The sequence below is a fragment of the Petromyzon marinus genome, unplaced genomic scaffold (genome assembly GCF_048934315.1).
Source record: "Petromyzon marinus isolate PM22_M1 ecotype Great Lakes invasive population unplaced genomic scaffold, UKy_Petmar_22M1.pri1.0 PM_G_Scaffold_13, whole genome shotgun sequence".
Lineage (NCBI taxonomy): Eukaryota > Metazoa > Chordata > Hyperoartia > Petromyzontiformes > Petromyzontidae > Petromyzon > Petromyzon marinus.
Window position 1 is genome coordinate 3,509,325 of NW_027422684.1, and position 72,089 is coordinate 3,581,413.

Consider the following 72,089-nt stretch of genomic DNA (forward strand, 5'->3'; position numbering starts at 1 on the left):
AGCACTTATTGCAATGGTGATGTCATCAAAAATTTAATTGTCGCGTTCCACGGTGGCCGCTCTTTGTCGGTGGTGGGGAGCGGTGGGGGGTTGGTGGAGCGGTCAGCGCTACCAACGCCGGTGATCAGCCGAGTTCCATTCCCGCTCACGGCCAACGCCACAGTGATTGCGATCATCTGAACAACCGGTCCTGGGCCTCCCCTAGGTCGACTTGGCCTCGAATGAGTGCCCGCTGCGATATGTAAAGACATCGCCACTGGGGAGACAAAGGCGGCTGTGCGTGGTGTTGACCACCCCACCCCCCCCCCCACCCTCGTGTGCCACAGTGCCGGTAGCCTTCATAGCTGCTGCTAATCGCTAACAGCACTTGCCCCAACAGTCTGTTAAGGCTACACGGGGAGGGATCTTCATAGCTGCTGCTAATTGCTAACAGCACTTGCCCCAACAGTCTGTTAAGGCTACACGGGGGGGATCATCATAGCTGCTGCTACTCGCTAACAGCACTTGCCCCAACAGTCTGTTAAGGCTACACGGCGGTGGCTGGGGGATCTTTGGGGCTGTGTGTGGACGGCTTTGTGTGTTCCTCGCCGCTTTTGTTTCTAAGAAGTGCCAGGTTATTTTTCCATCGGTCGCGTGAGAGATAATTTTCGGGGACTCGTTAACCCGCTGCTGGATTAGGGCCCCTCGGCGCGCCTCGTCCCACGGGGGTTTGTGTTGGACTCGGCACTTGGCGAAGAGAACGCCGGAGCAGTTCCCCCCGCGGGAGATTGGTCGCGGGCAAATTTAGAATCGCTGCTCGGAAATGTTGAAAAGGTCGAATCCGTCCTCGGCTGCGACGCTCGCTCGTTCATTCAGCTCCAGCAGCAGCGTCCGCCTGCACCGAGTTTCTGGCTTTGCCGCTCTTAACCCAGAGTTTTAAAGCGGCTGCTGCGTTGAACATCGTCGCGCGTAGTGTAAACTAAATATATATATACACACAGCTTCCTGAGAATGTGTTAAGTTGGGGAAACGTGATTATTTTGCGCGTTTAAAACACGGACGTTGTAAAACATCCTTCAAGGTTTTGATTTAAAGCTTTCGTGACTGCAGGGATTCATATTCTTGGTTCTTTCGGTAAAGTCACCACCACGTAGAAGGGAAACAATAAAATAAATAAAATATAAAACAATAAAATTCTCACAACGTTTCGACTGCAACACGAGCAATCATCATCAGGTGTGAAAACCACATAGCACCACGGAGAGCGATTTGGCAGTTGTTCAGACCGCATTCCATTCTCTTCCTCTCCCCCCTCCTCTTTTCCGAACATAGATGGACTCGTCCATTTGAACAACTGCCAAATCGCTCTCCGTGGTGCTAACGTTAAAAAAACTCCACTTTTTAAAAAATTTCTTGCTGTGGTTTTCACACCTGATGATGATTGCTTCTTGTGTCGTAGTCGAAACGTCGTGAGAATTTTTATTGTTTTATATTTTTATTATTTTATTGTTTCCCTTCTACGTAGTGACTTTACCGAAAGAACCAAGAACATTCTTCAAGGTTCTTTCGGTCGAGCGACGTGGGGACAAAATAAAATAAATCACGACATTTCTGTCGCAACACAAGTGACCCCCCCATCAGTTGAACTGTACCTGTTCCGCCTGATGACGGGCGCTTGTGTCGCGATGGAAACGTGGTGATGTATTTTATACACCTACCACGTGATGACTTTGAGAGCGTAGATCCCTGCAGTTTTCACGAAAGCTTCAAGTGAAGATTCTCAAGGCTGCTTTCAATGTTGCGTTCAGTCAGTGAAACGTCCGCACATTCGAGTCGAGTGCCCATTAATGGGCCACGCAAGGCCCAACGCGTAGGGCCGAGGCTTCGCTCTGTGGCTCGTTTGATCGTCTCGTTATTAAATAATTTTTGATGTCACCAGAAGACTTGGGAGTCTTGTTGTGTTTAGACTGCTGGAGCGGTGGGAGGGGTTTTAAGAGCTATTAAAGCTCTTGGTTGTCTCTCTCTGTCTCTGTGTGAGTCTCTCTCTCTGTGTGTCTGTCTGTGTTGTGTGTCACTCTGTGTGTGTCTCTGTGTTGTCTCTCTCTGCTTGTGTGTATGTCTGTGTGTCTATGTTGTGTGTCTCTCTGTTTGTCTCTGTGTGAGTCTCTCTCTCTCTGCTTGTGTGTCTCTGTTGTCTCTCTCTGCTTGTGTGTCTGTGTGTGTGTCTATGTTGTGTGTCTCTCTCTGTGTGTCTCTGTGTTGTCTCTCTCTGTGTGTCTATGTTGTGTGTCTCTCTCTGCGTGTCTCTGTGTTGTCTCTCTCTGCTTGTGTGTCTGTCTGTGTGTCTATGTTGTGTGTGTCTCTCTCTGTGTGTCTCTGTGTAAGTCTCTCTCTCTCTGCTTGTGTGTCTATGTTGTGTGTCTCTCTCTGTGTGTCTCTGTGTGAGTCTCTCTGCTTGTGTGCCTGTCCGTGTGTCTATGTTGTGTGTCTCTCTGTGTGTCTCTGTATTGTCTCTCTCTGTGTGTCTATGTTGTGTGTCTCTATCTGTGTGTCTCTGTGTTGTCTCTCTGCTTGTGTGCCTGTCCGTGTGTCTATGTTGTGTCTCTCTCTGTGTGTTTCTGTGTTGTCTCTCTCTGTGTGTCTATGTTGTGTGTCTCTCTGTGTGTTTCTGTGTTGTCTCTCTCTCTCTGCTTGTGTGTCCCCGTGTCTATGTTTTGTCTCTCTCATATTTATCAATCTTTGGAAGAACGTAATCAACCAGGTGGGGTGGTTGATTGTTTTGTTTGCCGACTCTGTGTTATATTGCATTATATTTCCAAGTTTACTATGTTTGTTCTCATTCATTTGTACCTGATGATGGTCGCTTGTGTTGCAATCGAAACGTCGTATTTTATTATTAATTTTCTTCACCATTACGAATTGTCTGGGAATCAAAGCCAAGCAAGTTTCTTACCACAGTAACCGCACGAGACGTGAAACAAACACTGCGCGTGTAGTGGGTGCAGGGAGATTGGAGACGGCGTGTAGAGGCAACACGTTGATTTAACGACAACGGTAACAGCAATAGTAACGGTCCCTAACACAAAGGGGTAACGGCCCCTTAACCCGCTACCTGGGGGTGGTACGGCCCCTGGACAAGCGTGGCCTATCACTGGGACCACGGGCTCTCTCGCCTCCGGCTAACGGTGACCTAGGGGAGGCTACCCTGACCCGACCCAGCCAAGGTACGGGTCTCGACCACTGTCCCGCTCGGTCCCGGCCATTACAAGGACGTCGGGACCCGGGGGCTCCCAGGGTCTCACCACTGGCCCGCTCGGTCCCGGCCCTTAGAAGGGCAGCGGGTCTGGGGGAATTGATAGGACGAGTGGAAATCAAGTAACCTCTGAGCTATTTTGATTAGTCTTATTAAATAATACAACAAAATTAATGACATTCAAAAAGTAATTTAGATTAAACACGTATTAGAACATTGTAACTTTAACAATCTCTTCAAGCAACGTGTATTACTAATTACTCATTCGTTAGCCCCCATTAGTCAATCGCGACTTCACGCTCATAATAATTCCATCAAACCCCCAGCTTTAAAGAACACAATACACCTGAATATAATTAAGGAAGGTCTATTTTCACCAACCACTAAACATATTAATCTTACATGATTCTAATCCGCCAAATCACAAACCAATGAACACACAACTCTAATGATCACGCTGGTTCACCTGCATGGCTGTCCTTACGATATCATCAGGCCCCAGAGCTAAAAGATATTTCGTTTGAGTGTAACCTGGTCGATTAGGATAATGATTAAACGGCGCATACGTAGAGAAGCTCTTGACGACTCGGAGACAAATATGGTAAGGGCTTCCGTCAGTTTATTCAGGGGCTTTACGCCGTACATTAGCTGACATAACTGTCCCCCCAGGGGAAGGGTACTGGGAGATTCCTAACACACCCACAGACTGCTCAGTTCTTCCCACTGCACCGACCGAGGGATCAGCCAACTCGGCTGGCTGGGTGAAGCAGCCTCTCCAGCCTGATCCCTACCCCGGCTCCCAACTCCCAGCCATCTTGTTCCCGGCTTCCACAACGACCCTGTCTCCATCCCGGGCTCCCCCTTAAATCCCCGACACGAGACATGATATTACCGTACCTGAAAATGCGCACATCCCTTGACGTCACATCCCATGACATCACATCCTGTGACATCATGTGACGTCATCGCACCGGAAGGCTCCCGTGACGTCACATCCCGTGACGTCATCACAACCGGGAGGTAAGTGTGACGGGAGTGTCCCCGACTACTCCTCGACACATATAAAGGCGTCTCCTTACTGACGAGGCTAAGAGAATCGCAGCTAAGGAAGAGAGATCACGGCAATGGCTGCGCGGTTGACTCGGCACGCCATCGACCTTGGCAGACGGCTCTCTGGGGGGGAGAGCGGGGGGGGGGGTGTCTCTTCCGTTCCCTGGCGTGCACGTGGCTTGCTTGTCCAGAACCAGGCAGCCATTGAAAGGGAACGGCGGAGGCAGCGAATTGGGATGGGAGACAACTCGACTTGAAGCTTTCGTGACTGCAGGAATTCGTCTTCTTTGGGTTCTTTCGGTAAAAGTGACGTCGATGGGTCGAAAAAGTAGACAAAAAACGATGACGTTTCGATCGCAACGCAAGCGATCGTCATCGGGCGTCGCGATCAAAACGTCGTAGTTTCTTCAACCTATCTACGTGGCTTTACCAAAGAGAACATGGGAGAGCTCTTCACGGCCGAATCACGTGGCCGAGAAGCGTCGCGTTTGAAGGCTTCGACGCTGTCGGCGCCCTTCTGCTGTGCACATTTCAGGTTGCAAGTTCTTACACCGGCTGCTTGGAAGTCCCCGCTGTGGAGCATCAGAAACTCATCGGGAGCGCTGGCTGTGGAAGGCCGGGTTTCTGAACGCTGCTCAAGTCAAGTTAAGGTGTGTTACGTTGGAATAAAATTGTGAGATTTGAAATAAGGGGCCGTCCATAAATTACGTCACGCACCTGGAGGGGGAGGGGTCAGACATTTGTGACGATGTGTGACGAGGGGGGGGGGGGTGGGTGAGAAATGTGACGTCACATCAAAATGCGCACCTTTAAATAAATATAGACAACACGTTCCACTTAATTAAATAGACTTTTAATAAATGTTTTCTCCCACAACCTCAGAGTGTAGCGCCACATTAAATACGCACTACAATGGCAATAGTTGAAAGCGATTTGAAGCATGTTTTATTTTGGGGGGGGGGGGGGGCAGAGCTTTGTGACGTCATATTTGAGGGAGGGGTCTGACTTTTTGTGACGCCGTGTGACGAGGGGGGGGGGTCAAAAATCGTCCAAAATCGCGTGACGTCATTTATGGACTCCCCTAAAGTAAGGCGATTGCTGGACACATTATTACTTAGCTTTTGAACGTTATAGTTTGCTGGAAAAAAATGTATTGGGCATATTTTCCCATGCAACCACAGCTGTCGACTTTAAGAAAACTGAAGTTTGTGTTCGCCTTTTGGCATCCTCTGGTCTAACACCGTTTGAGACGAGGCTCAAACACATTCCTGCAGAGGGAGCTGGTTGGAACGTGTTGGGTTGCTCGGTCAATGGCCAGGGTCAACAGCGGCACCACGTGGTGTATTCAGCAAATATTCCCGACTGTGAGGGTGGGCCCAAGCCGACGTGAGTAGGTGAAACGTTGAGTTTTATAAGGGCACCACAGGGTGACCAGCCCCTCCCCACCCAGCCCCACCCCTCTCACCCACCACCCAGCCCCACCCCACCCTCCCCAGGTCAATACACCAGAGATGTAGGTCTTGTTGGAATTCCCTACATCTCTGCTGTAGCAAACGGACAGAAAATATGGCATCTGTGCAGGGCCGCCCTTTCCTGAAACCGCATTTTGGCTCCGCAAGCCACTCCTTAGCGTGCCTAGCAAGGCGATGTTGGATAATCCTTGCCAGGACCTTTCCCGGCATACTGAGGAGTGAGATGCCCCTGTAGTTGTTACAGTCTGTGCGGTCCCCCTTCTTAAAGAGGGGGACCACCAGAGCATCCTTCCAATCCTGCGGAACCCGTCCAGTGGTCCAGACTGTTGTTATGATGTCATATAGGGCAGTCTGTGCAAAAACGCCACCCTCCCTCAGCATTTCGCTTGGGAGATCATCATTGCCCGGTGCCTTTCCTGGTCTCAGACTCCAGATTGCCTTCAGTACTTTCTCAACAGATGACATCTCAGCCAGCCACTGACAGGGGGTGACTTCTTATTCCAATATTTGAGGCACCGCAGCCTCGGCAGGGTCATCCCCACTTTGTGCCACGTTGTTTTCCAGGCTGAGAGATTCCCCTCCTCCAGGACCTCAGAAATGCTCAGCAAATCTGCGAACCTGTTCCTGGGGGTTGGAGATTGGATCACCGTTCTTTTCCCCAGTGATGGTAATAGATGTCGTGCTGCAGGTTACTTTTTTTTATGGAATTTAAGAGCGATTTTTGATTGCGGGCCATTAAGGCAGACTCCATCTCCTCAGTGTGTATACCTGTGTGTGTATCTGTGTGTGTATCTGTGTGTGTATTTGTGTGTGTACCTGTGTGTGTGTGTATCTGTGTGTGTATCTGTGTGTGTACCTGTGTGTGCCCAGCCACCGCATGCCGAAACAGCTTTTGTTTGGCTGGATCGAGGGGGCTAAACGGGCGCTGCACGGGCTAGAGAAGAGATGGAGTGATGTGGTACAGGAGGACGTGGAGCTGAGTGGACTTGCCGATGGCTGGTACCAGCGGTGTCAAGATTGGCCTCTGTGGAGGCGGCTTGTGAAGGATGCTACTGGGCAGTTGGAGGTAGTCGCCCTCCAACAACAACGGAGCGCCGGGTGGCTAAAGCACAGCAGGTTGGCACAGAAGGGGGCACAGGTGGTGCATCAGCCAGTCATCTCAGTCAGTCGACCCGTGGCACCTGGGTCTGCCCCGTGACCTCCTGCCAGCGGGCGTTCGACACTTCACGTGGCCTCAGGGTGCACATAGCCTGGCACAAGCGTCGTGGTGACGTCACCGCCACTTAGTGGCGAATGGCGGTTGTTGTTGTTGTTGTGTGTATGTGTGTGTATGTGTGTGTATGTGTGTATATGTGTGTATGTGTGTGTATGTGTGTATATGTGTGTATGTGTGTGTGTGTACGTTGAACTCTTTCTGTCACACCACCACCGCACGTTGCCCAACCGTGCTGAAAGACGACAACAACAACAAGTGGCAATTCTAAAGAGTTCTCGGTGTAGTGTGTAGTCGTGTAGTGTAGTATATAGTGGTGTAGTGTATAGTGTAGTGTATAATGTAGTGTATAGTGTAGTGTATAGTAGTGTAGTGTATAGTGTATAGTACAGTAGTGTATAGGTATAGTCTAGTAGTGTATAGTGTAGTAGTGTATAGTGTAGTAGTATATAGTGTAGTGTATAGTATAGTAGTGTATAGGTATAGTCTAGTAGTGTATAGTGTATAGTAGTGTATAGTGTAGTAGTGTATAGTAGTGTAGTAGTGTATAGTGTATAATAGTATAGTAGTGTATAATAGTGTATAGTAGTGTAAAGTAGTGTAGTAGTGTATAGTGTATAATAGTGTAGTAGTGTATAGCGTATAATACTAGTACAGCTCACACTGGTGTGTTGGAGTGCCAAGCCACAACATTTAGAATCTGAGTACGACGTTTCACCAGTAATTACAACAACCAGCTTCATCAGGCGACGGCCAGATTAAATGTACTCTATAACTATATATAACTATGGGGATAATCGGTGTTTTTGGCGTAGAGATCCACGGAAAAAATTTTAATTTTATCTTTTTGGATGCTGCGCGATTTTGAGCCATCTGCAGCTGCCCTGCCCCCCGTCGTTAGCGGCGACAATCGAGAGCCGGCTCTTGTCGTTCCGTTTGGTTTGCCGACACGCCGATTGCAAATCGAGCGCAGAGTAACGGTGCAAAAAGTCGCGATGGTTTTTAACGCGAGCGGTCGTCGCTTGCGTAACTTATCCATTTTTGTCGGTTCTTCTGCGTGACACCGGCGATGATTCTTACACGCGACGATGTTCATCTTTATTTGTCGGTTTAAAGGCTCCGCTACCGGGACAGACGCCGCAGAGTACAACCGCGGAGATTGAGCACGGTAAGACGGCGGATCCCTGCGCACTGTATCAGACCCTCACCTGATACAGGTGAGGGTCTGATACAGGTGAGGGTCTGATACAGGTGAGAGTCTGATACAGGTGAGGGTCTGATACAGGTGAGGGTCTGATACAGGTGAGAGTCTGATACAGGTGAGGGTCTGATACAGGTGAGAGACTGATACAGGTGAGAGTCTGATACAGGTGAGAGTCTGATACAGGTGAGGGTCTGATACAGGTGAGGGTCTGATACAGGTGAGAGTCTGATACAGGTGAGAGTCTGATACAGATGAGAGTCTGATACAGGTGAAAGTCTGAGCCAGGTGAGAGTCTGATACAGGTGAGAGTCACGACCTCATGTATACCAGACGAGGTGGTCAACATCTCGCCAACTTTGCGCCCCATATGTAAGCAGTCTGGTGATGATCGACCATCACTTTTTGAAACCGCTGAAAGTGTGTGCGGGTGTGTCTCTGTGTGTGCGTCTGTGTGTGTGTGCGCTTGCGTCTGTGCGTGCGCGCGTGTGTCTCTGTGTGTCTCTGTGCGTCTCTGTGTGTCTCTGTGCGTCTCTGTGTGTCTCTGTGTGTCTCTGTGCGTCTCTGTGTGTCTCTGTGTGTCTGTGTGTCTCTGTGTGTCTCCGCGTGTGTCTCCGCGTGCGTCTGCGCGCGCTTCGTCCACAGCAGCGCCATCGACTGAGGAGCTTCTGGACAAGCTGGAAGAGCGGCTGTCCTGCAAGGTGTGCATGGAGCGCGAGGTGTCCACGATGTTCGTGCCGTGCGGACACGTGGCCACGTGCGGCCACTGCGCCCTCTCCCTGAGCCGGTGTCCTGTGTGCCGCGTCGCCGTGCAGACGTCGCTCCGGGCCTTCATGGTTTAGGCGGACGGCCGGGCGAAGGAGGAGGAGAGAGAAACGACCGCCGGGGATCCCGACCGCCCGTGGCTTCGACCGTTGGGGCGAGTTCGTTGATTCACCCATCCCCTCTCCCGTACCGAGGCATAAGCCGGTCGCTGGCGAGCGTTCGGCGTTCGTTTTTTCCGCACAGGGAGGCACGGGGAGGGCAATTTCACTTGGCCACCGGCCTCCACCCATAGAGCAGCCTTTTTTTTGGGGGGTTTCCGGAATGTAAAAGGGTTCATTGATAATTATCAGTGTGGTGGTTTTGAAGGCGTACGATGTCAGACTTGGAAAGTGAAGGAAGTAAAGTTTTAAGACTGTTCTGTAATCTTTACTTTAACCGGATGGTACGCATAGGTTACACACGTTAACAGTTTCTACATTTGGGAGCTATTACATTTAGAACTCTGTGGAGCGCTTATTGCAACGGGTGGAAGGGTCAAAGATTGCGGTGATTTTAAGGCGTACTTACATGTGTGAGTTATTACATTTATAACTCTGTGGGACAATGCAATGGGTGGCATGGGAAAGCGTTAATAAGAGTGCGTTGATTTTAACGTGTGCAATGTCAGACTTGGGAAGTGACGAAGTGAATGTACATGCACATATACACGTGTAAGCTGTTACACGTGTAACAGCTTACACGTGTATATGTGTAAGCTGTTACACATGTAAAGCTGTTACACGTGTAACTCTGTGGATCGCTTATTGCAATGGGCGGAAGGGTTAAAGAGTTGCGGTGATTGTAAGGCGTTTGGTGCTAGACTTGAAGTGAAGAAGTTACGTTCTGTAAATCTTTACTGGAACTGGAATGTTACGCAGAGTTCACGTGCGTAAACATTTTTACGTTTGTGAGTTATTACATTAATAAGTAATATTTTAAAATACTTTTTTTTTTTAAACACTCTTTAATGAAATGTACCCTACTGGTAACGGAATAACTCCACGACTCCAGGAAGTGGCCCCGAGGCTTGGCCACGACGTAAGGGGACCGTGGAGATTTACAGCCAACGACGTCAGTTGAGCGTGGACAATTACACCCAAGACGAAACATAACGTGTTAAAAAAAGATTGTTGGAAAATATATTTTTTACGCTAGAATACAGTGTTGTCATCATTATGACATAAGTATACCACATTGGTAAGTGGGTTAAGATTGAGTTACTATATTTGATGATACTACAACAACAACAGACAGAGTGAGTTCATACACAGCGTGTGCAATAATAGCCCCATGGAGCACTTATTGCAATGGTGATGTCATCAAAAATTTAATTGTCGCGTTCCACGGTGGCCGCTCTTTGTCGGTGGTGGGGAGCGGTGGGGGGTTGGTGGAGCGGTCAGCGCTACCAACGCCGGTGATCAGCCGAGTTCCATTCCCGCTCACGGCCAACGCCACAGTGATTGCGATCATCTGAACAACCGGTCCTGGGCCTCCCCTAGGTCGACTTGGCCTCGAATGAGTGCCCGCTGCGATATGTAAAGACATCGCCACTGGGGAGACAAAGGCGGCTGTGCGTGGTGTTGACCACCCCACCCCCCCCCCCACCCTCGTGTGCCACAGTGCCGGTAGCCTTCATAGCTGCTGCTAATCGCTAACAGCACTTGCCCCAACAGTCTGTTAAGGCTACACGGGGAGGGATCTTCATAGCTGCTGCTAATTGCTAACAGCACTTGCCCCAACAGTCTGTTAAGGCTACACGGGGGGGATCATCATAGCTGCTGCTACTCGCTAACAGCACTTGCCCCAACAGTCTGTTAAGGCTACACGGCGGTGGCTGGGGGATCTTTGGGGCTGTGTGTGGACGGCTTTGTGTGTTCCTCGCCGCTTTTGTTTCTAAGAAGTGCCAGGTTATTTTTCCATCGGTCGCGTGAGAGATAATTTTCGGGGACTCGTTAACCCGCTGCTGGATTAGGGCCCCTCGGCGCGCCTCGTCCCACGGGGGTTTGTGTTGGACTCGGCACTTGGCGAAGAGAACGCCGGAGCAGTTCCCCCCGCGGGAGATTGGTCGCGGGCAAATTTAGAATCGCTGCTCGGAAATGTTGAAAAGGTCGAATCCGTCCTCGGCTGCGACGCTCGCTCGTTCATTCAGCTCCAGCAGCAGCGTCCGCCTGCACCGAGTTTCTGGCTTTGCCGCTCTTAACCCAGAGTTTTTAAGCGGCTGCTGCGTTGAACATCGTCGCGCGTAGTGTAAACTAAATATATATACACACAGCTTCCTGAGAATGTGTTAAGTTGGGGAAACGTGATTATTTTGCGCGTTTAAAACACGGACGTTGTAAAACATCCTTCAAGGTTTTGATTTAAAGCTTTCGTGACTGCAGGGATTCATATTCTTGGTTCTTTCGGTAAAGTCACCACCACGTAGAAGGGAAACAATAAAATAAATAAAATATAAAACAATAAAATTCTCACAACGTTTCGACTGCAACACGAGCAATCATCATCAGGTGTGAAAACCACATAGCACCACGGAGAGCGATTTGGCAGTTGTTCAGACCGCATTCCATTCTCTTCCTCTCCCCCCTCCTCTTTTCCGAACATAGATGGACTCGTCCATTTGAACAACTGCCAAATCGCTCTCCGTGGTGCTAACGTTAAAAAAAACTCCACTTTTAAAAAATTTTCTTGCTGTGGTTTTCACACCTGATGATGATTGCTTCTTGTGTCGTAGTCGAAACGTCGTGAGAATTTTTATTGTTTTATATTTTTATTATTTTATTGTTTCCCTTCTACGTAGTGACTTTACCGAAAGAACCAAGAACATTCTTCAAGGTTCTTTCGGTCAAGTGACGTAGGGACAAAATAAAATAAATCACGACGTTTCTGTCGCAACACAAGCGACCCCCCCATCAGTTGAACTGTACCTGTTCCGCCTGATGACGGTCGCTTGTGTCGCGATGGAAACGTGGTGATGTATTTTATACACCTACCACGTGATGACTTTGAGAGCGTGGATCCCTGCAGTTGCCACGAAAGCTTCAAGTGAAGATTCTCAAGGCTGCTTTCAATGTTGCGTTCAGTCAATGAAACGTCCGCACATTCGAGTCGAGTGCCCATTAATGGGCCACGCAAGGCCCAACGCGTAGGGCCGAGGCTTCGCTCTGTGGCTCGTTTGATCGTCTCGTTATTAAATCATTTTTGATGTCACCAGAGGACTTGGGAGTCTTGTTGTGTTTAGACTGCAGGAGCGGTGGGAGGGGTTTTAAGAGCTATTAAATTGTCTCTCTCTGTCTCTGTGTGAGTCTCTCTCTGTGTGTGTCTGTCTGTCTATGTTGTGTGTCACTCTCTGTTTGTCTCTGTGTGAGTCTCTCTCTCTGCTTGTGTGTCTGTCTCTGTGTCTATGTTGTGTGTCACTCTCTGTGTCTCTGTGTGAGTCTCTCTCTGCTTGTGTGTCTGTCTGTGTGTCTATGTTGTGTGTGTCGCTCTGTGTGTCTCTGTGTGTCTCTCTCTGTTTGTCTCTGTGTTGTCTCTCTCTGCCTGTGTGTCTGTCTGTGTGTCTATGTTGTGTGTCTCTGTGTGAGTCTCTCTCTGCTTGTGTGTCTGTCTCTGTGTCTATGTTGTGTGTCTCTCTCTGTTTGTCTCTGTGTGAGTCTCTCTCTGTGTGTCTGTCTGTCTATGTTGTGTCACTCCCTGTGTGTCTCTTTGTGAGTTTCTCTCTGCTTGTGTGTCTGTCTGTGTGTCTATGTTGTGTGTGTCTCTCTCTGTTTGTCTCTGTGTGAGTCTCTCTGCTTGTGTGTCTGTGTGTCTATGCTGTGTGTTACTCTGTGTGTCTCTGTGTTGTCTCTCTCTGTGTGTCTGTCTGTGTGTCTATGTTGTGTGTCTCTCTCTGTGTGTTTCTGTGTTGTCTCTCTCTCTGCTTGTGTGTCCCCGTGTCTATGTTTTGTCTCTCTCAAATTTATCAATCGTTGGAAGAACGTAATCAACCAGGTGGGGCGTTGATTGTTTTGTTGGCCGACTCTGTGTTATATTGCATTATATTTCCAAGTTTACTATGTTTGTTCTCATTCATTTGTACCTTATGATGGTCGCTTGTGTTGCAATCGAAACGTCGTATTCTATTATTATTACATTTCTTTACCATTACGAATTGTCTGGGAATCAAAGCCAAGCAAGTTTCTTACCACAGTGACCGCACGAGACGTGAAACAAATGCTGCACATGTAGTGGGTGCAGGGAGATTGGAGACGGCGTGTAGAGGCAACACGTTGATTTAACGACAACGGTAACAGCAATAGTAGCGGTCCCTAACACAAAGGGGTGACGGCCCCTTAACCCGCTACCTGGGGGTGGTACGGCCCCCGGACAAGCGTGGCCTATCACTGGGACCACGGGCTCTCTCGCCTCCGGCTAACCGTGACCTAGGGGAGGCTACACTAACCCGACCCAGTCAAGGTACGGGTCTCGACCACTGTCTCGCTCGGTCCCGGCCCTTACAAGGACGTCGGGACCCGGGGGCTCCCAGGGTCTCACCACTAGCCCGCTCGGTCCCGGCCCTTAGAAGGGCAGCGGGTCTGGGGGAATTGATAGGACGAGTGGAAATGAAGTAACCTCTGAGCTATTTTAATTAGTCATTAAATAATACAACAAAATTAATGACATTCAAAAAGTAATTTACATTAAACACGTATTAGAACATTGTAACTTCAACCATCTCTTAAAGCAACGTGTATTACTAATTACTCATTCGTTAGCCCCCATTACTCAATCGCGACTTCACGCTCATCAGCCAGCCATCTCAGTCAGTCGACCCGTGGCACCTGGGTCTGCCCCGTGACCTCCTGCCAGCGGGCGTTCGACACTTCATGTGGCCTCAGGGTGCACATAGCCTGGCACAAGCGTCGTGGTGACGTCACCGCCACTTAGTGGCGAATGGCGGTTGTTGTTGTTGTATGTGTGTGTGTGTCTGTGTGTGTGTATGTGTGTGTATGTGTATGTGTGTGTATGTGTGTGTATGTGTGTGTGTATGTGTGTGTGTATGTGTGTATGTATGTGTGTGTATGTGTGTGTATGTTGGTATGTGTGTGTGTATGTGTGTGTGTATGTGTCCGGCAAAACAACCCCCTACCTCCTCGCGGTGCCGGACGAGCAACTCTGTCGTGGACAGTGCTGTGGGGGGAGATCCAATTTTGATTGGCTCCTCCCCTCATGGCATATGTGTCCACCACAGGGGCTAAACGGGGGCTCTGGACGGGTGCGAGGGGCTGGTAACCCCTCCACCTTCAATTAATTACCACGAAACCACGAGGTAAACTGAAATATGTAACTAATAAGCTTGTGCCGGAGGCCCCCGGGAGCCAGGCGTCTATGACGTCTCCTGGCCAAACCCCAATTGGCGGAGCCAGGAGATTGAATATCTACCCTCGGGGCTCCTCCAGAAACAACGAAAAGCCACTACGGGTGGCCACGTGGAATGTTCGAACGCTCACTGCGGAGGAGAGGCTGCCACTCCTCTGTCGGGAGCTGGACCGGTACCGCCTGGATCTATGCGGCATTCAGGAGGTCCGGTGGACCGGCTCTGGCTCCTGCCACCATGAGGGGTGGACAGTCCTCTACTCGGGGCAGCAGACTGCCAAACAACACGGTGTGGCTCTTCTTTTGAACAAAAGAATGAAGGGGGCGTGGGAGCGTGGCGGTGAGGTGTGGGAAGCTGTAAGCCCCAGGCTACTTTGGGCTCACCTTTCCATCAACCGGAGGCGAGGAATGGTGGTCGTGGTTACTTATGCCCCCACCGAAGATGAACATCCGTGGAGGGATGCAGGCAAAGCCGATGAGTCAGATGCCTTCTATGACCTCCTGTCACAGGTGCTGGCTAAAGTGGCCCCTCCGGATAGAGTCATCATGTTGGGTGGCTTTAATGCCCGAGTTGGTCATGATACTGGCACCTGGTCTGGAGTGATTGGAGGGCATGGGCCAGATCAGCTCAATAACAACGGTAAGAGGCTGCTAGATTTTTGTGCAGCCCATGGGCTTGTAATTACCAACACGCTGTTCCGGCATCGGCGCATCCACACAACATCATGGATGCATGCCGGGTCCAAGCAAGAACATCTGCTGGACTACATAGTGACGGACCAGCGGATGCGAGCCTATGTCCTTGACACCAGGACCTACCGTGGAGCTGATCTGCCCTCTGACCATCGACTAGTCATCTGTAAGATGCGCCTGCCATTCTTCCACTCCGGTGGTGGGTGTACACCCAGGACCCCATTCCAACCTAAAGTGGCCTGGTCTCAGTTATCTGATGAAAGTTGCAAGCGAGAATTTCATCATCGCTTGCGGCTGGGATTGGCATCGTCCCCGACTCCTCCTGATGTCGAGGGTAAATGGGCGAGGTTTAGGACTGTGACTCATGCAGCTGCAATGGCTGCTTTGGGTACGCGGTCCAGACCTCCCCAGAGACCCTGGCTGACAGGAGGTGTTCAGGATGGTTGAGAAAAAGCGACAGGCCCACTGTCATCGGCTACAGAATCCCACGTCAGAGAATGAGGAGGCTTACCGCAGCCTTCGCTCGGAGGTTCGGAGAGCCGTGAGGCGCTGCAAGGATGGGTGGTGGTCGCGGGTTGCTGCGGAGATGGAGTCTGCCTCAGTGGCCTGCGATCACAAATCTCTATTTAACTCCATCAAAAAAGTAACCTGCAGCGCCACACCTATTACCATCATTAGGGGAAAAAACGGTGATCCAATCTCCGACCCCCAGGAACAGGTTTGCAGATTTGCTGAGCATTTCTGTGAGGTCATGGGGGAGGGAAAATCCCTCAGCCAGGAAAAGATCGTGGCACAAAGTGAGGATGACCCTGCTGAGGCTGTGGTGCCTCAAATATTGGAAGAAGTCACCCCCTGTGAGTGGCTGGCTGATGTGCCATCTGTTGAGGAAGTACTGAAGGCGATCCGGAGTCTGAGACCAGGAAAGGCAGCGGGCAGAGATGATCTCCCAAGCGAAATGCTGAGGGAGGGTGGCGTTTGTGCACAGACTGCCCTATATGACATCATAACAACGGTCTGGGCCGCTGGACGGGTTCCGCAGGATTGGAAGGATGCCCTGGTGGTCCCCCTCTTTAAGAAGGGGGACCGCATAGACTGTAACAACTACAGGGGCATCTCACTCCTCAGTGTGCCGGGAAAGGTCCTGGCAAGGATTATTCAGCATCGCCTTGCCAGGCACGCTGAGGAGAGGCTTTCGGAGCCCCAATGCGGTTTCAGGAAAGGGCGGTCCTGCACAGATGCCATATTTTCTGTCCGTCTGCTACAGCAGAGGTGTAGGGAATTCCAACAAGACCTACATCTCTGCTTTATTGACCTGGTCAAGGCCTATGATACCATCAGTAGGCCTGGGCTCTGGGTCGTTCTTCGTGCTTTTGGAGTACCTGACCCTCTGCTCACGATCATTAAGGACCTTCATGATGGTGAGCGGGCCCGGGTAAAACTACATGGCCGGGAGTCAGAGCCATTCCCTGTACACCGTGGGGTGCGACAGGGATGTCCTCTGGCTCCCACATTATTTAACATCTATTTTGACCACGTAGTTCGTGAAGCCTTCAATAGCTGTACCGGGGGAATCTCCATATGGTACAGATATAATGAGAGGCTAATCGATGACCGGGTGCGGTCAAGGGATGGCTCCCTATTGCTTAACCACGTTATGTATGCTGATGATTTGGTAATAGCTGATCAGTCAGAGGAGGAGTTGGAGACGCTGCTGCTGAGACTGGAGCGTGCCACTAAGAGGTGGGGCCTTACCATCAGCCCCACCAAAACTAAGCACCTGCCTGGGTATTTTGTACCATCGGACACTCCACCCCCACAACTCCCAATCGGTGATGGGGCAGTTGTGGAGAGAGTGGAGAGTTTCCCATACCTGGGCAGTGTGCTTATGACTGGCTCCAGTTTAACAGCAGAGGTCTCACTCCGAATCAGTCGAGCGGCAATATCTTTTCATCGGTTGCGTAACGCTGTGTGGAAGCTACCTGGTCTGTCGCTCCGCACTAAGCTTCAGGTCTTCTCGGCCACGGTCATTCCCTCCCTTCTCTACGCTTGCGAAACGTGGACCCCCCTAATGGAACATCTTCCCCGGTTAGAAACATTTAGGCTGGCCTGCCTACGATCCATCCTGGGTTTAACCAGACTGGATTGTGTGAGGAGCTCACAAATTCTTGAAAGATCTGGGCAGGGTCCCATCGGTGAGCTCCTCCGGCAGGCAAGGCTGCGATGGCTGGGTCATGTAGCCCGCATGCCCAGCCACCGCATGCCGAAACAGCTTTTGTTTGGCCGGATTGAGGGGGCTAAGCGGGCGCGGCACGGGCTAGAGAAGAGATGGAGTGATGTGGTACAGGAGGATGTGGAGCTGAGTGGACTTGCCGATGACTGGTACCAGCGGTGTCAAGATCGGCCTCTGTGGAGGAGGCTCGTGAAGGATGCTACTGGGCAGTTGGAAGCAGTCGCCCTCCAACAACAACGGAGGACGGAGGAGCGACGCTCAGAACAACGAGCGGAGCGCCGGGTGGCTAAAGCACAGCAGGTTGGCACAGTAGGGGGCACAGGTGGTGCATCAGCCAGTCATCTCAGTCAGTCGACCCGTGGAACCTGGGTCTGCCCCGTGACCTCCTGCCAGCGGGCGTTTGACACTTCACGTGGCCTCAGGGTGCACATAGCCTGGCACAAGCGTCGTGGTGACGTCACCGCCACTTAGTGGCGAATGGCGGTTGTTGTTGTTGTGTATGTATGTGTGTGTATGTGTGTATGTATGTGTGTGTGTATGTGTGTGTATGTGTGTATGTGTGTGTGTATGTGTGCATGTGTGTATGTATGTGTATGTGTGTATGTATATGTACGTGTATGTATGTGTGTGTATGTATGTGTGTGTGTATGTGTGTATGTATGTGTGTATGTATGTGTGTGTATGTATGTGTGTATGTATGTGTGTATGTGTGTGTGTGGGGAGCGATAGTGTAGCGGTTAGCGCGCTGCGCTATGAACATGGCGACCCGGGTTCGATTCCCGCTCACGGCCAACACCAGTGACGATTATCTGGACCGGTCCCGGGCCTCCCCTAGGTCGACTCAGCCTCAAATGAGTACCTGGTGCGGTGTGTAAACATCGCCACTAGGGAGACAAAGGCGGTCGGGCATGGTGCTGGCCACCCACCCCCTCGTGTACCGTTCGGCCTTCATAGGTGCTCGCTAACAGCACTTGCCCCTACAGTCTGGTACAGGCTATATGGGGGATCTTTGTCTTTGTATGTGTGTGTATGTATGTATATGTGTGTGTATGTGTGTATGTGTGTGTGTATGTGTGTGTATGTGTGTATGTGTGTGTACGTTGAACTCTTTCTGTCACACCACCACCGCACGTTGCCCAACCGTGCTGAAAGACGACAACAAGCGGCAATTCTAAAGAGTTATCGGTGTAGTGTGTGTTCATCAGGTGAAGGGACGAGACTGTCTCGAGAACAGGCCACTTGTGTTGAAACGTCGTGAGAATTTGATCGTGTTATTTTATTTTATTAATTTATTACTTTATTCTCATTCTACGTGGTGACTTTACCGAAAGAACCAAAGAAGATGAAAACGCGTGTGTAGTGACTGCGACTGTCACCGCGTGGTGCCGGGCTTACGAAGCCACGGCGGACGATGCGTTGGCATCACGTGCGGCCCGCTCACCGGGCGTGGCGCCGCCGGGCCTAGCGGGGGGCCTGGCTGAGCGCCGGTCAGCGCGGAGGCACCGCGAGCGGCGTGCGGCGCGGGCCAGCCGGGCTCGCGTTGGGGCACGACACGCCGGTTGACCCGCCAGCACGCGGCCGGACGACGTTGGAGGGGGGCTGCCGGGCGGTCACGTGGCGTAGAGGAGCTCTCGGGGAGCCTTCGGGAAAGAGGCGGAGAGATCCGGAAGGTGGGCGGGGCGAGGGGCGGAGGCAGCCCCGGCCCGGGCCGATGTGACGGGGGCCCTACGAGGGCCCCGGGGTTTTTCGTGTTGCCAGCGATGAAGATCCACGTCGGGGGGAGAAGCCTCTAGCCATGCGGTCTGGGACCCAGCTCAGGGTCCGGGCCGGGATAACGAGCCGTGTCCGGTGCTGCCGTAGCGTAGCTAGATGGGCGTTCAACACCCAAGCGTGGCTTGTGTTATGTTGAGTCGGTGAAGTGGTGTTGCTCCCTAGACAACGTCTGCGACTCAGTTGGAGTCGCTACATATGTGTATATAAAACATGTAATAATAGTAGGGCTTTTACCCTTTTTTTGGGGAACAAAACTGAAACCTTTTTACAAGGATTCATGCTACTGCATTAACCACAATACCTGCAAATTGCAAACAAAAAACACACTATGATATTTGTGGCATTGTCCTTGAAACTGATTGGTCCACACCAAGGGACGGCTTTCTTTCTAAGGGACAATGCATCATATATTATCATAGTATGTGTTTTGTTTGCATTTTGACTGCAGGTATTGTGGTTAATGCAGTAACATGAATCCTTGTAAAAAGGTTTCAGTTTTGTTGCCAAAAAAAGGGGAAAAACCCTTACTATTATTATTACATTTTGGTACTGGCAAAGGTCTAATGAAGATAAAAAACATGCATTTGAACAAACGCAACAATCATCCGGGAAAATTGTTCTCGGAGCGCAGCTAGAAAAAAAAAGCACAAACGTTTTAAGAGACGCAACATATCATTTACTGCAGATAGTTTCACATCAATCACTCAATCTCGGTCAATGCTCACCGCCACTATTGCCAGACATTGTGTAACAGGTAAGAGGCGTAGCCCTGCAATTCTTACCTGTGCCACTGCTGACAGATGGGGCTCCACGAGAGGGGGCTCTGGAGAGCCCCTTTGAGTCGGGCGGGGTAATTTTGACTCTTTCACGTTGGCCAGACGTCTTCGAAGAGGATTTTGTACACGATACATATATATACGTTATGAACCTGTGACCAATGCCGACTGTTACACTTCTAATAGGATACTCGTAAGCAATGCGTTAGGCTTGACAGGAATTGAACGATGTGTTGTACCGCACATTTTCCACGAATGCTCAGACCACTTTGGTGTGTGTGCATGTTGTATACTCCCCACAGGATTATAAGATAGGCGTCGTTGTGCTCTCATAGTTCAACAATCTTTAGGATCCGACGGTGCATTCCATAACTAAAGGTTAATCCTCTGTTCATTATGATGTCGTTTTTGGTTGCTTAGTACACTGAGTGAACGTATTTCAACGGAACATGAAAATGACTTTTTTGTTATGTAACTGAGCGTACCCAGCTATATTTTCACATAGCTCAGTGCCATGATACTACTACTCAGATTTATGTTCCATTAGAAGTTAAGATTACGGTTAAAAGTCACGACTTACTTGCACGCACTTTACGTCGGTAACGCTAAACACACAAACGTTCATTGTGAACGATCAAAGACAACTGTCTGACGTTGTGACTTAAAAAAGTGTTTTAACAGAAATTCAGGAAATTTAAAACAACACGTCATCACAATTTCTTGGCTGTACGTTCTGTTTGTGTGTAACCAGTTTTCTGCGGCAAGACTTAAAGTCAAATTGTGTATACGCACTCAATAAAATGCATCCCACGACAATTATTTTTGTGGAATTTCTTTTTTAAAACATGAACATTTAAGTTTGTAGTTGGCACGTTTTTAACGCGGCAATGAAAGTTGTTTAAAAGTCAAAAGCCTCTGTCTCTCTCTCTGTCTCTCTCTTCTCGTCTCCACTGTCGCTGCCCGTCGGAGCTCGGCGTCTGCGGCTCCTCTCATAGGTGGGCGTCCCCGGCCCGAACGCTCCCAGGAAGCCCTCCTGTGTGGCAGCAGAGAAACAGAACGAAAAGAGAGCCCCATCATCATCATCGTCATCACACAGCTGCTGCTGCTGCTACTCAGCCCCGAGCTGTAAATGCTCTGCTGGTACGCATGGCATTGTCCTTGTGCTGGTCGCCTTTTGGCGTTGTTCTCTGATCTGATACTTGGTGGTGAGTCACTGGTAGAGAGACACTGGGTAGTGAGACACTGGGTAGTGAGACACTGCGTAGTGAGACACTGGGTAGTGAGACACTGGTTAGTGAGACACTGGGTAGTGAGACACTGGGTAGTGAGACAATGGGTAGTGAAACACTGATACAGAGACACTGGGTAGTGAGACACTGGGTAGTGAGACACTGATACAGAGACACTGGGTAGTGAGACACTGGGTAGTGAAACATTGGGTAGTGAGACACTGATACAGAGACACTGGTTAGTGAGACACTGGGTAGTGAAACACTGGGTAGTGAGACACTGCTAGTGAGACACTGGGTAGTGAGTCACTGGTACAGAGACACTGGGTAGTGAGACACTGGGTAGTGAAACACTGGGTAGTGAGACGCTGCTAGTGAGACACTGGGTAGTGAGACACTGGGTAGTGAGACACTGCTAGTGAGACACTGGGTAGTGAGACACTGCTAATTAGACACTGGGTAGTGAGACACTGGGTAGTGAGACACTGCTAATTAGACACTGGGTAGTGAGAAACTGGGTAGTGAGACACTGGGTAGTGAGACACTGCTAATTAGACACTGGGCAGTGAGACACTGGGTAGTGAGACACTGGTTAGTGAGACACTGGGTAGAGAGACACTGGGTAGTGAGACACTGGGTAGTGAGACAATGGCTAGTGAGACACTGGGTAGTGAGACACTGGGTAGTGAGACACTGCTAGTGAGACACTGGGTAGTGAGACACTGGGTAGTGAGACACTGCTAGTGAGACACTGGGTAGTGAGACACTGGGTAGTGAGACACTGATAGTGAGACACTGCTAGTGAGACTGGGTAGTGAAACACTGGGTAGTGAGACACTGCCAGTGAGACACTGGATAGTGAGACACTGGGTAGTGAGACACTGATAGTGAGACACTGCTAGTGAGACACTGGGTAGTGAAACACTGGGTAGTGAGACACTGCTAGTGAGACACTGGGTAGTGAGACACTGGGTAGTGAGACACTGCTAATTAGACACTGGGCAGTGAGACACTGGGTAGTGAGACACTGGTTAGTGAGACACTGGGTAGAGAGACACTGGGTAGTGAGACACTGGGTAGTGAGACAATGGCTAGTGAGACACTGGGTAGTGAGACACTGGGTAGTGAGACACTGCTAGTGAGACACTGGGTAGTGAGACACTGGGTAGTGAGACACTGCTAGTGAGACACTGGGTAGTGAGACACTGGGTAGTGAGACACTGATAGTGAGACACTGCTAGTGAGACTGGGTAGTGAAACACTGGGTAGTGAGACACTGCCAGTGAGACACTGGGTAGTGAGACACTGGGTAGTGAGACACTGATAGTGAGACACTGCTAGTGAGACACTGGGTAGTGAAACACTGGGTAGTGAGACACTGCTAGTGAGACACTGGGTAGTGAGTCACTGGTACAGAGACACTGGGTAGTGAGACACTGGGTAGTGAAACACTGGGTAGTGAGACACTGCTAGTGATACACTGGGTAGTGAGACACTGGGTAGTGAGACACTGCTAATTAGACACTGGGCAGTGAGACACTGGGTAGTGAGACACTGGTTAGTGAGACACTGGGTAGAGAGACACTGGGTAGTGAGACACTGGGTAGTGAGACAATGGCTAGTGAGACACTGGGTAGTGAGACACTGGGTAGTGAGACACTGCTAGTGAGACACTGGGTAGTGAGACACTGGGTAGTGAGACACTGATAGTGAGACACTGCTAGTGAGACACTGGGTAGTGAGACACTGGGTAGTGAGACACTGCTAGTGAGACACTGGGTAGTGAGACACTGGGTAGTGAGACACTGCTAGTGAGACACTGGGTAGTGAGACACTGGGTAGTGAGACACTGATAGTGAGACACTGCTAGTGAGACTGGGTAGTGAAACACTGGGTAGTGAGACACTGCCAGTGAGACACTGGGTAGTGAGACACTGGGTAGTGAGACACTGATAGTGAGACACTGCTAGTGAGACACTGGGTAGTGAAACACTGGGTAGTGAGACACTGCTAGTGAGACACTGGGTAGTGAGTCACTGGTACAGAGACACTGGGTAGTGAGACACTGGGTAGTGAAACACTGAGTAGTGAGACACTGCTAGTGATACACTGGGTAGTGAGACACTGCTAATTAGACACTGGGTAGTGAGACACTGGGTAGTGAGACACTGGGTAGTGAGACACTGCTAATTAGACACTGGGTAGTGAGACACTGGGTAGTGAGACACTGGGTAGTGAGACACTGCTAATTAGACACTGGGCAGTGAGACACTGGGTAGTGAGACACTGGTTAGTGAGACACTGGGTAGAGAGACACTGGGTAGTGAGACACTGGGTAGTGAGACAATGGCTAGTGAGACACTGGGTAGTGAGACACTGGGTAGTGAGACACTGCTAGTGAGACACTGGGTAGTGAGACACTGGGTAGTGAGACACTGATAGTGAGACACTGCTAGTGAGACACTGGGTAGTGAGACACTGGGTAGTGAGACACTGGGAAGTGAGACACTGGCTAGTGAGGTACTGGGTAGTGAGACACTGGGTAGTGAGACACTGCTAGTGAGACACTGGGTAGTGAGACACTGGGTAGTGAGACACTGCTAGTGAGACACTGGGTAGTGAGACACTGCTAGTGAGACACTGGGTAGTGAGACACTGGGTAGTGAGACACTGGGTAGTAAGACACTGGGGAGTGAGACACTGCTAGTGAGACACTGGGTGGTGAGACACTGGGTAGTGAGACACTGCTAGTGAGACACTGGGTGGTGAGACACTGGGTAGTGAGACACTGGGTAGTGAGACACTGGGGAGTGAGACACTGGGTAGGAGTCTAGGCCATAGAGAAGACTGCTTCTACTGCTGTATCTGGTGTAGGCCGACCAGTTCTCAAAGACAAAGCGTGTGCACTGAGCGACTTCCGAGACACGTCGAGTAGAAGGCTTCTTATTTATTAAGAGCACACGGGGCGATACACTTCGTAACACAGCTGCACATAGACGATCCTAACACACAGCCCATCTCCGGCATACGCTGCGCCAGCTGTCCGACTAGCGTAGCGGCGGCGGCAACGGAGAGGGTGTTGCAGAACAGCCACGTGGTCGGAGACGAAGGGATCACGACGAGCAGAGACGCAGCCAGGACCCAAGACCCGCTAACAGCCCCGAACCTCTGGTTTCGGTCTCCCTTATATATGCCGGGCGTGGCCAAGCTCCACCTCTGGCCACGCCCCTTTCCAAGCTCCACCACTGGCCACGCCCCTTTCCAGAACCTTCGGGCTGGTTCATCCCCCGCTCCTCCTGATGTCGAGGGGAAATGGGCGAGGACTGTGGCTCATGCAGCTGCAATTGGCTGCTTTGGGTACGCGGTCCAGACCTATCCCCATAGACCCTGGCTCACAAAGTAGGTGTTCAGGCTGGCTGAAAAAAAAGCGACAGGCTGACTCTCATCGTCTGCAGCATCCCACGTCAGAGAATGAGGCTTACCGCAGCCTTCGCTCGGAGGTTCGGAGAGCCGTGAGGCGCTGTAAGGACGGTCGGTTGTCGCGGGTTGCTAAGGAGATGGAGTCTGCCTCAATGGCCCATGATCACAAATCGCTCTTTAATTCCATAAAGAAGTAACCTGCAGCACCACACTTATTACTATGATTAGGGGAAAGAACGGTGATCCAATCTCCGACCCCCAGGAACGGGTTTGCAGATTTGCTGAGCATTTCTGTGAGGTCCTGGAGGAGGGGAAATCCCTCAGCCTGGAAAACATCGTGGCACAAAGTGGAGATGACCCTGCTGAGGCTGCGGTGCCTCAAAGGTGTCGAAGAAGTCACCCCCTGTGAGTGGCTGGCTGAGGTACCATCTGTTGAGGAAGTACTTAAGGCGATCCAGAGCCTAAGACCAGGAAAGGCAGCGGGCAGAGATGATCTCCCAAGCGAAATGCTGAGCGAGGGTGGCGTTTGTTGAAAAGTTTTGTCCACACAGTACACATCTTTTGGCGTTGCTGAAACCGTTCGTTGCCCGTCCCGCGCTCATGTTGCTGCTGTGATAGGTTATTGTCTTTTATAAATTTGAATGGCGATCCTTTATTTATTTATATATGCATCTACGTAGTTGGTTTACGTCATGTTATTAGAAATGGCAGTACGGGGATTCAACCGCTAGGTGGCAACCGCAGCATTGCTTTGATGATCCGGAGTAAGAGAGAGACGCCTATTAGCATTGGACACGGAGTAGACGACAGAGGTAGCTCAAATGACAGAGGACAATTATTTACTTATTCAGTTTCTCAACGGGGATAGCTACCCCCCCCTCCAAACCATCAACAAAAGCAGTGGCCATTTATCCCCGCGGCTGAATCATTTTGGTGGCGCATGCCAGCTTTACCACGTTCGCCGCTTGTTGCAGAAATTCACCGTTCAAATCCGGCACTCACCCTGCTCACGGCTGCCGTTGCATTAACCGTAAACATACGCGCCTTCCACTTGACAGTCGGATGTTAAAGACCTCGCAACGTCTGTCGCAAGATCACGCCATTGTGTGCTGCTGTCACGGTCCCGATTTGCCAAATAAAAAAAAATGACCCGCAGATTGTAATAGACAGCACTCGTGGAAGACCCCTATGGCTGAAGTATGGCAGGGGCCTCCTGAAAGAGTCATGATACTCATTGAGGTTGTCCTTGATAAACAAGCGAACACCTGGAATTACACGCAATTTGGATGACTCTCAGCGGCGAATAATATCTGAACCGGTCCTAGGTCCACACTACTTCACAACCCACACTGATCAGCATGGTGAAGTATGGTCAAACAACCTAAATGACCCAACATGGTGTAATCAGACCATTATTCAGCAGTATTTTCACGAAAGGGCTGGTGGGAAAGCATGGTCCAACAATTCCCATGACCAATACTGTTGGGGAATCCTTCATCCAGCGGCGGATTGACAAAGTGCCGCATAAATCTTTACTGGCGTGCTGCATCAGCAACCGTGATAAGCAGTGCATATGAAGAAAGAAACACCTTGATTAAAAAAAAATCTTTAACTGAATTTTTTGCCCAGCTGTCCTTTGTTGACGACGTTTAATGGCGCTGATGCATGTATAATCCATTAACAAGCAAGCAGTGTTGGTGGATAACACAGGCATTGAGATGCCATGCTGTGCAGCCGCCCACCCACCTCCAAGGCAACTGAATGCTGTGTGAAGTGTAGCAGACAGTACAGTTCAGCAGTTTTCAAATAATAAAATCGAGGACATTTGTCAATCCACTGCTAGACAGATGGATGCGTCTGTGCCATTTTGGTCACGATGGTTGTATGACCATACTTCGAGGTGGCGAGATGTTAACTACCTCGCCTGGTATATAGGAGGTCGTGGGTTAGATCCCGACCCTTACACGTGTATATTTGGAGTTTGAATTTCTCTCTCATCGTGGTCGCATGGATTTTTCTCCGGGGCCTCCGGTTTTTCCCTCTCCACATTTAGAATCAACGTGCGTTTATAGAGTATTTGGCTGCTATAAATTTCCCCATGATGAGCCACTTCGTTGAGCTATCATTTGTGATAGCCAGATCGTTTATAAAAAAGAGCTATATAGCTCTGGGCCTTACCTGGTGAAATATATATTTTTAATTTAGTTTATATGGTGGAAGCCAGGGACTAGTTCAGATATAGCTCCTCACTGTGATGTTAGCCGTGGCTGGGAGTTGAACTCGGGTTCAATCGTATGGTGTGCTGACCACTATGTATTTTATAGCTTTATTTTGGTGATTTCTAAAACAGATGGTTAAGCCATGTTTCTTGCGGAAGTGCGGAGTTGGCCTGATAACTTGAATCTAACTTGTCTTCTGGTTGTTATTGTTTGTCTTGCATCACACTGGGATTTTTGCACACAGCGTTGTAATACGGTGTTTTTTTCTGTAAGATTTGCTGGTTTATCCAGGATGTTTCTGTTGCGCGTCGTTGTCGCTTTAAGATGTTTCTCTGTTCATACTTTGTTGCGGTTGCACCCGACTCAAGAGCCGCATGGCTCACAGGGCTACACCTAATGAATGAAACTTGAAAACTTGAAACTGCCCTACATGACATCATAACAACAGTCTGGACCACTGGACGGGTTCCGCAGGATTGGAAGGATGCCCTGGCGGTCCCCCTCTTTAAAAAGGGGGACCGCACAGACTGTAACAACTACAGGGGCATCTCACTCCTTAGTGTGCTGGTAAAGGTCCTGGCAAGGATTATTTAACATCGCCTTGCCAGGCATGCTGAGGAGAGGCTTACGGAGCCCCAATGCGGTTTCAGGAAAGAGCGGTCCTGCACAGATGCCATGTGATCTGTCCGTCTGCTACAGCAGAGGTGTAGGGAATTCCAACAAGACCTACACATCTCTGCTTTATTTACCTGGTCAAGGCCTATGATACCATCAGTAGGCCTGGGATCTGGGTTGTTCTTCGTGCTTTCGGAGTCCCTGACCTGCTGCTCACGATCATGAACGACCTTCATGATGGTGAGCAGGCCTGGGTAAAACTACGTGGCCGGGAGTCGCAGCCATTCCCTGTACACCTTGGGGTGCGACAGGAATGTCCTCTGGCTCCCACATTATTTAACATCTATTTTGACCACGTAGTTTGTGAAGCCTTTTCATCTGGTACAGATACAATGGGAGGCTGATTGATGCCCGGGTGCAGTCAAGGGATGGCTCCCTATTTCTCAAACATGTTATTGGTGGTGGTGTTGGCGGTGGTGGTGTTGGCGGTGGTGGTGTTGGCGGTGTTGGTGGTGGTGGCGACGTTAGTGGTGTTAGTGGTGGCGACGGTAGTGGTGTTGGTGGTGGCGGTGGCGACGGTAGTGGTGTTGGTGGTGTTAGTGGTGGCAACGGTAGTGGTGTTGGTGGTGGCAATGGCGACGGTAGTGGTGTTGGCGGTGGTGACGGTAGTGGTGTTAGTGGTGGCGACGGTAGTGGTGTTGGTGGTGGCGGTGGTGACGGTAGTGGTGTTAGTGGTTAGTGATGGCGATGGTAGTGGTGTTAGTGGTGGCGACGGTAGTGGTGTTAGTGGTGGCGACGGTAGTGGTGTTGGTGGTGTTAGTGGTGGCGACGGTAGTGGTGTTTGCGGTGGTGACGGTAGTGGTGTTATTGGTGGCGACGGTAGTGGTGTTGGTGGTGGCGACGGTAGAGGTGTTGGCGGTGTTAGTGGTGGCAACGGTAGTGGTATTGGTGGTGGCAACGGTAGTGGTGTTGGCGGTGTTAGTGGTGGCGACGGTAGTGGTGTTGGTGTTGGCGGTGTGTAACCCCTCACCCAGCCTCCCTGCTCCATGAGCCACGGCTTGCGTGTGATCAACAGCACAGCGGCCACCGCGTCTGTCAAGGGCCACGACTTCTCCAAGTCGCCCAGACGACCGGAGGCCCTCAAGCTCTTCACGAGCAGCGCGCAAAACACCACCATGGACAGGACGCCTTCCCAGTTCATGGGCCCGCCGGCGAGAACCTTCCAGGCCATGGTCACGACCAGCCGGAGCGGCTCCGCCTCCCTCGCCAGCTCCTCCGTGCGGCTCGCCAAGTCCGGGATGGAGGCTTCAAGCTGAGCGAGCAAGATGTCCCCTTGGGTGTCGAGCACCTCCTGCAGCTGCTCCACACGCTGCCGGACGAGCCGCTGGGAAGCCTGGAGCTCCGACTGCACCTCCTGCGCCTGCCGCCGCAGTTGCTGCACCTGCCGCCACAGTTCCTGCCAGTTCTTGAACTGCCGCAGCTGCTCAAACTGCTCGTGCTGCGTCAGCTGCAGCTGCTTGAACCGATGCATTAGCTGTAAGTCCTGGAGCCGATACTGCTCCTGCACCTCCTGGAGCTGCTGCTCCTGCACCCCCTGGCGCTGCTGCCGCTCCTGCTGGAGCCGCCGCACGAGCTTCTGTTGCTGCTGCACCTGCTCAAGCTGCTCCTGCACCTCCTGCACATGCTGGAGCTGCTGCTGCCGGAGATTCTCCGCCCGCTGCTGCTGTTGCTGCTGCGCCAGCTGGAGTTGTCGCTGCACCTTCAGGAGCTGCTCCTGCAACTGCTGAAGCTGCTGCTGGTGGTGCTGGTGCAGTCCCTGCTGCACAGGCTGCTGGTGCTGCTGCTGCAGTCCCTGCTGCACAGGCTGCTGGTGCTGTCCCTGCTGCACAGGCTGCTGGTGCTGCTGCTTGTGGAGCTGCCGCCGCTGCTCCGCCTGTTCTGTCAGGTGAGCCACGTAGCCGGAGATTAGATCGGAGGTTACGATGGTCAGCAGCTGCATCGCTTCATCCTCCTCCTCCTCCTCGCCGCCGCAGCAGCCGACCCTCGCCTGTATCCCACCCGCAGAATGCGACGCGGCATGGGCAGAGGCCGCAGGCTGCATGGCGGTGTAGGCCTCAGTGGCGGGCGTTGACGTCGTTGTTGCTGATTCCGCTGCTGCGGGGTCGTTGATGTCGCGAGGCAACTGAGGAGGTGGAGGAGGGGGACGAGGTGGAGGTAGAGGAGGTAGAGGAGGCAGAGGAGGTGGCGACTTCGCGCCTCGCTGGGAGCTGTTTGGCTTCTCCCTCCATTCAGATTTGGTTCTCGGTGATGGCGTAGGATCGATCCGTGGATCTATTCGGTATCGAGGGAAATCGATTCCTCCACGTTCGAATCGACTTCGATTGCAAGCCGTCGGTCGATTTTGACCTCGATTCACGATCCGCACGCGAGGGGGCGGGGCCACGTGGGTGGACGTACAATGCAAAATCAGTTCTGAGAAAGAGTTCATAGTTCATTTATTTGGTATAGCCCTGTGAGCCATTCGGCTCTTGAATCGGGTGCAACCGCAACAAACAAAAAACATGAACAAGAAAACATCTTAAAGTGATTTTGTGACTGTGCAAACAGAAAATACAGGAAAAAAATATCAAAATATTCAAGCAGCAATAGCACCGTACACCAACGCTGTGTGCAAAAATCTCAGTGGGATGCAAGTCAAACAACAACAACAACCACAAGACAACTAAGATTAAGGCCATCAGTCTAACTCCGTACTACAATAAACAAAAACATGGCCAAAACAAAAAAACTTTTCGAAATCACCAAAATAAAAGCCATAAATGCAATGTAACAGTGATCATAGGGACTGTGACCGAATTTTTAACAATAAACTACATAAATAAATTATAACACCAAAATCTAGGGCCATAATTTAGGCCACTGAATAGCAGTGGCAGCTAGAGTTGTACAACTCCTCTAGAGCAGTTTTGAGTGAAGATCTCATAGGTAGTGATTTAAGTTGCAGTTTATTGGCAATAGCATTCCAGACCCTGGGGGCATCAATAGCAAAAGCTCTTCCTCCAGTTTTTGTACGGCAATAGGGAATGTGAAGCTGGTAAATGAGCGAAGACCTGAGGTCAAATTTGTTCTTTGAAACAGAGGAGATCCAGTAGGTAGTCTGCGGAATTTTTTGTAAGTACATCGTGAATAAATAAGATCTGGTGCACAAGCCGTCGAACATTAAGAGATGTTAAGTTTGACCCAATGTAGAGATCACAGTGGTGAGTCCTATATGGGCAATTCAATGCAAATCTTAAGGCCGAGTGATAGATGGAATCAAGCTTCTTCAGTACAGTACTTGGGGCTGATTTATACACGATGTCACAGTAGTCAAGTAGAGGCAGTATGGTAGCTTTTATCAATTCCAAACGGAACATTGATAGAGACCCATAGACTGCTCATAGAGACCCATAGACTACTCATAGAGACCCTTAGAGTACTCATAGAGACCCATAGACTACTCATAGAGACCCATAGACTACTGATAGAGACCCATAGAGTCACCGCACAGAGACCCATAGACTACTGATAGAAACCCATAGAGTACTGATAGAGATCCATAGACTACTGATAGAGACCCATAGAGTACTGATAGAGACCCATAGAGTACTGATAGAGACCCATAGAGTCACTACACAGAGACCCATAGACTACTGATAGAGACCCATAGACTACTGATAGAATCAGAATCAGAAAGGGTTTTATTCGCCATGAAAGTTCACACCGACACGGAATTTACTTTGGCAGGATGGTGCATACATTCAACATATAGGAATCTAAAATCTTCAATAAGTTTTAAACAAGTCTTACTATAAGGGTTAAAAGTCTAACTAACACACAAGGGGCTGAAGTATATGCAATTGAATAAATATCGAATATAAAATAGCTTTAAGATATAATTTAAAAATAAAAAATACAAATAGGTTAACATAGTTAATATCGGCAAGGTGTCATTATGTAGATAAAATGTTAATATCAGTGTTAGCCCTTGGCCTTGTTTAACAGGCCAGCAGCAGATGGGAAGAAACTGTTTTTATGGCGTGAGGTTTTGGTCCTGATGGACCGAAGCCTTCTGCCGGAGGGGAGTAGCTGAAACAGAGTGTCCAGGGTGGGAGGAATCGGCCACAAATCTTCCTCGCTCGCCTCATGGTCCTTGTCGTGTGCAGGTCGTCGAGGGTTGGTAGATTGCAGGCAATTATCTTCTCAGCAGTGTGGATGATACGCTGCAGTCTGCTCTTGTTCTTGGCAGTGGCAGCAGCGTACCAGACGGTTATGGAGGATGTGAGGATGGATTCAATGATCGCTGTATAGAATTGCACCAGCATTGTCTTTGGCAGGTTGAATTTCTTCAGCTGCCGTAGAAAGTACATCCTCTGTGCAGTGTGCTTAACAGCGGATGTCAAACAAGCCACTGTGTCACTCACAACGCACATTGCATGTTGGTGTCACGGTCAAAATTGTGGCAATTCCAGTAACACTATCCAGAAACTCCACAGGGAGATGACGCGTCAATGATCGCCCCCTACCGACAGACTCATGTCTCGTGCAGGCCGGTGCAGGGCCACCTTGTGCCACACAGGGGCAGCTGCCACTAGGGGGCCCCCTTCCATTGTTTGAGATGAGGTTCGATACGAAACACCGAGTTGGTGAGGCAATTAGGCAAGCGACTTATGAGTGCAAATGTGTTGTTTATAACGTAGTGAATGCTTGGGAGCTTAATTGTCTCTCGCTCCTGCTCACAGATTTACCCAGCCCACAGCTCCACAGATACCAGCCGCTCTTCCTGGGCAGGTTCGGTTACGTACGGTGCGAAATAAGTTCCAGATACACACACAGAGACTCACACATACCCATAGATTATCATGGTTGGCTAGGTATGGTGCGAAATAAGTTATACACACACAGAGACCCATATATTAACACGGTTGGCTAGGTATGGTGCGAAAGAAGTTATACACACACAGAGACCCATGGATTAACACGGTTGGCTACGTACGGTGCGAAAGTTACAGATAAACAAGTTTGAGTCGCGGGCCGTGGAAGTTGACCGGGCGCGTGTTGCTACTGACAGTCGTTGAATACGGTTGGATAGACGCTGATAGAGAGACACACACACAGACAAGAGAGGCGGACAGACACAGACAAGAGGAACACAGAAACGACAGAGAGACACAGGCAGAAAGAAACACAGAGGCAAACAGATGACACAGACGGACAGAGAGATGTTGAATCGAACACACTGAACTCGCTCCATTGAAAGAGATTCCTCGATCTTTGCAATGCCCGGAAGTCATTCTTATTTTTATTGATTTAATTGCGTGTGGTGTGTACATGCAGGCAATGTGGGATATCGATGTACACAGATATGAACAAGATCAGCAGACAAGACGTCTTTAATTTAATCGGTCTCTCCACGAAACAAAGGAATGTTGAACACAAAATATAAATCCCACGGCCTTCGTGCGAGTCCATAATTACTGCAGCATTGCTTCAGTGCAAGCCAACTGTGGACCGGTTTTGGTGGACAATGTCTCAACAGCAGTGGGGCTTGCTTCAAGCCATGGTTGTGAACATCCAGATGTTAATCAGCAAGGAGCACTTCTAGTCCGAGCTCGACAAAATCTACGTCAACACGTAAGACAAAATTATAATTCGTGTTGTAAAGAATGTATCTCCTCTACGTGTAACTTTAAGGTGGTATGCCTTGTAACTGATGAATGATCCGAGTGTGCTTTCTATGTCAAAGACAATGAGTTGCTCCAGATGCTTCCTGAAACACAAAAATAGCCTTTGACCTGTATCACAAGAACAACGGGTCTCACCTGAGTTATCTATACAGGTTACTTCCAAACACACACACACACTTTGTCCTAACATCACTTATTCAATGTTTGACCCTTATAAAAAATAAAGTGATGCATGTACACACAATATCAGACAAGTGTTCATTCTAAATTATTGACAGGAATTTTAACAAAATGTAATTACTGCAGTGAAATATACTGCATCAGATAACATCTGATTAAGAAACTATTTTAAAAAAATATGCAGCGTCTGCTTAACAGTGGATGTAAAACATACTATTGTAGTGTCATTCAAAACGAGTAGGCCATTCATGCTGGCTAATTCTAAACATTAGCGACAAATTACAAAACTGAGATGAAACATCAATCATCGCCCCCTACTGACAGCCTCTTGTTCACATAATCTTTGGTTCTTTCAGTAAAGTCACGTAGGTAGAAAAAATAATAGATCACGACGTTTCGATCGTAACACAAGCGGTCGTCCTCAGGCGGAAAAAATAATAAATGCAGGCCGGTGCAGGGCCACTACCCTGTGCCACACAGGGGCAGCTGCTACTTGGGGATGCTCTTCGAGTGTTTCAGACGAGATCCGAAACTCCGAGTTGCCGAGGCGATTAAGCAAGCACCGAATGAATGCAATTATTATAACATAGTGAATGCTTGGGGGCTTCTTGGCTCTCGCTCCTGGTCAGAGATCTCCCCAACCCACGGGCCCACAAAGACTGGCCGCTCGCTCTTACTCTGCAGGTTGAACCTAGGAATTGAGTGTTCAACTTCACATTCTTTTCATTAAAGGCCTGTGACAAAGGTGCATCTATTGTAGCGACCGTCTCAAGCTTACACATCTACCGGGTCTCCATTTGACTTTGTATTGTCTAGGAGCAAGTCCACCCACACCTCCACTTCCATGAATTGCTGGGAGTTGCCTCGCTCTGCCTCAGTCAGAATTCACCTCTGGCTTCACGTTGCCTCCATCAATGTGAAGGTCCGATTTTGGAGTTGAATCATCTTCACATTTCACCATCACCTCTTCCCTCTTCACCATCACCTCTTCATATTTCACCTTGATACCTTTAAAAGTGTCCAAGCTGGGATTTTCTTCCGGTTCGTGTTTCATGAGGGATGGGCTTATTGTAGCACTTTGACTTTCACAAGCTGATTTCAGACTCCACTCCTTGCAGATCTTCTGATGCTTCTGTGTTCTCTGGTGTACTTGAAGATTTTATGAATGTGCAAACGCCTTCCTGCAGAGTGCACCTGAAGGGTTTCTCTCCTGTGTGTATTCTCTGGTGTGTTACAAGAGGAGATGACTGTGCAAACGCCTTCCCACACACACTGCACTTGAAGGGTTTCTCTCCCGTGTGTGTTCTCTGGTGTACTTTAAGATGTGGTGACTGTGAAAACGCCTTCCCGCACAGAGTGCACTTGAAGGGTTTCTCTCCCGTGTGTGTTCTCTCGTGTACTTGAAGATGTGGTGACCGTGCAAACATCCCGCACAAAATGCACCTGAAGGGTTTCTCTCCTGTGTGTGTTCTCTGGTGTTTTTTAAGAACAGTTGAATGTGAAAATGCCTTCCCACACACAGTGCACTTGAAGGGTTTCTCTCCCGTGTGTGTACTCTGGTGTCTTTGCAGACTTGATGAATGTGCAAACGCCTTCCCACACACAGTGCACCTGAAGGGTTTCTCTCCCGTGTGTGTTCTCTCGTGTACTTGAAGATTTGATGACCGTGCAAACATCATCCCGCACAAAATGCACCTGAAGGGTTTCTCTCCTGTGTGTGTTCTCTGGTATTTTTTAAGAACAGTTGACTGTGAAAATGCCTTCCCACACACAGTGCACTTGAATGGTTTCTCTCCTGTGTGTGTTCTCTGGTGTTTTTTAAGAACAGTTGACTGTGAAAATGCCTTCCCACACACAGTGCACTTGAAGGGTTTCTCTCCCGTGTGTGTTCTCTGGTGTCTTTGCAGACTTGATGAATGTGCAAACGCCTTCCCGCACATCGTGCACTTGAACGGTTTCTCTCCCGTGTGTGTTCTCTGGTGTGTTTGCAGATTTGATGACTGTGAAAATGCCTTCCCACACACAGTGCACTTGAAGGGTTTCTCTCCTGTGCGAGTTCTCTGGTGCTGTGTCAAATTTCCAGTCCGATCCGTGCTGTATGCACGCTGGTCGCATTGTTGACTTGTCATACCGAGCTGTGCTGACTGCATTTGCTCCATCAGACCAATTCTGCGGAGGAAGTGTCAGAGGAAGGGTCAGCTGCAGACATAAAAAAATAATATCCACACCATCTACACGACAGTATCGAGGCACAGAGGAATGCATATATAGTCACATGTGACTTATACGTCTATACTTATTCATATATTCATGATGCAGTAAAAACGTTTCCCAAATTCATCACAGGGCTGTTATGGCACACAATGAGAGGGCAAATGGTCATAAACATGCATGGAAGCCCTCGATTCTTCAAAATTAATGTTCACCCAAAACCCCGAGCACACAATTTCGGCTGTCTGGCTACAAAAGGAATATTTATGAGAGCTAAATTCAGCTGACATAGCAAAGGGTGTTGAAAACAATACTATTTGTGTTAGGCAGAAATGCATAAATTAATGTTCAATCGCAACTTAGAGGTGTGAATCCAGGCTCAGATGTCCTTGAATGCCGGGATGAACAGTTCCGACTTCAGCTGAATGTGTGTGCTGTGTTAACTTCCTGTTTCCATTCATATAAAGAGTTCCAGAGGAAAACAAAAATAAACTATTGTTACGATATAACCTCCGTGTTCAACAGAGTTAATAGACGTTAATGCAAACACAAACTGTACACTGTCACTGGGTAAACAGGCGGTGGCATGTCTAGAATCATGCCTGGCCACCTTCATCTGCTTGGCATGAATGCTTCCTCACTCCACCAAGTAATTAATTGAGGATCAACGAACATAGCCGAGGCAAACTGGAGTTTGCGTGTCTCTCTCCGTGGTGAGATGTTAACTAACTCACCTGGTATACAGGAAGTATACCAGGCCGATAGACATTGACACACGTATTCTTGTTTCTTTCAGTAAAGTTACGTAGATAGAAAATAACAATAACAGATAAAACAATTACATTAAATAAAGACCACTTGAGTTGCAATCAAAACGCGGGGTTTTTTGCTTTATTTAATATTTTTATGTTTATTATGTTATTGTTATTTTATTTTCTATCTACGTGACTTTACCGAAAGAACCAAGAATATTAATTCCTGCAGTCACCAAAGTTTTAAGTCAAAACATTCACACACGTTGACAAAGCCTCACCTTGTGTTGTTGTGGGCAGGTCGCTTCTGATAACAAGAGCGGTATAGCAGCTCAAGCGGGCTTGGCCTGCTAACAAAAGAAAAAAAACTGCGTGAATATTTACAATAAAACAAAGTTACAAAGTGGCGAGCCGGGTGAAGACAAATTAAACTTAAGCGAGATAATTAAAGTAAACGCAATCAGGCGAGGGCAGGAGGCAAGGCCCCGCGTGGCTAGGCCCCGCGTTGTAAAGTTCCAACCTGGACATCGATTCCCATGCTCGCTGCTACTCAACCGACATCCCTACGAGAGAGAGGCTCTACCTTGGTAAACAACAACAACCACCACCACAACGACCACCACCACCACAACGATGAGAATTTCTCACCTCGGATTTCAGTGCGAGCGCGCCACGGCAGCTTCCTGTTGCCTCGCGACAGCAGGAAGTAGTATGACGTCACTTCCCTCCCACGAGCGGCTCTGTAACTAAATAAATTATGTTAATGAGGCCGGCCCATATGTCGAGCGATGGGGGCGTGGGCGCTGAACCCGTCGCAATAAACTCGCGACGGCTTTAACGAACACATTATGTTAATGAGCCACCAGTCACTGGGCGTAGCTTTGCCCAAATAAGGATTGCCACTGGAACGATATCGGCAGTGACCCGAGCGGAGGTGACGTCACGCTCAAGAGCGCGGTGGACGGGGGAGGGGTGAATACCTTGGTGACCTGACGTCACTAGGGAGGTACACCTCACCCTGGTGTTTCACGCCGATGAGGTAATGCAGAGTGGTGACGTCACAGAGTTGGAGTTTAAGTTGATTTAGATTCATTTTCCATTGCTCCCTCCCTTGGGTGTGTGAGCTCAGCAACAACGTGGACATTATTGTGTATGCAGTGTGTGTGTGTACACTGTGTGTGTCACTGTGTCGCTGTGTGTGTCACTGTGTCACTGTGTGTGTCACTGTGCCTGGCACAAGCATCGTGACGTCACCACCACTTAGTGGCGAATGGCAGTTGTTGTTGTGTCACTATGTCATTGTGTGTGTCACTGTGTCACTGTGTGTACCCTGTGTGTACACTGTGTGTGTACAGTGTGTATACACTGTGTGTAAACTGTGTGTGTACAGTGTATACACTGTGTGTGCACACTGTGTGTGTGTACACTGTGTGTCTACACTGTGTGTGTGTACATTGTATGTGTACATTGTGTGTGTACAGTGTGTGTACACTGTGTGTACACTGTGTGTGTGTACACTGTGTGTGTGTACACTGTGTGTACACTGTGTGTGTACACTATGTGTACACTGTGTGTGTGTGTACACTGTGTGTACACTGTGTGTCTACACTGTGTGTACACTGTGTGTGTCTACACTGTGTGTACACTGTGTGTGTGTGTACACTGTGTGTCCGCATTGAACCGAACCCCCGGCAAGGCCATCCACTTAATGACGAGAGAAAATTCACACGAAATGTCCTTTTCAATGAAGTCTTCCAGATGTAAATTGATACAAGCTTTTAATGAGGAAATAAAATAATCTAATTGAAAACACAACACAATTCAAAGATGTTTCATTTTAAAGCTTCAAAACGGAGCATGGGGTGCTTGCGTGAATGCGTCCTTCGTGTGCAAATGTTGTGACTTTCCTGGCCTGAAGGCCGTCAATGTGTTAGACCATTAAATGGTGCACAGCGTCTCAACAACAGCAGTGGGGTTTGCTTCAACCGATAGGTAACGAACATCCAGACGTCAATCAGCAAGGAGCATTTATAGTCTTAGACAAAATCTACGTCAACACGTAAGACAAAACTACAATTCGTGTTGTAGAGAATGTACCTCCTCCTATACGTGTAACTTTTAAGTGGTATGCCTTGTAACTGATGAATGATCCGAGCGTGCTCCCTATTTCAAAGACGATGAGTTGCTCCAGAGGCAGACGCTTCGTGAAACACAAAAGTACCCTTTGACCTGTATCACAAGAACAACGGGTCTCACCTGAGTTCTCTGTACAGGTTACTTCCAAACACACACACACTTTGTCCTAACATCACTTATTCAATGTGTGACCCTCAGACAAAATGTTACATGCACGCGCACAATCAGACAAGTATTCATTCTAAATTATTGACCGGCATATTAACAAAATTGAATTACTGCAGCGAAATTGACTGCATCACGTTACATCGTATTAACAATAAGTTATTTTACAAATACGCACCGTCTGCTTAACAGTGTATGTACAACGTACTATTGTTGCGTCATTCAAAACGAATAGGCCATTGCATGCTGGCGTCTGGGTCAAAATGTAGCAAATTCTAAATACGCTACAAATAATAGATGACGGCGTTTCGATGGCAACACAAGCACTCGTCATCAGGTGGGACAAGCACAGCAGCAAGAAGAAGAAACTGCTGGAGTAGGCGCCTACTACTTCAGCAGTTTCTCTTGCTGTGGTTGTCCCACCTGATGACGATTGCTTGTGTTGTGATCTAAACGCCGTGACCTGTTATGTTTCTACCCACGTGGTGACTTTACCGAAATAACTCAAGAGTTTGGATTCCTGCAGTCACGAAAGCTTCGAATCAAGATTGCCTACAAACTACACAACTGAGATGACGCATCAATCATCGCCCCCTACTGACAGGCTCTTGGTCACATGCAGGCTGGTGCAGGGCCACCACCTTGTGCCACACAGGGGCAGCTGCTACTTGGGGATGCTCTTCGAGTGTTTCAGACGAGGTACGACACAAAACTGTGAGTTGCCGAGGCGGTTAAGCAAGCACCGTGTAAATGCAATTATTATAACATAGAGAATTTCGATTTAAAGCTTTCGTGACTGCAATGATTCATCTTCTTTGGTTCTTTCGGTAAAGTCACGTAGAATGATAATAAAATAATAAATTGATAAAATAAAATAACACAATAATATTCTCACGACGTTTCGGCCACAACACAAGCGGCCTTCATCAGGTGAAGGGGGCGAGACTGTCTGGTAGGACAGCGCTGGAGTGAAAGAGCCACGTTCAGATATGGCCTTTAAGCTGTGTGAGAGGAACAAAGCGCCTTGACAAAGGAATTAGCATATCATTTAGCATTGAAATGGCTGAATGATTAACTTGTGACTGGTCACAGAAATAGCTATGTTAAAAGTTAAAGCATACACACCCGCAGAGGCACCCATTGTTAAAGGAATTAGCATAGAATTTAGCATTGAAATAGCTAAGTTAAGGCATACACATCCGCAGAGGCACCCCTTGACAATGGAATTAGCATAGAATTTAGCATTGAGATAGCTGAGTGATTAGCTTGTACCTGCTGCAGAAATAGAGCTTGTACCTGCTGTAGAAATAGCTACGTTAAAGTCAGAGCATACACATTCACCGAGGCCCTTAGTACAAATCAAACAGGAGAATTTAGCATTGAAATAACTAGGCGAATCCAGCATTGAAACAACTGATTGATTAGCTAGTGACTGGTCACAGAAATGACTACACATCTGAGCTATTCACAGTACTATATAGTGAACCAATAAAAACTAAAATATAAATTACCTTCATGTTCATATTCTTAGTTTTTTCGGTAAAGTCACGTTGAAGAGAAACAACAAAATAACAAAATATATATAAAACAATAAAAAATTCTCACGACGTTTCGACCATAACTCAAACGGTCATCATCAGGTGTGTCGGTTTGCATAAATTTATTTTGAAAACGGCATATCTATTTATTTATTTATATAAAAAAATAACGTTTGCGTCACGCGCAACGATTGGCAGTTTGCCAGGACTAGTCCATCTATTTTTTTAAAAGAGGAGGGGGGAGACGAAATTTGTTTTTATGTATGCTGTCTGAAAGCCACTGTAAGCGTGAACAATCAATCAAGAACTGAAATGATTTATCAAATCTTTCCAATGATTGCTAAGATAGAATCCATCTTCTCGGTTGAAATTGTCTCTGTGCTTGTATATGTGGATAGCCTCATGAACGAATCTCTCATGGAAGCCAGATGGCTTACAAAGAACCTCCGTCTTGGAAAAGTCAATGGCATGTGAGCCTACTGAATTAGAACAATGATCTGCTACGGCCGAGGTGTTGGTCCTACCGTGTTTAAGGTCTGCTTTATGTTCACGAATGCGGTCCGAGATATGGCGTTTGGTTTCTCCAATGTAACTACTACCACAGAGGCAACTTAGTTTGTAGACACCAGGGTATTGTATGTCCGGAATCACATCTTTTACAGACGGAACCAGATCACGAATTTTATGTAATGTGTTGAAACGGACCTGGATCTTGTGTTTATTCAAGATTTTGGAGATCTTTTTTGTGATCCCAGCAATGTAGGGTAAAGTGATGGTTTTGAAAGGCTCCTCAAGAGGGTTTTTCTTCATGGTTTGAGTGATAGCTTTGCGGATTGTATAGTCGGAGTAACCATTAGCCCTAAGAGCTTGGTGTACGTGCTTGAGTTCACTGCTTATGTGTTCCTGGTCGGATATGCATTGGGCTCTATGATACAGAGTCTTGATGAGAGAATTCTTCTGTGATGGATGGTGGTGGGAATCCGGTTTCAGATAAGCATCCGTATGGGTAGCTTTCCTGTAGACAGAGTGGCTCATTGAACCATCAGGTCTCTTTTTAATTAGGACATCCAAAAAAGGTATCTTGCCATCTATTTCGACTTCCATGGTAAATCTGATGGCTGGGTGTATGGAATTGATGTGGTCGAAGAATTGGTCTAGAGCAGGCCGGCCATGTGGCCAGATGACAAAAGTGTCATCCACGTACCTCTTCCATAAGGTTGGGCGCAGAGTGGCAGTCTGGATGGCGTCAGTCTCAAATTTCTCCATGAAAATGTTAGCTATAACTGGAGAAAGGGGGGAGCCCATTGGGGTGCCCTCAGTTTGTTTGTAGAAAGTTCCATTCCAAGTGAAGTATGTATTGGTTAAACAGTGTCTCACCAGGGGGGGTACCTCAGTGTTTAGTCCTTGATGAACCAAGTCTTCAATGATTGCAATGGTGTCAGGTACAGGAACCTTGGTGAATAAGGAAACTACATCAAAACTGACAAGCAGGTCGTCTGGGGACAGGGAAATACCCTTGATTGTTGATACCAGGTGAGTAGAATTTTGTACCGCAGAGGTAGTTTTTCCAGTGAAAGGACGCAGGATTTCAGACAAAAAACGAGCTAGTTTGTAGGTGGGGGAGCTGATAGTAGAGACTATGGGACGAAGAGGTGTATCAACTTTATGTATTTTTGGTAAGCCGTATAATCTTGGTGGCCTGGCAGCAGAAGGTTTCAACGAAAACTGTTTAGATTGATCAATTAATGCGGTTGAATCAGAAATTATTTTGTTGGTTTGTGTGACGAGGCTGTTGGTGGGATCTCTTTTTATTTTTGTATAACTACCATCGTCGAGTAATTCTTTAATTTTGTTGTTGTATTCTATTTTATCCATGATAACAGTAGCGTTGCCTTTGTCAGCTGAGAGAACTACAATATCATTCCTCTTTTTTAATTTATATGATTCAAAACGCTCATCTTTGCTGAGGTTGCTAGCTGGCATCTTAGCGTTTTTGAGGGTTGCAGCGATTTCAGATCTTGCTACGTCTGCAGCGATGTGACCCAGGCCCCTGAGAGCAACGTCTACTTGGGCAATTATATCATTAACTGGTATGTGTTTAGGTGTGACTGCAAAGTTTAGACCTTTAGCTAAAACGGATTTCAGACCATCGGAAATAGAACTGTTACTGCGATTAATTACGACTTTATTAACGTCTAACTTTTTGGTGTATGGGTCCGGTCTTTTGTTGAAGAGGAGGTTAAATTTGGAAATCAGGTTTTCCTTACATTTGGTCGACATAGTAGCAGCTGAAGAGGCAGTCATATTGTCTACATGTTCCCAATCCGATGTGGACATTATTGCCGTCAATGATAAGTGTGATTTGTAGAGTGTCTTGTCTAACTGATCTAGTTCTGTGCGTATAAGTCTCTTTTCAAAAATAGATGGACTAGTCCTGGCAAACTGCCAATCGTTGCGCGTGACGCAAACGTTATTTTTTTAAAAACTAAGAATATGAATTACTGCAGTCACGAAAGCTTTAAATCAAAATTTAATCGCCTCTACGGGGAGGGTTTTCACATAACTTTAAGATCGTTCAACAAACTCCGGGATAAGAAAGCTCAGCTGATCGAGTCTCTCACCTTCCTGAAGAGATGCCGCGACTCTGGGGTAATACCAATCGCATTTACACTCACCTCTGCTACTGTAACTTCTTCTAATGCGAAACGAATTCTTTTCAAAACTAGCTTAGCTCTTATCTCAGAAAAAATCAGACTTATACGCACAGAACTAGATCAGTTAGACAAGACACTCTACAAATCACACTTATCATTGACGGCAATAATGTCCACATCGGATTGGGAACATGTAGACAATATGACTGCCTCTTCAGCTGCTACTATGTCGACCAAATGTAAGGAAAACCTGATTTCCAAATTTAACCTCCTCTTCAACAAAAGACCGGACCCATACACCAAAAAGTTAGACGTTAATAAAGTCGTAATTAATCGCAGTAACAGTTCTATTTCCGATGGTCTGAAATCCGTTTTAGCTAAAGGTCTAAACTTTGCAGTCACACCTAAACACATACCAGTTAATGATATAATTGCCCAAGTAGACGTTGCTCTCAGGGGCCTGGGTCACATCGCTGCAGACGTAGCAAGATCTGAAATCGCTGCAACCCTCAAAAACGCTAAGATGCCAGCTAGCAACCTCAGCAAAGATGAGCGTTTTGAATCATATAAATTAAAAAAGAGGAATGATATTGTAGTTCTCTCAGCTGACAAAGGCAACGCTACTGTTATCATGGATAAAATAGAATACAACAACAAAATTAAAGAATTACTCGACGATGGTAGTTATACAAAAATAAAAAGAGATCCCACCAACAGCCTCGTCACACAAACCAACAAAATAATTTCTGATTCAACCGCATTAATTGATCAATCTAAACAGTTTTCGTTGAAACCTTCTGCTGCCAGGCCACCAAGATTATACGGCTTACCAAAAATACATAAAGTTGATACACCTCTTCGTCCCATAGTCTCTACTATCAGCTCCCCCACCTACAAACTAGCTCGTTTTTTGTCTGAAATCCTGCGTCCTTTCACTGGAAAAACTACCTCTGCGGTACAAAATTCTACTCACCTGGTATCAACAATCAAGGGTATTTCCCTGTCCCCAGACGACCTGCTTGTCAGTTTTGATGTAGTTTCCTTATTCACCAAGGTTCCTGTACCTGACACCATTGCAATCATTGAAGACTTGGTTCATCAAGGACTAAACACTGAGGTACCCCCCCTGGTGAGACACTGTTTAACCAATACATACTTCACTTGGAATGGAACTTTCTACAAACAAACTGAGGGCACCCCAATGGGCTCCCCCCTTTCTCCAGTTATAGCTAACATTTTCATGGAGAAATTTGAGACTGACGCCATCCAGACTGCCACTCTGCGCCCAACCTTATGGAAGAGGTACGTGGATGACACTTTTGTCATCTGGCCACATGGCCGGCCTGCTCTAGACCAATTCTTCGACCACATCAATTCCATACACCCAGCCATCAGATTTACCATGGAAGTCGAAATAGATGGCAAGATACCTTTTTTGGATGTCCTAATTAAAAAGAGACCTGATGGTTCAATGAGCCACTCTGTCTACAGGAAAGCTACCCATACGGATGCTTATCTGAAACCGGATTCCCACCACCATCCATCACAGAAGAATTCTCTCATCAAGACTCTGTATCATAGAGCCCAATGCATATCCGACCAGGAACACATAAGCAGTGAACTCAAGCACGTACACCAAGCTCTTAGGGCTAATGGTTACTCCGACTATACAATCCGCAAAGCTATCACTCAAACCATGAAGAAAAACCCTCTTGAGGAGCCTTTCAAAACCATCACTTTACCCTACATTGCTGGGATCACAAAAAAGATCTCCAAAATCTTGAATAAACACAAGATCCAGGTCCGTTTCAACACATTACATAAAATCCGTGATCTGGTTCCGTCTGTAAAAGATGTGATTCCGGACATACAATACCCTGGTGTCTACAAACTAAGTTGCCTCTGTGGTAGTAGTTACATTGGAGAAACCAAACGCCATATCTCGGACCGCATTCGTGAACATAAAGCAGACCTTAAACACGGTAGGACCAACACCTCGGCCGTAGCAGATCATTGTTCTAATTCAGTAGGCTCACATGCCATTGACTTTTCCAAGACGGAGGTTCTTTGTAAGCCATCTGGCTTCCATGAGAGATTCGTTCATGAGGCTATCCACATATACAAGCACAGAGACAATTTCAACCGAGAAGATGGATTCTATCTTAGCAATCATTGGAAAGATTTGATAAATCATTTCAGTTCTTGATTGATTGTTCACGCTTACAGTGGCTTTCAGACAGCATACATAAAAACAAATTTCGTCTCACCCCTCCTCTTTTCAAAAAATAGATGGACTAGTCCTGGCAAACTGCCAATCGTTGCGCGTGACGCAAACGTTATTTTTTTATATAAATAAATAAATAAATATGCCGTTTTCAAAATAAATTTATGCAAACCGACACACCTGATGATGACCGTTTGAGTTATGGTCGAAACGTCGTGAGAATTTTTTATTGTTTTATATATATTTTGTTATTTTGTTGTTTCTCTTCAACGTGACTTTACCGAAAAAACTAAGAATATGAATTACTGCAGTCACGAAAGCTTTAAATCAAAATTTATACCTTCATGTTATCAATAGACTCTATATTCTCCAATCAGCTAAGCTACCAACAATAAGTCGTTATATATCACAATGCTATATGGCGAAAAAATGGGTGGATTCTTACCCTCAAATTTCAGCACCACGGATAGCTACGGGCCCCGTTCAGACGGACGAGTTCGTCCATGGTCGGAACAGAGGAGGGGGAGAGAGACAGCTGCGAGGCCCTAGTATGCTCCATGTTGTAAAACTATACCATTAACCGTGGTGTGAGAGGTATTAAGAGGCAATGCTGGCGAAAGAGCTGCGGTCTGAAGGTCATCGTAAAAATACAATTAATTAAGAACAGAAATGATTTAAAACATCTTTCCAGTGGTTACTAAGCCTGAATCCATCTTCTCGGTTGAAATTGTCTCTGTGCTTGTATATGTGAATGGCCTCATGAACGAATCTCTCATGGTAGCCGGTTGGTTTGCAAGGAACCTCCGTCTTGGAGAAGTCAATGTCATGTGAGCCCACTGAATTATAACAGTGATCTGCCACGGCAGAGAAGTTCGTCCTACCGTGTTTCAAGTCTGCTTTGTGTTCGCGGATGCGGTCCGAGATATGTCTTTTGGTTTCTCCAATGTAGCTACTACCACAGAGGCACTTTAGTTTGTAAACGCCCGGGTACTGTATGTCTGGAACAGCATCTTTTACAGATGGAACTAAATCACGGATTTTATGTACTGTGTTGAATCGGACCTGGATCTTGTGTTTGTTCAGGATTTTGGAGATCTTTTTAGTGACCCCTGCAATGTAGGGTAAGGTGATGGTTTTGAGTGGCTCCACAAGAGGATCCTTCTTCATGACTGGAGTGATGGCTTTGCGGATTGTGTAGTCGGAGTAGCCATTAGCCCTGAGAGCCTGGTGTACGTGCTTGAGTTCACTGGTAATGTGTTCCTGGTCGGAAATGCATTGGGCTCTATGGTATAGAGTCTTGATGAGGGAGTTCTTCTGGGATGGATGGTGGTGGGAATCCGGTTTCAAGTAAGCATCTGTATGGGTAGCTTTCCTGTAGACAGAGTGGCTCATTGAACCATCATGTCTTCTTTTAATTAAGACATCCGTTAAAGCCGTCGCGAGTTTATTGCGACGGGTTCAGCGCCCACGCCCCCATCCCTCGACATATGGGCCGGCCTCATTAACATAATTTATTCAGTTACAGAGCCGCTCGTGGGAGAGAAGTGACGTCATACTACTTCCTGCTGTCGCTAGGCAACAGGAAGCTGCCGTGTGCGCGCTTGCACTGAAATCCGAGGTGAGAAATTCTCATCGTTGTGGTGGTGGTCGTTGTGGTGGTGGTGGTGGTTGTTGTTGTTTACCAAGGTAGAGCCTCTCTCTCTCGTAGGGATGTCAGTTGAGTAGCAGCGAGCATGGGAATCGATGTCCAGGTTGGAACTTTACAACGCGGGGCCTAGCCACGCGGGGCCTTGCCTCCTGCCCTCGCCTGATTGCATTCACTTTAATTATCTCGCTTAAGTTTAATTTGTCTTCACCCGGCTCGCCACTTTGTAACTTTGTTTTATTGTCAATATTCACGCAGTTTTTATTTTCTTTTGTTTTCACCAGGCCAAGCCCGCTTGAGCTGCTATACCGCTCTTGTTATCAGAAGCGAGCTGCCCACAACAACATAAGGTGAGGCTTTGTCAACGTGTGTGAATGTTTTGACTTAAAGCTTTGGTGACTGCAGGAATTAATATTCTTGGTTCTTTCGGTAAAGTCACGTAGATAGAAAATAAAATAAAAATAAATAAAATAAATTGTAAATAAAGCAAAAAAACTCACGTTTTGATCGCAACACAAGTGGTCTTTATTTAATGTAATTGTATTATCTGTTATTCTTATTTTCTATTTACGTAACTTTACCGAAATCAACAAGAATACGTGTGTCAATGTCTATCGGTCAAAGACGCTAAACGGAGTGACGCGCAAACTCCAAATATAAGCAGGCGTCAGGGTCGGGATCGAACCCACGACTTCCTGTATACCAGGTGAGGTAGTTAACATCTCACCACGGCGAGAGACACGCAAACTCCAGTTAGCCTCGGCTATGTTCGTTGATCCTCAATTACTTGGTGGAGTGAGGAAGCATTCATTCCAAGCAGATGAAGGTGGCCAGGCATGATTCTAGACACGCCACCGCCTGTTTACCCAGTGACAGTGTACAGTTTGTGTTTGCAGTAAAGTCTATTAACTCTGTTGAACACGGAGGTTATATCATAACAATAGTTTACTTTTGTTTTCCTCTGGAACTCTTTATAAGAATGGAAACAGGAAGTTAACACAGCACACATGCAGCTGAAGTCGGAACTGTTCATCCCAGCATTTAAGGACATCTGAGCCTGGATTCACACCTCTAAGTTGCGATTGAACGTTAATTTATGAATTTCTGCACAACACAAATAGTATTGTTTTCAACACCCTTTGCTGTGTCAGCTGAATTTAGCTCTCATAAATATTCCTTTTGAAGCCAGACAGCTGAAATTGTGTGGTTGGAGTTTTTGGTGAACATTCATTTTGAAGATACGAGGGCTTCCAGGCATGTTTATGACCATTTGCCCTCTCATTGTGTGCCATAACAGCCCTGTGATGAATTTGGGAAACGTTTTTACTACATCATGAATATATGAATGTAGACGTGTAAGTCACATGTGACTATATATGCATTCCTCTGTGCCTCGATACTGACGTGTAGATGGTGTGGATATTATTTTTTTCTGTCTGCAGCTGACGCTTCCTCTGACGCTTCCTCCGCAGAATTGGTCTGATGGAGCAAATGCGCTCAGCGCAGCTCGGTAGGACAAGGCTCCAATGCGACCGGTGTGCATACAGCACGGATCGGACTGGAGATTTCACACGGCACAAGAGAACTCACACGGGAGAGAAACCCTTCAAGTGCACTGTGTGTTGGAAGGCGTTTTCACGGTCATTTGTTGTTAAAAAACACCAGAGAACACACACGGGAGAGAAACCCTTCAAGTGCACGATGTGCGGGAAGGCGTTTGCACAGTCATCACATCTGCAAAGACACCGGAGTACACACACAGGAGGGAAACCCTTCAGGTGCACTCTGTGTGGGATGGCGTTTGCACAGTCACATCTTAAAGTACACCAGAGAACACCGAAGCATCAGAAGATCCACAAGGAGTGGAGTCTGAAATCAGCTTGTGAAAGTCAAAGTGCCACCATGAGCCCATCCCTCATGAAACACGAACCGGAAGAAAATCCCAGCGTGGACACTTTTAGAGGTATCGAGGTGAAATATGAAGAGGTGATGGTGAAGAGGGAAGAAGTGATGGTGAAGAGCGAAGAAGTGAAGGTGAAATGTGAAGATGAAGATTCAAATCCAAAATGGGACCTTCACATCAATGGAGGCAACGTGAAGCAGGAGGAGAATTCTGACTGTGAGGCAGAGCGAGGCAACTCCCAGCAGTTTGTGGAAGTGGAGGTGTGGGTGGACTTCCTCCGAGACAATACAAAGTCAAGTGGAGAACCGGTAGATGTGTAAGCTTGAGACGATGTCGCTACAATAGATGCACCTTTGTCACAGGCCTTTAATGACAAGAATGTGAAGTTGAACACTCAGTTTCTAGGTTCTATCTGCAGAGTAAGGGCGAGCGGCCAGTCTTTGTGGACCTGTGGGTTGGGTAGATCTCTAACCAGGAGCGAGAGACAATAAGCCCCCAAGCATTCACTATGTTATAATAATTGCATTTACACGGTGCTTGCTTAACCGCCTCAGCAACTCGAAGTTTCCTGTCGTACCTCGTCTGAAACACTCGAAGAGCATCCCCAAGTAGCAGCTGCCCCTGTGTGGCACAAGGTGGTGGCCCTGCACCGGCCTGCATGTGGACAAGAGCCTGTCAGTAGGGGGCGATGATTGATGCGTCATCTCAGTTGTGTAGTTTGTAGGCAATCTTGATTCGAAGCTTTCGTAACTGCAGGAATCCACACTCTTGAGTTCTTTCGGTAAAGTCACCACGTGGGTAGAAACATAACAGATCACGGCGTTTAGATCACAACACAAGCAATCGTCATCAGGTGGGACAACCACAGCAAGAGAAACTGCTGAAGTAGTAGGCGCCTACTCCAGCAGTTTCTTCTTCTTGCTGCTGTGCTTGTCCCACCTGATGACGATTGCTTGTGTTGCCATCGAAACGCCGTGATCTATTATTTGTAGCGTAATGTTTAGAATTTGCTACATTTTGACCCAGACGCCAGCATGCAACGGCCTACTCGTTTTGAATGACGCAACAATAGTACGTTGTACATACACTGTTAAGCAGACGGTGCGTATTTGTAAAATAGCTTCTTGTTAATACGATGTAACGTGATGCAGTCAATTTCGCTGCAGTAATTCAATGTTAATATGCCCGTCAATATGCCCGTCAATAATTTAGAATTAATACTTGTCTGATTGTGCGCGTACATGTAACATTTTATCTGAGGGTCACACATTGAATAAGTGATGTTAGGACAAAGTGTGTGTGTGTGTTTGGAAGTAACCTGTGCAGAGAACTCAGGTGAGACCCGTTGTTCTTGTGATACAGGTCAAAGGGTACTTTTGTGTTTCACGAAGCGTCTGCCTCTGAAGCAACTCATCGTCTTTGAAATAGGGAGCACGCTCGGATCATTCATCAGTTACAAGGCATACCACTTGAAAGTTACACGTTTAGGAGGAGGTACATTCTCTACAACACGAATTGTAGTTTTGTCTTATGTGTTGATGTAGATTTTGTCTAACTGGGACTAGAAATGCTCCTTGCTGATTCACGTCTGGATGTTCGTACCTATCGGTTGAAGCAAACCCCACTGCTGTTGTTGAGACGCTGTGCACCAATAAGGGTCCAACACATTGACGGCCTTCAGGCCAGGAAAGTCACAACATTTGCACATGAAGGACGCATTCACGCAAGTACCCCATGCTCCGTTTTGAAGTCTTTAAAATGAAACATCTTTGAATTGTGTTGTGTTTTGAATTAGATGATTTTATTTCTTCATTAAAAGCTTGTATCAATTTACATGTGGAAGACTTCATTGAAAAGGACATTTCGTGTGAATTTTCTCTCGTCATTAAGTAGATGGCCTTGCTGGGGGTTCGGTTCAATGCGGACACAAACAGTGTACACACACACAGTGTACACACACACAGTGTACACACAGCGTACACACACAGTGTATACACACAGTGTACACATACACAGTGTACACACACAGTGTACACACACACAGTGTACACACAGTGTATACACAGTGTACACACACACAGTGTACATACAGTGTGTACACAATGTACACACACATTGTACACACACAGTGTACACACACATTGTACATACAGTATATACACAGTGTACACACACGGTACACACACAGTGTATATATACACACACAGTGTACACACACACAGTGACACACAGTGTAGACAGACAGGGTATACACAGTGTACACACACACAGTGACACACAGTGACACACAGCGACACACAGTGACACACACATTGTATACACATAGTGTACATACACACAGTGCACACACACACAGTGTATACACAATAATGTCCACGGTGTTGTAGCTGAGCTCACACACCCAAGGGAGGGAGCAATGGAAAATGAATCTAAATCAACTTAAACTCCACCTTTGTGACGTCACCACTCTGCATTACCTCATCGGCGTGAAACGCCAGGGGGAGGTTTCCCTCCGTAGTGACGTCATGTCACCAAGGTATTCAGTCCACCGCGTTCTTGAGCGTGACGTCACCTCCGCCTGGGTCGCTGCCGATATCGTTCCAGTGGCAATCCTTATTTGGGCAAAACTACGCCCAGTGACTGGTGGCTCATTAACATAATGTATTCGTTAAAGCCGTCGCGAGTTTATTGCGACGGGTTCAGCGCCCACGCCCCCATCGCTGACATATGGGCCGGCCTCATTAACATAATTTATTCGGTTACAGAGCCGCTCGTGGGAGGGAAGTGACGTCATACTACTTCCTGCTGTCGCTAGGTAACAGGAAGCTGCCGTGGCGCGCTCGCACTGAAATCCGAGGTGAGAAATTCTCATCGTTGTGGTGGTGGTGGTCGTGGTGGTGGTTGTTGTTGTTGTTGTGGTGGTTGTTGTTGTTTACCAAGGTAGAGCCTCGCTCTCTCTCGTGGGGATGTCAGTTGAGTAGCAGCGAGCATGGGAATCGATGTCCAGGTTGGAACTTTACAACGCGGGGCCTAGCCACGCGGGGCCTTGCCTCCTGCCCTCACCTGATTGCATTCACTTTAATAATCTCGCTTAAGTTTAATTTGTCTTCACCCGGCTCGCCACTTTGTAACTTTGTTTTATTGTAAATATTCACACAGTTTTTATTTTATTTTGTTACCAGGCCAAGCCCGCTTGAGCTGCTATACCGCTCTTGTTATCAGAAGCGACCTGCCCACAACAACGCAAGGTGAGGCTTTGTCAACGTGTGTGAATGTTTTGACTTAAAACTTTGGTGACTGCAGGAATTAATATTCTTGGTTCTTTCGGTAAAGTCACGTAGATAGAAAATAAAATAAAAATAACAATAAAATTAAATGAAAAATTGAAAATAAAGCAAAAAACCCACGAGGTTTCGGTCGGAACACAAGTGGTCTTTATCTTATTAAATGTAATCTGTTATTTTTATTTTCTATCTACGTGACTTTACTGAAAGAACCAACAATACGTGTGTCAATGTATCTATCGGTCAAAGACGCTAAGCGCGTGCCGCTGTTGACTCTGAATGTGTGGAGGGGAACACCTTCACCACGGGGAGAGAGAGACAGACACACGGATAGCCTCGGCTATGTTGATTGATCCTCGATTCATTACTTGGTGGAGTGAGGAAGAATTAATGTTGAGCAGATGAAGGTGGCCAGGCATGGTGCTGGTCACACCGCCACCTGTTTACTCATGGCAGTGTGTGACAGTGTCAAGTTTGTGTTTGCAGTAAAGTCTATTAACTCTATTGAACACGGAGGTTATATCAAAACAATAGTTTATTTTTGTTTTCCGCTGGAACTCTTTATAAGAATGGAAACAGGAGGTGAATACAGCACACACATGCAGCTGAAGTCGGAACTGTTCATCCCCAGCATTCAAGGACATATGAGCCTGAATTCACACCTGAGTTGCAATTGAACGTTAATTAATGCATTTCTGCACAACAGAAATAGTATTTTTTTCAACACCCTTTGCTATGTCAGCCGAATTTAGCTTTCATAAATATTCCTTTGTAGTCAGACAGCCGAAATTGTGTGCTCGGAGTTTTGGGTTAACATTCATTTTGCAGATATGAGGACTTCCAGGCATATTAATGACATTTGCCCTCTCATTGTGTGCCATAGCAGCCCGTGGAGAGAAACCCTTCAGGTGCACTCTGTGCGTGAAGGCGTTTGCAGATTCATCAAATCTGATGAATTTGGGAAACTTTTTCACTACATCATGAATATATTAATAAGTATAGACGTGTAAGTCACGTGTGCATTCCTCTGTGCCTGACGTGTAGATGGTGTGGATATTCTTTTTTTCTGTCTGCAGCTGATGCTTCTTCTGCAGAATTGGTCTGATGGAGCAAAGGCACTCAGCGCAGCTCGGTACGACAAGTCAACAATGCGACCAGCGTGCATACAGCACGGACCGGACTGGAAATTTGACACGGCACCAGAGAACTCGCACAGGAGAGAAACCCTTCAAATGTACTGTGTGTAACAAGGCATTTGCATGGCCATCAGTTTTTAAGAACCACCAGAGAACACACACGGGAGAGAAACCCTTCAAGTGCAGTGTTTGTGGGAAGGCATTTTCAGATTTATCTACTCTTAGAAAACACCAGAGAATACACACGGGAGAGAAACCCTTCAAGTGCAGTGTGTGCGGGATGGCGGTTACACGGTCATTTGCTCTTAAAAAACACCAGAGAACACACACGGGAGAGAAACCCTTCAAGTGCAGTGTTTGTGGGAAGGCATTTTCACGGTCATCTGCTCTTAAAAAACACCAGAGAACACACACAGAAGAGAAACCCTTCAAGTGCAGTGTGTGTGGGAAGACAGTTTCAGATTCATCTGCTTTTAAAACACCAGAGAACACATACAGAAGAGAAACCCTTCAAGTGCAGTGTGTGTGGGAAGGCATTTGCACGTTCATCAAATCTTCAAGTACACCAGAGAACACAGAAGCATCAGAAGATCCACAAGGAGTGGAGTCTGAAATCAGCTTGTGAAAGTCAAAGTGCCGCAATGAACCCATCCCTCGTGAATCACGAACCGGACGAATATCCCAGCTTGGACACTTTTAAAGGTATCGAGGTGAAATATGAAGAGGTGAAGGTGAAATGTGAAGAAGTGATGGTGAAGAGGGAAGAAGTGATGAGCGAAGAAGTGAAGGTAAAATGTGAAGATGAAGATTCAACTCCAAAATGGGACCTTCACATCGTAAAGCAGGAGGAGAATTCTGACTGAGGCAGAGCGAGGCAACTCCCAGCAGTTTGTGGAAGTGGAGGTGTGGGTGGACTTCCTAGACAATACAAAGTCAAGTGGAGACCCGGTAGATGTGTAAGCCAGAGACGATGTCGCTACAATAGATGCACCTTTGTCACAGGCCTTTAATGACAAGAACGTGAAGTTGGACACTCAGTTCCTAGGTTCAACCTGCAGAGTAAGAGCGGCCAGTCTTTGTGGGCCCGTGGGTTGGGTAGATCTCTAACCAGGAGCGAGAGACAATAAGCCCCCAAGCATTCACTATGTTATAATAATTGCAGTTACACGGTGCTTGCTTAACCGCCTCAGCAACTCGGAGTTTTGTATCTCGTCTGAAGCACTCGAAGAGCATCCCCAAGTAGCAGCTGCACCTGTGTGGCACAAGGTGGTGGTCCTACACCAGCCTGCATGTGGACAAGAGCCTGTCAGGGGGCGATGATTGATGCGTAATTTCAGTTGTGTAGTTTGTAGGTAATCTTGATTCATAGCTTTCGTGACTGCAGGAATCCACACTCTTGAGTTATTTCGGTAAAGTCACCACGTGGGTAGAAACATAACAGATGACGGCGTTTAGATCACAACACAAGCAATCGTCATCAGGTGGGACAACCACAGCAAGAGAAACTGCTGAAGTAGTAGGCGCCTACTCCAGCAGTTTCTTATTGCTGCTGTGCTTGTCCCACCTGATGATGATTGCTTGTGTTGCCATTCGAAACGCCGTGATCTATTATTTGTAGCGTAATGTTTAGAATTTGCTACATTTTGACCCAGACGCCAGCATGCAACGGCCTACTCGTTTTGAATGACGCAACAATAGTTTGTTGTACATACACTGTTAAGCAGACGGTGCATATTTGTAAAATAGCTTCTTGTTAATACGATGTAACGTGATGCAGTCAATTTCGCTGCAGTAATTCAATGTTGTTAATATGCCCGTCAATGATTTATAATGAATACTTGTCTGTGCGCGTACATGTATCATTTTGTCTGAGGTCACACATTGAATAAGTGATGTTAGGACAAAGTGTGTGTGTGTGTTTTGGAAGTAACCTGTACAGGGAAGTCAGGTGAGACCCGTTGTTCTTGTGATACAGGTCAAAGGGTACTTTTGTGTTTCACGAAGCGTTTGCCTCTGGAGCAACTCATTTTCCTTGAAATAGGGAGCACGCTTGGATCATTCATCAGTTACAAGGCATACCACTTGAAGGTTACACGTATAGGAGGAGGTACATTCTCTACAACACAAATTGTAGTTTTGTCTTACGTGTTGACGTTGATTTTGTCTAACTGGGACTAGATATGGTCCTTGCTGATTCACGTCTGGATGTTCGTAACCATCGGTTGAAGCAAACCCCACTGCTGTTGTTGAGACGCTGTGCACCAATAAAGGTCCAACACGTTGACGGCCTTCAGGCCAGGAAAGTCACAACATTTGCACACGAAGGACGCATTCACGCAAGTACCCCATGCTCCGTTTTGAAGTTTTAGAATGAAACATCTTTGAATTGTGTTGTGTTTTGAGTTAGATGATTTTATTTCTTCAATAAAAGCTTGTATCAATTTACATCTGGAAGACTTCATTGCAAAGGACATTTCGTGTGAATTTTCTCTCGTCATTAAGTAGATGGCCTTGCCGGGGGTTCGGTTCAATGCGGACACACACTGTGTACACACACACAGTATACACAGTGTACACACACACAGTGTACACACAGTGTACACACAAACAGTGACACACAGTGTACACACACACAGTGTACACACACAGTGTATACACAATAATGTCCACGTTGTTGTTGCTGAGCTCACACACCCAAGGGAGGGAGCAGTAGAAAATGAATCTAAATCAACTTAAACTCCAACTCTGTGACGTCACCACTCTGCCATACCTCATCGGCGTGAAACGCAAGGGGGAGGTGTAACTTGCTAGTGACGTCATGTCACCAAGGTATTCACCCCTCCCCCGTCCACCGAGCTCTTGAGCGTGACGTCACCTCCGCCTGGGTCACTGCCGATATCGGTCCAGTGGCAATCCTTATTTGGGCAAAGCTACGCCCAGTGACTGGCGGCTCATTAACATAATGTATCCGTTAAAGCCGTCGCGAATTTATTGCGACGGGTTCAGCGCCAACGCCCCCATCCCTCGACGTATGGTCTGGTCTCATTAACATAATTTATTCACTTAGAGAGCCGCTCGTGGGAGGGAAGTGACGTCATACTACTTCCTGCTGTCGCGAGGCAACAGGAAGCTGCCGTGTGCGCGCTTGCACTGAAATCCGAGGTGAGAAATTCTCATCGTTGTGGTGGTGGTTGTGGTGGTGGTGGTTGTTGTTGTTTACCAAGGTAGAGCCTCTCTCTCGTAGGGATGTCGGTTGAGTAGCAGCGAGCATGGGAATCGATGTCCAGGTTGGAACCTTACAACGCGGGGCCTAGCCACGCGGGGCCTTGCCTCCTGCCCTCGCCTGATTGCGTTCACTTTAATTATCTCGCTTAAGTTTAATTTGTCTTCACCCGGCTCGCCACTTTGTAACTTTGTTTTATTGTAAATATTCACGCAGTTTTTATTTTCTTTTGTTAGCAGGCCAAGCCCGCTTGAGCTGCTATACCGCTCTTGTTGTCAGAAGCGACCTGCCCACAACAACACAAGGTGAGACTTTGTCAACGTGTGTGAATGTTTTGACTTAAAACTTTGGTGACTGCAGGAATTAATATTCTTGGTTCTTTCGGTAAAGTCACGTAGATAGAAAATTAAATAACGTAATAAAAATAAAAAATAGTAAATAAAGCAAAAAAACTCGCGTTTTGATCGCAACACAAGTGGTCTTTATTTAATTCAATTGTATTATCTGTTATTGTTATTTTCTGTCTACGTAACTTTACCGAAATCAACAAGAATACGTGTGTAAATGTCTATCGGTCAAAGACGCTATACGGAGAGACGCGCAAACTCCAAATATACAGCAGGCGTCAGGGTCGGGATCGAACCCACGACTTCCTGTACACCAGGTGAGGTAGTTAACATCTCACCACGGAGAGAGACACGCAAACTCCAGTTAGCGTCGGCTATGTTCGTTGATCCTCAATTAATTACTTGGTGGAGTGAGGAAGCATTCATGCCAAGCAGATGAAGGTGGCCAGGCGTGATTCTAGACACGCCACCGCCTGTTTACCCAGTGACAGTGTACAGTTTGTGTTTGCAGTAACGTCTATTAACTCTGTTGAACACGGAGGTTGTATCATAACAGTAGTTTACTTTTGTTTTCTTCTGGAACTCTTTATAAGAATGGAAACAGGAAGTTAACATAGCACACACATGCAGCTGAAGTCGGAACTGTTCATCCCAGCGTTTAAGGACATCTGAGCCTGGATTCACACCTCTAAGTTGCGATTGAACATTAATTTATGCATAACACAAATGGTATTGTTTTCAACACCCTTTGCTATGTCAGCTGAATTTAGCTCTCATAAATATTCCTTTTGTATCCAGACAGCCGATATTGTGTGCTCGGAGTTTTGAGTTAACATTCATTTTGAAGATACGAGGGCTTCCAGGCATATTTATAACCATTTGCCCTCTCATTGTGTGCCATAACAGCCCTGTGATGAATTTGGGAAACTTTTTCACTACTTCATGAATATATTAATAAGTATAGACGTGTAAGTCACATGTGACTGTATATATGCATTCCTCTGTGCCTCGATACTGACGTGTAGATGGTGTGGATATTCTTATTTTCTGTCTGCAGCTGACGCTGGTCTGATGGAGCAAAGGCAGTCAGCACAGCAGCTCGGTACGACAAGTCAACATTGCGACCAGCGTGCATACAGCACGGATCAGACTGGAAATTTGACACAGCACCAGAGAACTCACGCAGGAGAGAAACCCTTCAAGTGCACTGTGTGTGACAAGGCATTTGCATGGCCATCAGTTCTTAAAACACACCAGAGAACACACACAGGAGAGAAACCCTTCGAGTGCACTGTGTGTGGGAAGGCATTTTCACAGTCATCTGCTCTTAAAATACACCAGAGAACACACACGGGAGAGAAACCCTTCAAGTGCAGTGTGTGTGAAGGCATTTTCACAGTCTTCTACTCTTGTAGCACACCAGAGAACTCACACGGGAGAGAAACCCTTCAAGTGCAGTGTGTGTGGGAAGGCATTTGCAGGGTCATCTGCTCTTGTAGAACACCAGAGAACACACACGGGAGAGAAACCCTTCAAGTGCAGTGTGTGTGGGAAGGCATTTGCGCAGTCATCTGCTCTTGTAGCACACCAGAGAACTCACACGGGAGAGAAACCCTTCAAGTGCAGTGTGTGTGTGAAGGCATTTTCACAGTCGGTTGCTCTTGTAACACACCACAGAACACACACGGGAGAGAAACCCTTCAAGTGTACTCTGTGCAGGCAGATGTTTGCAAATTCATCAAACCTTCAAGTACACCAGAGAACACAGAAGCATCAGAAGATCCACAAGGAGTGGAGTCTGAAATCAGCTTGTGAAAGTCAAAGTGCCGCAATGAGCCCATCCCTCATGAAACAAGAACCGGAGGAAAATCCCAGCTTGGACAGTTTTAAAGGTATCTAGGTGAAATGTGAAGAAGTGATGGTGAAGAGCGAAGAAGTGAAGGTGAAATGTGAAGATGAAGATTCAACTCCAAAATGGGACCTTCACATCGATGGAGGCAACGTGAACCAGGAGGAGAATTCTGACTGTGAGGCAGAGCGAGGCAACTCCCAGCAGTTTGTGGAAGTGGAGGTGTGGGTGGACTTCCTAGACAATACAAAGTTAAATGGAGACCCGGTAGATGTGTAAGCATGAGATAGATGCACCTTTGTCACCGGCCTTTAACGAAAAGAATGCGACGTTGAACACTCAGGTCCTAGGTTCAACCTGCAGAGTAAGAGCGAGCGGCCAGTCTTTGTGGACCTGTGGGTTAGGGAGATCTCTGACCAGGAGCGAGAGCCAATAAGCTCCCAAGCATTCACGATGTTCTCATGATAATTGCTTTTACACGGTGCTTGCTTAATCGCCTCGGCAACTCTGAGTTTTGTATCGTACCTCGTCTGAAACACTCGAAGAGCATCCCCAAGAAGCAGCTGCCCCTGTGTGGCACAGGGTGGTGGCCCTGCACCGGCCTGCATTTATTATTTTTTTCCGCCTGAGGACGACCGCTTGTGTTACGAGCGAAACGTCGTGATATATTATTATTTGTTCTACCTACGTGACTTTACTGAAAGAACCAAAGAGTATGTGAACAAGAGGCTGTCAGTAGGGAGCGATGGTTGATGTTTCATCTCAGTTATGTAATTTGTCGCTAATGTTTAGAATTCGCCAGCATGCAATGGCCTACTCGTTTTGAATGACAATAGTATGTTTTACATCCACTGTTAAGCAGACGGTGCATATTCTTTTTTTTTCAAATAGCTTCTTAATCAGATTTTATCTGATGCAGTATATTTCACTGCAGTAATTAAATTTTGTTAAAATTCCTGTTAATTATTTCGATTGAACGCTTATCTGATTTTGTGTGTACATGCAACATTTTATTTATAAGGGTCAAACATTGAATAAGTGATGTTAGGACAAAGTGTGTGTGTGTGTGTTTTGGAAGCAACCTGTACTTGTAACTCAGGTGAGACCTGTTGTTCTTGTGATACAGGTCAAACGGTACTTTTGTGTTTCATGAAGTATCTGGAGCAACTCATTGGCTTTACATAGGAAGCACACTCGGATCATTCATCAGTCACAAGACATACCACCTTAAAGTTACACGTAGAGGAGATACATTCTCTGCAACACGAATTATAATTTTGTCTTACGTGTTGACGTAGATTTTGTCGAACTCGGACTATAAATGCTCCTAGCTGATTAACGTCTGGATGTTCTCAACCATGGCTTGAAGCAAGCCCCACTGCTGTTGAGACATTGTCCACCAAAACCGGTCCACAGTTGGCTTGCACACACAGTGTACACACACAGTGTACACACAGTGTACACACGCACTGTACACACAGTGTACACACACAGTACACACACAATGTACACACAGTACACACACACAGTGTACACACACACACAGTGTACACACACAGTGTACACACAGACATAGTGTACACACACAGTGTACACACACACACATAGTGTACACACACAGTGTACACACAGTGTACACACACACACAGTGTATACACTGTACACACACACACATTGTACACACACAGTATACACACAGTGTACACACACAGTGTACACACACAGTGTATACACAATAATGTCCACGTTGTTGTAGCTGAGCCCACGCACCCAAGGGAGGGAGCAATGAAAAAAATCTAAATCAACTTAAACTCAAACCCCTCTCTGTGACGTCACCACTCAGCATTACTTCATCGGCGTGAAACGCCAGGGGGAGGTGTACCTCGCTAGTGACGTCATGTCACCAAGGTATTCACCCCAACCCCGTCCACCGCGCTCTTGAGCGTGACGTCAGCTCCGCTTGGGTCACTGCCGATATTGTTCAAGTACAATCCTTATTTGGGCAAAACTACGCCCAGTGACTGGTGGCTCATTAACATAATGTTTCCGTTAAAGCCGTGGCGAGTTTATTACGACGGGTTCAGCACTCACGCCATATGGGCGCAACATTAACATAATTTATTCACTCGATAATTTAGTTACGGAGCTGCTCATTGTGGGAGGAGTGTGTCCCGTTCCCCGGATGTGACGTCATGACACCTGCTGCCGCGTGACGTCACGAGGTAACAGGAAGCTATCGCTTCCTGCACTGAAATCCGAAGTGAGAAATTCTCATTGCGATTGTGGTTGTTGTGGTGGTGGTAGTTGTTTTTTTACTAAGGTAGAGCCTCTCTCTCTCGTAGGGATGTCAGTTGAGTAGCAGCGAGCATGGGAATCGATGTCCAGGTTGGAACTTTACAACGCGGGGCCTAGCCACGCGGGGCCTTGCCTCCTGCCCTCGCCTGATTGCATTCACTTTAATTATCTCGCTTAAGTTTAATTTGTCTTCACCCGGCTCGCCACTTTGTAACTTTGTTTTATTGTAAATATTCTCGCAGTTTTTTTATTGTCGTTCTTTTGTTAGCAGGCCAAACCCGCTTGAGCTGCTATATTGCTCTTGTTATCAGAAGCGACCTGCCCACAACAACACAAGGTGAGGCTTTGTCAACGTGTGTGAATGTTTTGACTTAAAACTTTGGTGACTGCAGGAATTAATATTCTTGGATCTTTCGGTAAAGTCACGTAGATAGAAAATAAAATATAAATAACAGATAATATTTTTTTTAATGAAGCAAAAAACCCCACGTTTCAATGGCAACATTAATGTTGAAGATGCGAGGGCTTACAGGAATATTTATGACATTTGCCCTCTCATTGCGTGCCATGACAGTGCTGTTTGCACAGTCACACATAGTCACTGTAAGATGTTTTTCTTGGTCGTGTTTTTGTTGTGTTGCTTGTTGTGGTTGCACCCGATTCAAGAGCCGAATGACTCACGGGACTATAACCAAAATAAATCAAACTGAAAATCAAAAAACTGAAACCGCGTGATGAATTTGGGAAAGTTTTTCACTGCATCTGCAAATATATATAAAAGGCAAAGTTGTGATTGTGTGTGTTGTCTGTTCAAAATGTTTAGCGTACTTCCTGACATGCAACAAACTGGAAATTTGCCATGTAGGTACTTTCCAGACTGTACACCGTGCAAACATTATACAAATACACTTTTGTGTTTTATTGGGGGGGGAGGGGAGCTCAATAATGTATAGATTTTTTGCACGGCAAGTGAGCTGTGACGTCAAATCTGTCACGTGACCCTCGCACGTGGAAGCGTAACTCATTGTAGTGTAGTGGTTAGCGTTGTCTGTGTGTGTCTGTGTGCCTGTGTGTGTGTCTGTGTGTGTCTGTGTGTGTGTGTCTGTGTGTGTCTGTGTCTATGTGTGTCTGTGTGTGTGTGGAAGCGTAACGCATTGTAGTGTAGCGGTTAGCGCTACGCCGCGCTACGAACCCGGTGACCCGAGTTCGATTCCCCCTCACGGCCACCACCGGTGACGATTATTTGAACCGCTTCTGGGCCTCCCCTAGGTCGACTCAGCCTCAAACGAGTAACTGTTGTGGTGTGAACATCGCCACTGGGGAGACAAAGGCGGCCGGACGTGGTGGATCCAAGTCCCGGGCGAAGCCGGGTAGTACAGCTAGTCGTGAATACATGAATGAATATAGACGTGTAAGTCACGTGTGACTGTATATATTCATTCCTCCATGGCTCGATACTGACGTGTAGATGGTGTGGATATTCTTATTTTCTGTCTGCAGCTGACGCTGGTCTGATGGAGCAAATGCACTCAGCACAGCTCGGTACGACAAGTCAACAATGTGACCAGCGTGCATACAGCACGGATTGGACTGGAAATTTGACACAGCACCAGAGAACTCGCACAGGAGAGAAACCCTTCAAGTGCACTGTGTGTGACAAGGCATTTGCATGGCCATCAGCTCTTGAGACCCACCAGAGAACACACACAGGAGAGAAACCCTTCAAGTGCACTGTGTGTGGGAAGGCATTTTCACAGTTATCTGCTCTTAAAACACATCAGAGAACACACACGGGAGAGAAACCCTTCAGGTGTACTGTGTGTGGGAAGGCATTTTCACAGTCATCTGCTCTTAAAACACACCAGAGAACACATACGGGAGAGAAACCCTTCAAGTGCAGTGTGTGTGGGAAGGCATTTTCAGATTCATCTCATCTTCAAAGACACCAGAGAACACACACGGGCGAGAAACCCTTCAAGTGCAGTGTGTGTGGGAAGACATTTTCAGATTAATTTGCTCTTAAAACACACCAGAGAACACACACGGGAGAGAAACTCTTCAAGTGCAGTGTGTGTGGGAAGGCATTTTCAGATTCATCTCATCTTCAAAGACACCATAGAACACACATGGGCGAGAAACCCTTCAAGTGCAGTGTGTGTGGGAAGACATTTTCAGATTCATTTGCTCTTAAAACACACCAGAGAACACACACGGGAGAGAAACACTTCAGGTGCAGTATGTGTGGGAAGACATTTTCAGATTCATCTGCTCTTAAAACACACCAGAGAACACACACGGGAGAGAAACCCTTCAAGTGAACTGTGTGTGGGAAGACATTTTCAGATTCATCTCTTAAAAAACACCAGAGAACACACACGGGAGAGAAACCCTTCGAGTGCAGTGTGTGTGGGAAGGCGTTTTCAGATTCATCTCATCTTCAAAGACACCAGAGAACACACACGGGAGAGAAACCCTTCAAGTGCAGTGTGTGTGGGAAGACATTTTCAGATTCATTTGCTCTTAAAACACACCAGAGAATAGACACCGGAGAGAAACCCTTCAAGTGCAGTGTGTGTGGAAAGGCATTTTCACAGTCATTTGCTCTTAAAAAACACCAGAGAATACACACGGGAGAGAAACCCTTCAAATGCACTGTGTGTGGGAAGACTTTTTCAGATTCATCTCTTAAAACACACCAGAGAACACACACGGGAGAGAAACCCTTCAGGTGCAGTGTGTGTGGGAGGACATTTTCAAATTCATCTACTCTTAAAAAAACACCAGAGAACACACACGGGAGAGAAACCCTTCAAGTGCAGTGTGTCTGGGAAGGCATTTGCAGATTCATCAAATCTTCAAGTACACCAAAGAACACAGAAGCATCAGAAGATCCACACGGAGTGCAGTCTGAAATAGCTTGTGAAAGTCAAAGTGCCGCAATGAGCCCATCCCTCATGAAACACGAACCGGAAGAAAATCCCAGCTTGGACTCTTTTAAAGGTATCGAGGTGAAATATGAAGAGGTGAACGTGAAATGTGAAGAAGTGATGGTGAAGAGCGAAGAAGTGAAGGTAAAATGTGAAGATGAAGATTCAACTCCAAAATGGGACCTTCACATCGATGGAGGCAACGTGAAGCAGGAGGAGAATTCTGACTGAGGCAGAGCGAGGCAACTCCCAGCAGTTTGTGGAAGTGGAGGTGTGGGTGGACTTGCTCCTAGACAATACAAAGTCAAGTGGAGACCCGGTAGATGTGTAAGCTTGAGATGATGTCGCTCCAATAGATGCACCTTTGTCATAGGCCTTTAATGACAAGAACGTGAAGTTGGACACTTTGTGGGCCCGTGGGTTGGGTAGATCTCTAACCAGGAGCGAGAGACAATAAGCTCCCAAGCATTCACTATGTTATGATAATAATTGCATTTACACGGTGCTTGCTTAACCGCCTCAGCAACTCGGAGTTTTGTGTCGTACCTCGTTTGAAACACTCGAGCATCCCCAAGTAGCAGCTGCCCCTGTGTGGCACAAGGTGGTGGCCCTGCACCAGCCTGCATGTCGACAAGAACCTATCAGTAGGGGGCGATGATTGATGCGTCATCTCAGTTGTGTAGTTTGTAGGCAATCTTGATTCGAAGCTTTCGTGACTGCAGGAATCCACACTGTTGAGTTATTTCAGTAAAGTCACCACGTGGGTAGAAACATAGCAGATCACGGCGTTTAGATCACAACACAAGCAATCGTCATCAGATGGGACAACCACAGCAAGAGAAACTGCTGAAGTAGTAGGCGCCTACTCCAGCAGTTTCCTCTTATTGCTGCTGTGCTTGTCCCACCTGATGACGATTGCTTGTGTTGCCATCGAAGTGCCGTGATCTATTATTTGTAGCGTAATGTTTAAAATTTGCTACATTTTGACCCAGGCGCCAGCATGCAACGACCTACTCGTTTTGAATGACGCAACAAAAGTACGGTGTACATACACTGTTAAGCAGACGGTGCGTATTTGTAAAATAACTTCTTGTTAATATGATGTAACGTGATGCAGTCAATTTCGCTGCAGTAATTCAATGTTGTTAATATGCCCGTCAATGATTTAGAATGAATACTTGTGAAAGTCAAGTGGAGACCCGGTAGATGTGTAAGCCAGAGACGATGTCGCTACAATAGATGCACCTTTGTCACAGGCCTTTAATGACAGTAATGTGAAGTTGAGCACTTTGTGGGCCCGTGAGTTGGGTAGATCTCTAACCAGGAGCAAGAGCCAATAAGCTCCCAAGCATTCACTATGTTATAACAATTGCTTTTACATGGTGCTTGCTTAATTGCCTCAGCAACTCGGAGTTTTGTGTCGTACCTCTTCTGAAACACTCGAAGAGCATCCCCAAGTAGCAGCTGCCCCTGTGTGGCACAAGGTAGTGGCCCTGCACCGGCCTGCATGTGGACTAGAGCCTGTCAGTAGGGGGCGATGATTGATGTGTCATCTCAGTTGTGTAGTTTGTAGGTAATGTTTAGAATTTGCTACAATTTCACTCAGACGCCAGCATGCAATGGCCTACTCGTTTTGAATGACACAATAGTATGTTTAACATACACTTTGAAGCAGACTGTGCAACTTTTTTTAAAAGCTTGTTAATATGATGTAACGTGATGCAGTATATTTCACTGCAGTAATGGTTAATATGCCTGTCAATAAATTTAGAATGTATACTTGTCTGGTTTTGTGCATACTTGTAACATTTGATCTGTAAGGGTCAAACATTGAATAAGTGATGTTAGGACAAAGTGTGTGTGTGTGTGTTTGAAAGTAACCTGTACAGAGAACTCAGGTGAGACCCGTTGTTCTTGTGATACAGGTCAAAGGGTGTGTTTGTGTTCCACGAAGCATCTGCCTCTGGAGCAACTCATTGTCTTTGAAATAGGTAGCACACTCGGATCATTCATGAGTCACAAGGCATACCACTTGAAAGTTACACGTATAGGAGGAGGTACATTCTCTACAACACGAATTGTAGTTTTGTGTTACGTGTTGACGTAGATTTTGTCTAACTGGGACTAGAAATGCTCCTTGCTGATTAACGTCTGGATGTTCGTTACCTATTGGTTGAAGCAAACCCCACTGCTGTTGTTGAGACGCTGTGCACCATTTAATGGTCCAACACATTGACGGCCTTCAGGCCAGGAAAGTCACAACATTTGCACACGAAGGACGCATTCACGCAAGTACCCCTTGCTTCGTTTTGAAGTTTTAAAATGAAACATCTTTGAATTGTGTTGTGTTTTGAATGAGATCATTTTATTTCTTCATTAAAAGCTTGTATCAATTTACATCTGGAAGACTTCATTGAAAAGGACATTTCGTGTGAATTTTCTCTCGTCATTAAGTAGATGGCCTTGCCGGGGGTTCGGTTGGATGCAGACACACTGTGTACACACACACAGTATACATAGTGTACACACACAGTGTACACACAATGTATGCACACATAGTGTACACACACAGTGTACACACACACAGTGTACACACACACAGTATACACAGTGTACACACACAGTGTACACACACAGTGTATACACTGTACACACACACACACATTGTACACACACAGTATACACACAGTGTACACACACACAGTGTACACACACAGTGTATACACAATAATGTCCACCTTGTAGCTGAGCCCACGCACCCAAGGGAGGGAGCAATGGAAAATGAATCTAAATCAACTTAAACTCCAACCCCGCTCTGTGACGTCACCAAACAGCATCACTTCATCGGTGTGAAACGCCAGGGGGAGGTGTACCTCGCAGGTGACGTCATGTCACCAAGTTATTCCACCGCGCTCTTGAACGTGACGTCACGTACACTAGGGTCACTGCCGATATCGTTCCATTGCCAATCCTTATTTGGGCAAAGCCACGCCCAGTGACTGGCGGCTCATTAACATAATGAATTCGTTACAGCCGTCGTGAGTTTATTGCGACGGGTTCAGCACTCACGACATATGGTCGGAACATTAACATAATTTATTCATTCTCTAATTTATTTAGTTACAGAGACTCTCATTGTGGGAGGAGCGGGTCTCGTACCCCGGATGTGACATCACGGCACCTGCTGCTGCGTGACGTCACGAGGTAACAGGAAGCTATCGGTACTGCACTGGAATCCGAGGTGAGAAATTCTCATTGCGATTGTGGTGGTGGTCGTTGTGGTGGTGGTGGTTGTTGTTGTTGTTTACCAAGGTAGAGCCTCTCTCTCTCGTAGGGATGTCAGTTGAGTAGCAGCGAGCATTGGAATCGATGTCCAGGTTGGAACTTTACAACGCGGGGCCTAGCCACGCGGGGCCTTGCCTCCTGCCCTCGCCTGATTGCGTTTACTTTAATTATCTCGCTTAAGTTTAATTTGTCTTCACCCGGCTCGCCACTTTGTAACTTTGTTTTATTGTAAATATTCACGCAGTTTTTATTTTCGTTCTTTTGTTACCAGGCCAAGCCCGCTTGAGCTGCTATACCGCTCTTGTTATCTGAAGCGACCTGCCCACAACAACACAAGGTGAGGCTTTGTCAACGTGTGTGAATGTTTTGACTTAAAACTTTGGTGACTGCAGGAATTAATAATCTTGGTTCTTTCGGTAAAGTCACGTAGATAGAAAATAAAATTAAAATAACAATAAAATTAAATGAAAATAAAAAATTGAAAATAAAGCAAAAAACCCACGACGTTTCGATCGCAACACAAGTGGTCTTTATCTTATTGAATTTAATCTGTTATTTTATTTTCTATCTACGTGACTTTACTGAAAGAACAAACAATACGTGCGTCAATGTATCTATCGGTCAAAGACACTAAGCGCGTGCCGCTGTTGACTCTGAATGTGTGGAGGGGAACACCTTCACCACGGGGAGAGAGAGACAGAGACACGGATAGCCTCGGCTATGTTGATGATCCTCGATTCATTACTTGGTGGAGTGAGGAAGAATTAATGCTGAGCAGATGAAGGTGGCCAGGCATGGTTCTGGTCACACCACCACCTGTTTACCCATGGCAGTGTGTGACAGTGTCAAGTTTGTATTTGCAGTAAAGTCTATTAACTCTGTTGAACACGGAGGTTATATCAAAACAATAGTTTATTTTTGTTTTCCTCTGGAACTCTTTATAAGAATGGAAACAGGAGGTGAAGACAGCACACACATGCAGCTGAAGTCGGAACTGTTCATCCCCAGCATTCAAGGACATCTGAGCCTGGATTCACACCTGACTTGCGATTGAACGTTAATTAATGCATTCCTGCATAACAGAAATAGTATTGTTTTCAACACCCTTTGCTATGTCAGCCGAATTTAGCTTTCATAAATATTTCTTTTGTAGTCAGCCGAAATTGTGTGCATAGAGTTTTGGGTTAACATTCATCTTGATATGAAGGCTTCCAGGCATATTAATGACATTTTCCCTCTCACTGTGTGCCATAGCACCCCGTGGAGAAAAACCCTTCAGGTGCACTCTGTACGTGAAGGCGTTTGCACGTTCATCAAATCTGATGAATTTGGGAAACTTTTTCACTACATCATGAATATATTAATAAGTATAGACGTGTAAGTCACGTGTGCATTCCTCTGTGCCTGACGTGTAGATGGTGTGGATATTCTTTTTTTCTGTCTGCAGCTGACGCTTCCTCTGCAGAATTGGTCTGATGGAGCAAATGCACTCAGCGCAGCTCGGTACGACAAGTCAACAATGCGACCAGCGTGCATACAGCACGGACCGGACTGGAAATTTGACACGGCACCAGATGAGTCACACAGGAGAGAAACCCTTCAAATGTACTGTGTGTAACAAGGCATTTGCATGGCCATCAGTTCTTCAGACCCACCAGAGAACACACACGGGAGAGAAACCCTTCAGGTGCAGTGTGTGTGGCAAGGCGTTTGCACAGTCATGTAATCTTGTAAAACACCAAAGAACACACACGGGAGAGAAACCCTTCAAGTGCAGTGTTTGTGGGAAGGCATTTGCACAGTCATCTGATCTTGTAAAACACCAGAGAACACACACAGGAGAGAAACCCTTCAAGTGTGCTCTGTGCGGGAAGCCGTTTGCAGATTCATCAACTCTTCGAAGACACCAGAGAACAAAAAGGCATCACAAGGAGCGGAGTCGGAGTCTGAAATCAGCTTGTGAAAGTCAAAGTGCCGCAATGAGCCCATCCCTCATGAAACAAGAACCAGACGAAAATCCCAGCTTGGACACTTTTAAAGGTATCAAGGTCAAATATGAAGAGGTGAAGGTGAAATGTAAAGAAGTGATAAGCGAAGAAGTGAAGGTAAAATGTGAAGATGAAGATTCATCTCCAGAATGGGACCTTTACATTGATGAAGGCAACGTGAAGCAGGAGGATAATTCTGACTGAGGCAGATTGAGGCAACTCCCAGCAGTTTGTGGAAGTGGAGGTGTGGGTGGACTTGCTCCTAGACAATACAAAGTCAAGTGGAGACCCGGTAGATGTGTAAGCCAGAGACGATGTCGCTACAATAGATGCACCTTTGTCACAGGCCTTTAATGACAGTAATGTGAAGTTGAGCACTTTGTGGGCCCGTGAGTTGGGTAGATCTCTAACCAGGAGCAAGAGCCAATAAGCTCCCAAGCATTCACTATGTTATAACAATTGCTTTTACATGGTGCTTGCTTAATTGCCTCAGCAACTCGGAGTTTTGTGTCGTACCTCTTCTGAAACACTCGAAGAGCATCCCCAAGTAGCAGCTGCCCCTGTGTGGCACAAGGTGGTGGCCCTGCACCGGCCTGCATGTGGACTAGAGCCTGTCAGTAGGGGGCGATGATTGATGTGTCATCTCAGTTGTGTAGTTTGTAGGTAATGTTTAGAATTTGCTACAATTTCACTCAGACGCCAGCATGCAATGGCCTACTCGTTTTGAATGACACAATAGTATGTTTAACATACACTTTGAAGCAGACTGTGCAACTTTTTTTAAAAGCTTCTTGTTAATATGATGTAACGTGATGCAGTATATTTCACTGCAGTAATGGTTAATATGCCTGTCAATAAATTTAGAATGTATACTTGTCTGGTTTTGTGCATACTTGTAACATTTGATCTGTAAGGGTCAAACATTGAATAAGTGATGTTAGGACAAAGTGTGTGTGTGCGTTTGAAAGTAACCTGTACAGAGAACTCAGGTGAGACCCGTTGTTCTTGTGATACAGGTCAAAGGGTGTTTTTGTGTTCCACGAAGCATCTGCCTCTGGAGCAACTCATTGTCTTTGAAATAGGTAGCACACTCGGATCATTCATGAGTCACAAGGCATACCACTTGAAAGTTACACGTATAGGAGGAGGTACATTCTCTACAACACGAATTGTAGTTTTGTCTTACGTGTTGACGTAGATTTTGTCTAACTAGGGCTAGAAATGCACCTTGCTGATTGACGTCTGGATGTTCGTTACCTATCGGTTGAAGCAAACCCCACTGCTGTTGTTGAGACGCTGTGCACCAATAACGGTTCAACACATTGACGGCCTTCAGGCCAGGAAAGTCACAACATTTGCACACGAAGGACGCATTCACGCAAGTACCCCATGCTCCGTTTTGAAGTTGTAAAATGAAACATCTTTGAATTGTGTTGTGTTTTGAATTGGATGATTTTATTTCTTCATTAAAAGCTTGTATCAATTTACATCTGGAAGACTTCATTGAAAAGGAGATTTCGTGTGAATTTTCTCTCGTCATTAAGTAGATGGCCTTGCTGGGGGTTCGGTTCAATGCGGACACAAACAGTGTACACACACACAGTGTACACACACACAGTGTACACACAGTGTACACACACACAGTGCACACAGTGTACACACACAGGGTACACACACAGTGTACACACACACTGTATACACAGTGTACACACACACAGTGTACACACACACAGTGTACACACACAGTGTACACACACTGTACACACTGTACACACATACAGTGTACACACAGTGTACACACAGGGTACACAGTGTACACACACACAGTGTACACACACACAGTGACACTGTACACACACAGTGTATATACATAGTGTACACACACAGTGTGTGCACACGCAGTATATATACACACGCAGTATATACACACTGACACAGTGACGCACACATAGTGACACACACAGTGACACAGTGACACACACAGTGACACACAGCGACACACAGTGTATACACACAGTGTACACACACAGTGTATACAAACGGTGAACACACACTGTATACAAACAGTGTACACACAATTCTAGATTTAAAGCTTTCGTGACTGCTAGGATCCATACTCTTTGGTTCTATTCTATTAACAGACAACGGGACAAGAAGTCGCAACTCATCGAGACGCTGACCTTCCTCAAAAGATGCCGCGATCACAAGCTTAAAGGTCGTGATCTAAGCGTGGCTTCTCTCACTCCAGCGCTGTCCTCCAGGCAGTCTCGTCCCTTCACCTGATGAAGGCCGCTTGTGTTGTGACCGAAACGTCGTGATTTTTATTTTATTTTCACCTACGTGACTTTACCCAATAGAACCAAAGAGTATAGTGTACACACACAGTGTATACACACTGTACACACACACAAATGTACACACACACGCAGTGTACACACAATGTACACACATCTTCTTTGGTTCTTTCGGTGAAGTCACGTAGAATGATAATAAAATAATAAATTGATAAAATAAAATAACACAATAATATTCTCACGACGTTTCGGCCACAACACAAGCGGCCTTCATCAGGTGAAGGGGGCGAGACTGTCTGGTAGGACAGCGCTGGAGTGAAAGAGCCACGTTCAGATACGGCCTTTAAGCTGTGTGAGAGGAACAAAGCGCCTTGACAAAGGAATTAGCATATAATTTAGCATTGAAATGGCTGAATGATTAGCTTGTCACTGGTCACAGAAATAGCTATGTTAAAAGTTGAAGCATACACACCCGCAGATGCACCCATTGTTAACGGAATTAGCATAGAATTTAGCATTGAAATAGCTAAGTTAAGGCATACACATCTTGACAATGGAATTAGCATAGAATTTAGCATTGAGATAGCTGAGTGATTAGCTTGTACCTGCTGCAGAGATAGAGCTTGTACCTGCTGTAGAAATAGCTACGTTAAAGTCAGAGCATACACATTCACCGAGGCCCTTAGTACAAATCAAACAGGAGAATTTAACATTGAAATAACTAGGCGAATCCAGCATTGAAACAACTGAGTGATTAGCTAGTGACTGGTCACAGAAATGACTACACATCTGAGCTATTCACAGTACTATATAGTGAACCAATAAAAACTAAAATATAAATTTCCTTCATGTTATCAATAAACTCTATATTCTCCAATCAGCTAAGCTACCAACAATAAGTCGTTATATATCACAATGCTATATGGCGAAAAAATGGGTGGATTCTTACCCTCAAATTTCAGCACCACGGATAGCTACGGGCCCCGTTCAGACGGACGAGTTCGTCCATGGTCGGAACAGAGGAGGGGGAGAGAGACAGCTGCGAGGC

At 46.9% G+C, this 72,089-nt stretch overlaps 2 protein-coding genes across 2 annotated transcripts in view; one reads left to right on the forward strand and one right to left on the reverse strand.

Moving 5' to 3' along the window:
- Window positions 1–906, forward strand: part of LOC142909664 (baculoviral IAP repeat-containing protein 7-B-like) — a 9,161-nt gene extending 8,255 nt beyond the window's left edge. The window contains exon 5 of the mRNA XM_076059785.1: window positions 1–906. This exon is cut by the window's left edge and continues 1,453 nt beyond it. The gene's annotated coding sequence lies outside the window, so the exon portion shown is untranslated.
- Window positions 907–19,673: 18,767 nt separating this feature from the next.
- Window positions 19,674–29,601, reverse strand: LOC142909665 (uncharacterized). The gene is made up of 2 exons (XM_076059786.1): window positions 28,310–29,601; window positions 19,674–20,829 (listed from the first exon to the last, which is right to left on the reverse strand). Exons 1-2 carry the CDS (start codon window positions 29,378–29,380, stop codon window positions 20,695–20,697), a joined length of 1,206 nt encoding a protein of 401 aa, XP_075915901.1. The 5' UTR covers window positions 29,381–29,601; the 3' UTR covers window positions 19,674–20,694.
- Window positions 29,602–72,089: the final 42,488 nt, after the last annotated feature.

What these genes read in the sequence shown, in the direction of transcription:
- LOC142909665 (XM_076059786.1), bottom strand. Translation starts at nt 29,380, where the DNA reads ATGCAGCCTGCGGCCTCTGCCCATGCCGCGTCGCATTCTGCGGGTGGG. An exon ending in TCATGGAGCAGGGAGGCTGG is followed by an intron (nt 20,830 to 28,309) that starts GTGAGGGGTTAC and finishes GCTGCCACACAG; the next exon opens with GAGGGCTTCCTGGGAGCGTT.